The 72089-nt window shown below is 28.6% G+C and overlaps 1 protein-coding gene across 2 annotated transcripts; it reads left to right on the forward strand.

Annotated features, from left to right (window-relative positions):
• Nucleotides 1-27704: 27704 nt before the first annotated feature.
• LOC127290440 (uncharacterized) lies at nucleotides 27705-32939 on the forward strand. Of its 2 annotated transcripts, XM_051318995.1 has the most exons (10): nucleotides 27705-27886; nucleotides 30806-30889; nucleotides 30960-31097; nucleotides 31224-31295; nucleotides 31374-31466; nucleotides 31545-31640; nucleotides 31710-31790; nucleotides 31856-31927; nucleotides 32000-32155; nucleotides 32239-32939. In XM_051318995.1, the coding sequence occupies exons 1-10, from the start codon at nucleotides 27841-27843 to the stop codon at nucleotides 32358-32360; spliced, it is 960 nt and encodes a 319-aa protein (XP_051174952.1). In that variant the 5' UTR covers nucleotides 27705-27840; the 3' UTR covers nucleotides 32361-32939. The 2 variants fall into 2 exon arrangements, with proteins under 2 accessions (XP_051174952.1, XP_051174951.1); XM_051318994.1 differs by having other exon boundaries at nucleotides 31856-32155.
• The last annotated feature ends 39150 nt before the right edge of the window (nucleotides 32940-72089 follow it).

The raw sequence follows: 72089 nt of genomic DNA on the forward strand, positions 1-72089 counted from the left end.
TTATTATCGGAAAAAAATAAAAAATTGCAAAAAATCGCGCAAAAAAAATTTGGCATTTTTTTTTTAATAGAAATGCATGTAAGGCATGTGATTTCAAATTTTGAAGGAAAACTGTAAATAACTTCAAAAAGAAAACGAAAAATTTGTTTTTGGTGTCGGTCGGTGTCGGTCGTTTTAGAACTTAATATAATAAGAAGGATATGAGGGAAATTGAATATCGCCATAACTTTGTGAAAAAAAATTTTTTTTAGCTGAGATTTAAAATAGTGACGTATTTTATGTTTTATTATCGGAAAAAAATAAAAAATTGCAAAAAATCGCGCAAAAAAAATTTGGCATTTTTTTTTTAATAGAAATGCATGTAAGGCATGTGATTTCAAATTTTGAAGGAAAACTGTAAATAACTTCAAAAAGAAAACGAAAAATTTGTTTTTGGTGTCGGTCGGTGTCGGTCGTTTTAGAACTTAATATAATAAGAAGGATATGAGGGAAATTGAATATCGCCATAACTTTGTGAAAAAAAATTTTTTTTAGCTGAGATTTAAAATAGTGACGTATTTTATGTTTTATTATCGGAAAAAAATAAAAAATTGCAAAAAATCGCGCAAAAAAAATTTGGCATTTTTTTTTTAATAGAAATGCATGTAAGGCATGTGATTTCAAATTTTGAAGGAAAACTGTAAATAACTTCAAAAAGAAAACGAAAAATTTGTTTTTGGTGTCGGTCGGTGTCGGTCGTTTTAGAACTTAATATAATAAGAAGGATATGAGGGAAATTGAATATCGCCATAACTTTGTGAAAAAAAATTTTTTTTAGCTGAGATTTAAAATAGTGACGTATTTTATGTTTTATTATCGGAAAAAAATAAAAAATTGCAAAAAATCGCGCAAAAAAAATTTGGCATTTTTTTTTTAATAGAAATGCATGTAAGGCATGTGATTTCAAATTTTGAAGGAAAACTGTAAATAACTTCAAAAAGAAAACGAAAAATTTGTTTTTGGTGTCGGTCGGTGTCGGTCGTTTTAGAACTTAATATAATAAGAAGGATATGAGGGAAATTGAATATCGCCATAACTTTGTGAAAAAAAATTTTTTTTAGCTGAGATTTAAAATAGTGACGTATTTTATGTTTTATTATCGGAAAAAAATAAAAAATTGCAAAAAATCGCGCAAAAAAAATTTGGCATTTTTTTTTTAATAGAAATGCATGTAAGGCATGTGATTTCAAATTTTGAAGGAAAACTGTAAATAACTTCAAAAAGAAAACGAAAAATTTGTTTTTGGTGTCGGTCGGTGTCGGTCGTTTTAGAACTTAATATAATAAGAAGGATATGAGGGAAATTGAATATCGCCATAACTTTGTGAAAAAAAATTTTTTTTAGCTGAGATTTAAAATAGTGACGTATTTTATGTTTTATTATCGGAAAAAAATAAAAAATTGCAAAAAATCGCGCAAAAAAAATTTGGCATTTTTTTTTTAATAGAAATGCATGTAAGGCATGTGATTTCAAATTTTGAAGGAAAACTGTAAATAACTTCAAAAAGAAAACGAAAAATTTGTTTTTGGTGTCGGTCGGTGTCGGTCGTTTTAGAACTTAATATAATAAGAAGGATATGAGGGAAATTGAATATCGCCATAACTTTGTGAAAAAAAATTTTTTTTAGCTGAGATTTAAAATAGTGACGTATTTTATGTTTTATTATCGGAAAAAAATAAAAAATTGCAAAAAATCGCGCAAAAAAAATTTGGCATTTTTTTTTTAATAGAAATGCATGTAAGGCATGTGATTTCAAATTTTGAAGGAAAACTGTAAATAACTTCAAAAAGAAAACGAAAAATTTGTTTTTGGTGTCGGTCGGTGTCGGTCGTTTTAGAACTTAATATAATAAGAAGGATATGAGGGAAATTGAATATCGCCATAACTTTGTGAAAAAAAATTTTTTTTAGCTGAGATTTAAAATAGTGACGTATTTTATGTTTTATTATCGGAAAAAAATAAAAAATTGCAAAAAATCGCGCAAAAAAAATTTGGCATTTTTTTTTTAATAGAAATGCATGTAAGGCATGTGATTTCAAATTTTGAAGGAAAACTGTAAATAACTTCAAAAAGAAAACGAAAAATTTGTTTTTGGTGTCGGTCGGTGTCGGTCGTTTTAGAACTTAATATAATAAGAAGGATATGAGGGAAATTGAATATCGCCATAACTTTGTGAAAAAAAATTTTTTTTAGCTGAGATTTAAAATAGTGACGTATTTTATGTTTTATTATCGGAAAAAAATAAAAAATTGCAAAAAATCGCGCAAAAAAAATTTGGCATTTTTTTTTTAATAGAAATGCATGTAAGGCATGTGATTTCAAATTTTGAAGGAAAACTGTAAATAACTTCAAAAAGAAAACGAAAAATTTGTTTTTGGTGTCGGTCGGTGTCGGTCGTTTTAGAACTTAATATAATAAGAAGGATATGAGGGAAATTGAATATCGCCATAACTTTGTGAAAAAAAATTTTTTTTAGCTGAGATTTAAAATAGTGACGTATTTTATGTTTTATTATCGGAAAAAAATAAAAAATTGCAAAAAATCGCGCAAAAAAAATTTGGCATTTTTTTTTTAATAGAAATGCATGTAAGGCATGTGATTTCAAATTTTGAAGGAAAACTGTAAATAACTTCAAAAAGAAAACGAAAAATTTGTTTTTGGTGTCGGTCGGTGTCGGTCGTTTTAGAACTTAATATAATAAGAAGGATATGAGGGAAATTGAATATCGCCATAACTTTGTGAAAAAAAATTTTTTTTAGCTGAGATTTAAAATAGTGACGTATTTTATGTTTTATTATCGGAAAAAAATAAAAAATTGCAAAAAATCGCGCAAAAAAAATTTGGCATTTTTTTTTTAATAGAAATGCATGTAAGGCATGTGATTTCAAATTTTGAAGGAAAACTGTAAATAACTTCAAAAAGAAAACGAAAAATTTGTTTTTGGTGTCGGTCGGTGTCGGTCGTTTTAGAACTTAATATAATAAGAAGGATATGAGGGAAATTGAATATCGCCATAACTTTGTGAAAAAAAATTTTTTTTAGCTGAGATTTAAAATAGTGACGTATTTTATGTTTTATTATCGGAAAAAAATAAAAAATTGCAAAAAATCGCGCAAAAAAAATTTGGCATTTTTTTTTTAATAGAAATGCATGTAAGGCATGTGATTTCAAATTTTGAAGGAAAACTGTAAATAACTTCAAAAAGAAAACGAAAAATTTGTTTTTGGTGTCGGTCGGTGTCGGTCGTTTTAGAACTTAATATAATAAGAAGGATATGAGGGAAATTGAATATCGCCATAACTTTGTGAAAAAAAATTTTTTTTAGCTGAGATTTAAAATAGTGACGTATTTTATGTTTTATTATCGGAAAAAAATAAAAAATTGCAAAAAATCGCGCAAAAAAAATTTGGCATTTTTTTTTTAATAGAAATGCATGTAAGGCATGTGATTTCAAATTTTGAAGGAAAACTGTAAATAACTTCAAAAAGAAAACGAAAAATTTGTTTTTGGTGTCGGTCGGTGTCGGTCGTTTTAGAACTTAATATAATAAGAAGGATATGAGGGAAATTGAATATCGCCATAACTTTGTGAAAAAAAATTTTTTTTAGCTGAGATTTAAAATAGTGACGTATTTTATGTTTTATTATCGGAAAAAAATAAAAAATTGCAAAAAATCGCGCAAAAAAAATTTGGCATTTTTTTTTTAATAGAAATGCATGTAAGGCATGTGATTTCAAATTTTGAAGGAAAACTGTAAATAACTTCAAAAAGAAAACGAAAAATTTGTTTTTGGTGTCGGTCGGTGTCGGTCGTTTTAGAACTTAATATAATAAGAAGGATATGAGGGAAATTGAATATCGCCATAACTTTGTGAAAAAAAATTTTTTTTAGCTGAGATTTAAAATAGTGACGTATTTTATGTTTTATTATCGGAAAAAAATAAAAAATTGCAAAAAATCGCGCAAAAAAAATTTGGCATTTTTTTTTTAATAGAAATGCATGTAAGGCATGTGATTTCAAATTTTGAAGGAAAACTGTAAATAACTTCAAAAAGAAAACGAAAAATTTGTTTTTGGTGTCGGTCGGTGTCGGTCGTTTTAGAACTTAATATAATAAGAAGGATATGAGGGAAATTGAATATCGCCATAACTTTGTGAAAAAAAATTTTTTTTAGCTGAGATTTAAAATAGTGACGTATTTTATGTTTTATTATCGGAAAAAAATAAAAAATTGCAAAAAATCGCGCAAAAAAAATTTGGCATTTTTTTTTTAATAGAAATGCATGTAAGGCATGTGATTTCAAATTTTGAAGGAAAACTGTAAATAACTTCAAAAAGAAAACGAAAAATTTGTTTTTGGTGTCGGTCGGTGTCGGTCGTTTTAGAACTTAATATAATAAGAAGGATATGAGGGAAATTGAATATCGCCATAACTTTGTGAAAAAAAATTTTTTTTAGCTGAGATTTAAAATAGTGACGTATTTTATGTTTTATTATCGGAAAAAAATAAAAAATTGCAAAAAATCGCGCAAAAAAAATTTGGCATTTTTTTTTTAATAGAAATGCATGTAAGGCATGTGATTTCAAATTTTGAAGGAAAACTGTAAATAACTTCAAAAAGAAAACGAAAAATTTGTTTTTGGTGTCGGTCGGTGTCGGTCGTTTTAGAACTTAATATAATAAGAAGGATATGAGGGAAATTGAATATCGCCATAACTTTGTGAAAAAAAATTTTTTTTAGCTGAGATTTAAAATAGTGACGTATTTTATGTTTTATTATCGGAAAAAAATAAAAAATTGCAAAAAATCGCGCAAAAAAAATTTGGCATTTTTTTTTTAATAGAAATGCATGTAAGGCATGTGATTTCAAATTTTGAAGGAAAACTGTAAATAACTTCAAAAAGAAAACGAAAAATTTGTTTTTGGTGTCGGTCGGTGTCGGTCGTTTTAGAACTTAATATAATAAGAAGGATATGAGGGAAATTGAATATCGCCATAACTTTGTGAAAAAAAATTTTTTTTAGCTGAGATTTAAAATAGTGACGTATTTTATGTTTTATTATCGGAAAAAAATAAAAAATTGCAAAAAATCGCGCAAAAAAAATTTGGCATTTTTTTTTTAATAGAAATGCATGTAAGGCATGTGATTTCAAATTTTGAAGGAAAACTGTAAATAACTTCAAAAAGAAAACGAAAAATTTGTTTTTGGTGTCGGTCGGTGTCGGTCGTTTTAGAACTTAATATAATAAGAAGGATATGAGGGAAATTGAATATCGCCATAACTTTGTGAAAAAAAATTTTTTTTAGCTGAGATTTAAAATAGTGACGTATTTTATGTTTTATTATCGGAAAAAAATAAAAAATTGCAAAAAATCGCGCAAAAAAAATTTGGCATTTTTTTTTTAATAGAAATGCATGTAAGGCATGTGATTTCAAATTTTGAAGGAAAACTGTAAATAACTTCAAAAAGAAAACGAAAAATTTGTTTTTGGTGTCGGTCGGTGTCGGTCGTTTTAGAACTTAATATAATAAGAAGGATATGAGGGAAATTGAATATCGCCATAACTTTGTGAAAAAAAATTTTTTTTAGCTGAGATTTAAAATAGTGACGTATTTTATGTTTTATTATCGGAAAAAAATAAAAAATTGCAAAAAATCGCGCAAAAAAAATTTGGCATTTTTTTTTTAATAGAAATGCATGTAAGGCATGTGATTTCAAATTTTGAAGGAAAACTGTAAATAACTTCAAAAAGAAAACGAAAAATTTGTTTTTGGTGTCGGTCGGTGTCGGTCGTTTTAGAACTTAATATAATAAGAAGGATATGAGGGAAATTGAATATCGCCATAACTTTGTGAAAAAAAATTTTTTTTAGCTGAGATTTAAAATAGTGACGTATTTTATGTTTTATTATCGGAAAAAAATAAAAAATTGCAAAAAATCGCGCAAAAAAAATTTGGCATTTTTTTTTTAATAGAAATGCATGTAAGGCATGTGATTTCAAATTTTGAAGGAAAACTGTAAATAACTTCAAAAAGAAAACGAAAAATTTGTTTTTGGTGTCGGTCGGTGTCGGTCGTTTTAGAACTTAATATAATAAGAAGGATATGAGGGAAATTGAATATCGCCATAACTTTGTGAAAAAAAAATTTTTTTAGCTGAGATTTAAAATAGTGACGTATTTTATGTTTTATTATCGGAAAAAAATAAAAAATTGCAAAAAATCGAGCAAAAAAAATTTGGCATTTTTTTTTTAATAGAAATGCATGTAAGGCATGTGATTTCAAATTTTGAAGGAAAACTGTAAATAACTTCAAAAAGAAAACGAAAAGGGTAAAGGTATTCTCGACGTTTCGTTGTAGCTTGTGTTTTAGAAACAAAGATAATTATTTCTCTTTTCAAAATTAGTAGTTTAATAAATCCAAGGAATAATTTATTTTTTGCATCTAAAACTACACAAACTTCAACCTTTGGAGACTCTTTAGGTAAAGGTATTCTCGACGTTTCGTTGTAGCTTGTGTTTTAAAAACAAAGGTAATTATTTCTCTTTTCAATATTAGTTGTTTAATGAATCCAAGGAATAATTTATTTTTTGCATCTAAAACTACACAAACTACAACCTTTGGAGACTCTTTAGGTAAAGGTATTCTCGACGTTTCGTTGTAGCTTATGTTTTAGAAACAAAAATAATTATTTTGCTTTACAACATTAGTTGAATAATAAAACAGAGGAATAATTTATTTTTGCATCTAAAACTACACAAACTACAACCTTTGGAAACTCTTTAGGTAAAGGTATTCTCGACGTTCCGTTGTAGCTTGTGTTTTAGAAACAAAGATAATTATTTCTCTTTTCAATATTAGTTGTTTAATAAATCCAAGGAATAATTTATTTTTTGCATCTAAAACTACACAAACTACAACCTTTGGAGACTCTATAGGTAAAGGTATTCTCGACGTTTCGTTGTAGCTTGTGTTTTAGAAACAAAGATAATTATTTCTCTTTTCAATATTAGTTGAATAATAAAACAGAGGAATAATTTATTTTTGCATCTAAAACTACACAAACTACAAACTTTGGAGACTCTTTAGGTAAAGGTATTCTCGACGTTTCGCTGTAGTTTGTGTTTTAGAAACAAAAATAATTATTTTGCTTTACAAGATAAGTTGAATAATAAAACAGAGGAATAATTTATTTTTGCATCTAAAACTACACAAACTACAACCTTTGGAAACTCTTTAGGTAAAGGTATTCTCGACGATTCGCTGTAGTTTGTGTTTTAGAAACAAAAATAATTATTTTGCTTTACAACATTAGTTGAATAATAAAACAGAGGAATAATTTATTTTTGCATCTAAAACTACACAAACTACAACCTTTGGAGACTCTTTAGGTAAAGGTATTCTCGACGTTTCGCTGTAGTTTGTGTTTTAGAAACAAAAATAATTATTTTGCTTTACAACATAAGTTGAATAATAAAACAGAGGAATAATTTATTTTTGCATCTAAAACTACACAAACTACAACCTTTGGAGACTCTTTAGGTAAAGGTATTCTCGACGTTTCGTTGTAGCTTGGGTTTTAGAAACAAAGATAATTATTCCTCTTTTCAAAATTAGTAGTTTAATAAATCCAAGGAATAATTTATTTTTTGCATCTAAAACTACACAAACTTCAACCTTTGGAGACTCTTTAGGTAAAGGTATTCTCGACGTTTCGTTGTAGCTTGTGTTTTAGAAACAAAGGTAATTATTTCTCTTTTCAATATTAGTTGTTTAATGAATCCTAGGAATAATTTATTTTTTGCATCTAAAACTACACAAACTACAACCTTTGGAGACTCTTTAGGTAAAGGTATTCTCGACGTTTCGTTGTAGCTTGTGTTTTAGAAACAAAGATAATTATTTCTCTTTTCAATATTAGTTGAATAATAAAACAGAGGAATAATTTATTTTTGCATCTAAAACTACACAAACTACAACCTTTGGAGACTCTTTAGGTAAAGGTATTCTCGACGTTTCGCTATAGTTTGTGTTTTAGAAACAAAAATAATTATTTTGCTTTACAAGATAAGTTGAATAATAAAACAGAGGAATAATTTATTTTTGCATCTAAAACTACACAAACTACAACCTTTGGAAACTCTTTAGGTAAAGGAATTCTCGACGTTTCGTTGTAGCTTGTGTTTTAGAAACAAAGATAATTATTTCTCTTTTCAATATTAGTTGTTTAATAAATCCAAGGAATAATTTATTTTTTGCATCTAAAACTACACAAACTACAACCTTTGGAGACTCTTTAGGTAAAGGTATTCTCGACGTTTCGTTGTAGCTTGTGTTTTAGAAACAAAGATAATTATTTCTCTTTTCAATATTAGTTGAATAATAAAACAGAGGAATAATTTATTTTTGCATCTAAAACTACACAAACTACAACCTTTGGAGACTCTTTAGGTAAAGGTATTCTCAACGTTTCGTTGTAGCTTGTGTTTTAGAAACAAAGGTAATTATTTCTCTTTTCAATATTAGTTGTTTAATGAATCCAAGGAATAATTTATTTTTTGCATCTAAAACTACACAAACTACAACCTTTGGAGACTCTTTAGGTAAAGGTATTCTCGACGTTTCGTTGTAGCTTGTGTTTTAGAAACAAAGATAATTATTTCTCTTTTCAATATTAGTTGTTTAATAAATCCAAGGAATAATTTATTTTTTGCATCTAAAACTACACAAACTTCAACCTTTGGAGACTCTTTAGGTAAAGGTATTCTCGACGTTTCGTTGTAGCTTGTGTTTTAGAAACAAAGGTAATTATTTCTCTTTTCAATATTAGTTGTTTGATGAATCCAAGGAATAATTTATTTTTTGCATCTAAAACTACACAAACTACAACCTTTGGAGACTCTTTAGGTAAAGGTATTCTCGACGTTTCGTTGTAGCTTGTGTTTTAGAAACAAAGATAATTATTTCTCTTTTCAATATTAGTTGTTTAATAAATCCAAGGAATAATTTATTTTTTGCATCTAAAACTACACAAACTTCAACCTTTGGAGACTCTTTAGGTAAAGGTATTCTCGACGTTTCATTGTAGCTTGTGTTTTAGAAACAAAGATAATTATTTCTCTTTTCAATATTAGTTGTTTAATAAATCCAAGGAATAATTTATTTTTTGCATCTAAAACTACACAAACTACAACATTTGGAGACTCTTTAGGTAAAGGTATTCTCGACGTTTCGTTGTAGCTTGTGTTTTAGAAACAAAGATAATTATTTCTCTTTTCAATATTAGTTGAATAATAAAACAGAGGAATAATTTATTTTTGCATCTAAAACTACACAAACTACAACCTTTGGAGACTCTTTAGGTAAAGGTATTCTCGACGTTTCGCTGTAGTTTGTGTTTTAGAAACAAAAATAATTATTTTGCTTTACAACATAAGTTGAATAATAAAACAGAGGAATAATTTATTTTTGCATCTAAAACTACACAAACTACAACCTTTGGAGACTCTTTAGGTAAAGGTATTCTCGACGTTTCGTTGTAGCTTATGTTTTAGAAACAAAAATAATTATTTTGCTTTACAACATTAGTTGAATAATAAAACAGAGGAATAATTTATTTTTGCATCTAAAACTACACAAACTACAACCTTTGGAAACTCTTTAGGTAAAGGTATTCTCGACGTTCCGTTGTAGCTTGTGTTTTAGAAACAAAGATAATTATTTCTCTTTTCAATATTAGTTGTTTAATAAATCCAAGGAATAATTTATTTTTTGCATCTAAAACTACACAAACTACAACCTTTGGAGACTCTTTAGGTAAAGGTATTCTCGACGATTCGCTGTAGTTTGTGTTTTAGAAACAAAAATAATTATTTTGCTTTACAACATTAGTTGAATAATAAAACAGAGGAATAATTTATTTTTGCATCTAAAACTACACAAACTACAACCTTTGGAGACTCTTTAGGTAAAGGTATTCTCGACGTTTCGTTGTAGCTTGGGTTTTAGAAACAAAGATAATTATTCCTCTTTTCAAAATTAGTAGTTTAATAAATCCAAGGAATAATTTATTTTTTGCATCTAAAACTACACAAACTTCAACCTTTGGAGACTCTTTAGGTAAAGGTATTCTCGACGTTTCGTTGTAGCTTGTGTTTTAGAAACAAAGGTAATTATTTCTCTTTTCAATATTAGTTGTTTAATGAATCCAAGGAATAATTTATTTTTTGCATCTAAAACTACACAAACTACAACCTTTGGAGACTCTTTAGGTAAAGGTATTCTCGACGTTTCGTTGTAGCTTGTGTTTTAGAAACAAAGATAATTATTTCTCTTTTCAATATTAGTTGAATAATAAAACAGAGGAATAATTTATTTTTGCATCTAAAACTACACAAACTACAACCTTTGGAGACTCTTTAGGTAAAGGTATTCTCGACGTTTCGCTGTAGTTTGTGTTTTAGAAACAAAAATAATTATTTTGCTTTACAACATAAGTTGAATAATAAAACAGAGGAATAATTTATTTTTGCATCTAAAACTACACAAACTACAACCTTTGGAGACTCTTTAGGTAAAGGTATTCTCGACGATTCGCTGTAGTTTGTGTTTTAGAAACAAAGATAATTATTTCTCTTTTCAATATTAGATGTTTAATAAATCCAAGGAATAATTTATTTTTTGCATCTAAAACTACACAAGCTACAACCTTTGGAGACTCTTTAGGTAAAGGTATTCTCGACGTTTCGTTGTAGCTTGTGTTTTAGAAACAAAGATAATTATTTCTCTTTTCAATATTAGTTGTTTAATAAATCCAAGAAATAATTTATTTTTTGCATCTAAAACTACACAAACTACATCCTTTGGAGACTCTTTAGGTAAAGGTATTCTCGACGTTTCGCTGTAGTTTGTGTTTTAGAAACAAAAATAATTATTTTGCTTTACAACATTAGTTGAATAATAAAACAGAGGAATAATTTATTTTTACATCTAAAACTACACAAACTACAACCTTTGGAGACTCTTTAGGTAAAGGTATTCTCGACGTTTCGTTGTAGCTTGTGTTTTAGAAACAAAGATAATTATTTCTCTTTTCAAAATTAGTAGTTTAATAAATCCAAGGAATAATTTATTTTTTGCATCTAAAACTACACAAACTTCAACCTTTGGAGACTCTTTAGGTAAAGGTATTCTCGACGTTTCGTTGTAGCTTGTGTTTTAGAAACAAAGGTAATTATTTCTCTTTTCAATATTAGTTGTTTAATGAATCCAAGGAATAATTTATTTTTTGCATCTAAAACTACACAAACTACAACCTTTGGAGACTCTTTAGGTAAAGGTATTCTCGACGTTTCGTTGTAGCTTATGTTTTAGAAACAAAAATAATTATTTTGCTTTACAACATTAGTTGAATAATAAAACAGAGGAATAATTTATTTTTGCATCTAAAACTACACAAACTACAACCTTTGGAAACTCTTTAGGTAAAAGTATTCTCGACGTTCCGTTGTAGCTTGTGTTTTAGAAACAAAGATAATTATTTCTCTTTTCAATATTAGTTGTTTAATAAATCCAAGGAATAATTTATTTTTTGCATCTAAAACTACACAAACTACAACCTTTGGAGACTCTTTAGGTAAAGGTATTCTCGACGATTCGCTGTAGTTTGTGTTTTAGAAACAAAAATAATTATTTTGCTTTACAACATTAGTTGAATAATAAAACAGAGGAATAATTTATTTTTGCATCTAAAACTACACAAACTACAACCTTTGGAAACTTTTTAGGTAAAGGTATTCTCGACGTTTCGTTGTAGCTTGTGTTTTAGAAACAAAGATAATTATTTCTCTTTTCAATATTAGTTGTTTAATGAATCCAAGGAATAATTTATTTTTTGCATCTAAAACTACACAAACTACAACCTTTGGAGACTCTTTAGGTAAAGGTATTCTCGACGTTTCGTTGTAGCTTGTGTTTTAGAAACAAAGATAATTATTTCTCTTTTCAATATTAGTTGAATAATAAAACAGAGGAATAATTTATTTTTGCATCTAAAACTACACAAACTACAACCTTTGGAGACTCTTTAGGTAAAGGTATTCTCAACGTTTCGTTGTAGCTTGTGTTTTAGAAACAAAGGTAATTATTTCTCTTTTCAATATTAGTTGTTTAATGAATCCAAGGAATAATTTATTTTTTGCATCTAAAACTACACAAACTACAACCTTTGGAGACTCTTTAGGTAAAGGTATTCTCGACGTTTCGTTGTAGCTTGTGTTTTAGAAACAAAGGTAATTATTTCTCTTTTCAAAATTAGTTGTTTAATAAATCCAAGGAATAATTTATTTTTTGCATCTAAAACTACACAAACTACAACCTTTGGAGACTCTTTAGGTAAAGGTATTCTCGACGTTTCGTTGTAGCTTGTGTTTTAGAAACAAAGGTAATTATTTCTCTTTTCAATATTAGTTGTTTAATAAATCCAAGGAATAATTTATTTTTTGCATCTAAAACTACACAAACTACAACCTTTGGAGACTCTTTAGGTAAAGGTATTCTCGACGTTTCGTTTTAGCTTGTGTTTTAGAAACAAAGATAATTATTTCTCTTTACAACATTAGTTGAATAATAAAACAGAGGAATAATTTATTTTTGCATCTAAAACTACACAAACTACAACCTTTGGAGACTCTTTAGGTAAAGGTTGTAGTTTGTGTAGTTTTAGATGCAAAAATAAATTATTCCTCTGTTTTATTATTCAACTAATGTTGTAAAGAGAAATAATTATCTTTGTTTCTAAAACACAAGCTACAACGAAACGTCGAGAATACCTTTACCTAAAGAGTCTCCAAAAAATGTACTTTGTGTAGTTTTAGATGCAAAAAATAAATTATTCCTTGGATTTATTAAACAACTAATATTGAAAAGAGAAATAATTATCTTTGTTTCTAAAACACAAGCTACAACGAAACGTCGAGAATACCTTTACCTAAAGAGTCTCCAAAGGTTGAAGTTTGTGTAGTTTTAAATGCAAAAAATAAATTATTCCTCTGTTTTATTATTCAACTAATGTTGTAAAGCAAAATAATTATTTTTGTTTCTAAAACACAAACTACAGCGAAACGTCGAGAATACCTTTACCTAAAGAGTCTCCAAAGGTTGTAGTTTGTGTAGTTTTAGATGCAAAAAATAAATTATTCCTTGGATTTATTAAACAACTAATATTGAAAAGAGAAATAATTATCTTTGTTTCTAAAACACAAACTACAACGAAACGTCGAGAATACCTTTACCTAAAGAGTCTTCAAAGGTTGAAGTTTGTGTAGTTTTAGATGCAAAAAATAAATTATTCCTTGGATTTATTAAACAACTAATATTGAAAAGAGAAATAATTGTCTTTGTTTCTAAAACACAAACTACAGCGAATCGTCGAGAATACCTTTACATAAAGAGTCTCCAAAGGTTGTAGTTTGTGTAGTTTTAGATGCAAAAATAAATTATTCCTCTGTTTTATTATTCAACTAATGTTGTAAAGCAAAATAATTATTTTTGTTTCTAAAACACAAACTACAGCGAAACGTCGAGAATACCTTTACCTAAAGAGTCTCCAAAGGTTGTAGTTTGTGTAGTTTTAGATGCAAAAAATAAATTATTCCTTGGATTTATTAAACAACTAATATTGAAAAGAGAAATAATTATCTTTGTTTCTAAAACACAAGCTACAACGAAACGTCGAGAATACCTTTACCTAAAGAGTTTCCAAAGGTTGTAGTTTGTGTAGTTTTAGATGCAACAATAAATTATTCCTCTGTTTTATTATTCAACTAATGTTGTAAAGCAAAATAATTATTTTTGTTTCTAAAACACAAACTACAGCGAATCGTCGAGAATACCTTTACATAAAGAGTCTCCAAAGGTTGTAGTTTGTGTAGTTTTAGATGCAAAAATAAATTATTCCTCTGTTTTATTATTCAACTAATGTTGTAAAGCAAAATAATTATTTTTGTTTCTAAAACACAAACTACAGCGAAACGTCGAGAATACCTTTACCTAAAGAGTCTCCAAAGGTTGTAGTTTGTGTAGTTTTGGATGCAAAAAATAAATTATTCCTTGGATTTATTAAACAACTAATATTGAAAAGAGAAATAATTATCTTTGTTTCTAAAACACAAGCTACAACGAAACGTCGAGAATACCTTTACCTAAAGAGTTTCCAAAGGTTGTAGTTTGTGTAGTTTTAGATGCAACAATAAATTATTCCTCTGTTTTATTATTCAACTAATGTTGTAAAGCAAAATAATTATTTTTGTTTCTAAAACACAAACTATAGCGAAACGTCGAGAATACCTTTACCTAAAGAGTCTCCAAAGGTTGTAGTTTGTGTAGTTTTAGATGCAAAAATAAATTATTCCTCTGTTTTATTATTCAACTAATGTTGTAAAGAGAAATAATTATCTTTGTTTCTAAAACACAAGCTACAACGAAACGTCGAGAATACCTTTACCTAAAGAGTCTCCAAAGGTTGTACTTTGTGTAGTTTTAGATGCAAAAAATAAATTATTCCTTGGATTTATTAAACAACTAATATTGAAAAGAGAAATAATTATCTTTGTTTCTAAAACACAAGCTACAATGAAACGTCGAGAATACATTTACCTAAAGAGTTTCCAAAGGTTGTAGTTTGTGTAGTTTTAGATGCAAAAATAAATTATTCCTCTGTTTTATTATTCAACTAATGTTGTAAAGCAAAATAATTATTTTTGTTTCTAAAACACAAACTACAGCGAAACGTCGAGAATACCTTTACCTAAAGAGTCTCCAAAGGTTGAAGTTTGTGTAGTTTTAGATGCAAAAAATAAATTATTCCTTGGATTTATTAAACAACTAATATTGAAAAGAGAAATAATTGTCTTTGTTTCTAAAACACAAACTATAGCGAATCGTCGAGAATACCTTTACATAAAGAGTCTCCAAAGGTTGTAGTTTGTGTAGTTTTAGATGCAAAAATAAATTATTCCTCTGTTTTATTATTCAACTAATGTTGTAAAGCAAAATAATTATTTTTGGCTCTAAAACACAAACTACAGCGAAACGTCGAGAATACCATTACCTAAAGAGTCTCCAAAGGTTGTAGTTTGTGTAGTTTTAGATGCAAAAAATAAATTATTCCTTGGATTTATTAAACAACTAATATTGAAAAGAGAAATAATTATCTTTGTTTCTAAAACACAAGCTACAACGAAACGTCGAGAATACCTTTACCTAAAGAGTTTCCAAAGGTTGTAGTTTGTGTAGTTTTAGATGCAACAATAAATTATTCCTCTGTTTTATTATTCAACTAATGTTGTAAAGCAAAATAATTATTTTTGTTTCTAAAACACAAACTACAGCGAAACGTTGAGAATACCTTTACCTAAAGAGTCTCCAAAGGTTGTAGTTTGTGTAGTTTTAGATGCAAAAATAAATTATTCCTCTGTTTTATTATTCAACTAATGTTGTAAAGAGAAATAATTATCTTTGTTTCTAAAACACAAGCTACAACGAAACGTCGAGAATACCTTTACCTAAAGAGTCTCCAAAGGTTGTACTTTGTGTAGTTTTAGATGCAAAAAATAAATTATTCCTTGGATTTATTAAACAACTAATATTGAAAAGAGAAATAATTATCTTTGTTTCTAAACCACAAGCTACAATGAAACGTCGAGAATACCTTTACCTAAAGAGTCTCCAAAGGTTGAAGTTTGTGTAGTTTTAGATGCAAAAAATAAATTATTCCTTGGATTTATTAAACAACTAATATTGAAAAGAGAAATAATTATCTTTGTTTCTAAAACACAAGCTACAACGAAACGTCGAGAATACCTTTACCTAAAGAGTCTCCAAAGGTTGTAGTTTGTGTAGTTTTAGATGCAAAAAAAAATTATTCCTTGGATTCATTAAACAACTAATATTGAAAAGTGAAATAATTACCTTTGTTTCTAAAACATAAGCTACAACGAAACGTCGAGAATACCTTTACCTAAAGAGTCTCCAAAGGTTGAAGTTTGTGTAGTTTTAGATGCAAAAAATAAATTATTCCTTGGATTTATTAAACTACTAATTTTGAAAAGAGAAATAATTATCTTTGTTTCTAAAACACAAGCTACAACGAAACGTCGAGAATACCTTTACCTAAAGAGTCTCCAAAGGTTGTAGTTTGTGTAGTTTTAGATGCAAAAATAAATTATTTCTCTATTTTATTATTCAACTTATGTTGTAAAGCAAAATAATTATTTTTGTTTCTAAAACACAAACTACAGCGAAACGTCGAGAATACCTTTACCTAAAGAGTCTCCAAAGGTTGTAGTTTGTGTAGTTTTAGATGCAAAAAATAAATTATTCCTTGGATTTATTAAACAACTAATATTGAAAAGATAAATAATTATCTTTGTTTCTAAAACACAAGCTACAACGAAACGTCGAGAATACCTTTACCTAAAGAGTTTCCAAAGGTTGTAGTTTGTGTAGTTTTAGATGCAAAAATTAATTATTCCTCTGTTTTATTATTCAACTAATGTTGTAAAGCAAAATAATTATTTTTGTTTCTAAAACACAAACTACAGCGAAACGTAGAGAATACCTTTACCTAAAGAGTATCCAAAGGTTGTAGTTTGTGTAGTTTTAGATGCAAAAAATAAATTATTCCTTGGATTTATTAAACAACTAATATTGAAAAGATAAATAATTATCTTTGTTTCTAAAACACAAGCTACAACGAAACGTCGAGAATACCTTTACCTAAAGAGTCTTCAAAGGTTGAAGTTTGTGTAGTTTTAGATGCAAAAAATAAATTATTCCTTGGATTTATTAAACAACTAATATTGAAAAGATAAATAATTATCTTTGTTTCTAAAACACAAACTACAGCGAAACGTCGAGAATACCTTTACCTAAAGAGTCTCCAAAGGTTGTAGTTTGTGTAGTTTTAGATGCAAAAAATAAATTATTCCTTGGATTTATTAAACAACTAATATTGAAAAGATAAATAATTATCTTTGTTTCTAAAACACAAGCTACAACGAAACGTCGAGAATACCTTTACCTAAAGAGTTTCCAAAGGTTGTAGTTTGTGTAGTTTTAGATGCAAAAATAAATTATTCCTCTGTTTTATTATTCAACTAATGTTGTAAAGCAAAATAATTATTTTTGTTTCTAAAACACAAACTACAGCGAAACGTCGAGAATACCTTTACCTAAAGAGTCTCCAAAGGTTGTAGTTTGTGTAGTTTTAGATGCAAAAAATAAATTATTCCTTGGATTTATTAAACAACTAATATTGAAAAGATAAATAATTATCTTTGTTTCTAAAACACAAGCTACAACGAAACGTCGAGAATACCTTTACCTAAAGAGTCTTCAAAGGTTGAAGTTTGTGTAGTTTTAGATCCAAAAAATAAATTATTCCTTTGATTTATTAAACAACTAATATTGAAAAGAGAAATAATTATCTTTGTTTCTAAAACACAAGCTACAACGAAACGTCGAGAATACCTTTACCTAAAGAGTTTCCAAAGGTTGTAGTTTGTGTAGTTTTAGATGCAAAAATAAATTATTCCTTTGTTTTATTATTCAACTAATGTTGTAAAGCAAAATAATTATTTTTGTTTCTAAAACACAAACTACAGTGAATCGTCGAGAATACCTTTACCTAAAGAGTTTTCAAAGGTTGTAGTTTGTGTAGTTTTAGATGCAAAAAATAAATTATTCCTTGGATTTATTAAACAACTAATATTGAAAAGAGAAATAATTATCTTTGTTTCTAAAACACAAGCTACAACGAAACGTCGAGAATGCCTTTACCTAAAGAGTCTCCAAAGGTTGTAGTTTGTGTAGTTTTAGATGCAAAAAATAAATTATTCCAAACTACAGCGAAACGTCGAGAATACCTTTACCTAAATAGTCTCCAAAGGTTGTAGTTTGTGTAGTTTTAGATGCAAAAAATAAATTATTCCTTGGATTTATTAAACAACTAATATTGAAAAGAGAAATAATTATCTTTGTTTCTAAAACACAAACTACAGCGAATCGTCGAGAATACCTTTACATAAAGAGTCTCCAAAGGTTGTAGTTTGTTTAGTTTTAGATGCAAAAATAAATTATTCCTCTGTTTTATTATTCAACTAATGTTGTAAAGCAAAATAATTATTTTTGTTTCTAAAAAACAAACTACAGAGAAACGTCGAGAATACCTTTACCTAAAGAGTCTCCAAAGGTTGTAGTTTGTGTAGTTTTAGATGCAAAAAATAAATTATTCCTTGGATTTATTAAACAACTAATATTGAAAAGAGAAATAATTATCTTTGTTTCTAAAACACAAGCTACAACGAAACGTCGAGAATACCTTTACCTAAAGAGTTTCCAAAGGTTGTAGTTTGTGTAGTTTTAGATGCAAAAATAAATTATTCCTCTGTTTTATTATTCAACTAATGTTGTAAAGCAAAATAATTATTTTTGTTTCTAAAACACAAACTACAGCGAAACGTCGAGAATACCTTTACCTAAAGAGTCTCCAAAGGTTGTAGTTTGTGTAGTTTTAGATGCAAAAATAAATTATTCCTCTGTTTTATTATTCAACTAATGTTGTAAAGAGAAATAATTATCTTTGTTTCTAAAACACAAGCTACAACGAAACGTCGAGAATACCTTTACCTAAAGAGTCTCCAAAGGTTGAAGTTTGTGTAGTTTTAGATGCAAAAAATAAATTATTCCTTGGATTTATTAAACTACTAATTTTGAAAAGAGAAATAATTATCTTTGTTTCTAAAACACAAGCTACAACGAAACGTCGAGAATACCTTTACCTAAAGAGTTTCCAAAGGTTGTAGTTTGTGTAGTTTTAGATGCAAAAATAAATTATTCCTCTGTTTTATTATTCAACTAATGTTGTAAAGCAAAATAATTATTTTAGTTTCTAAAACACAAACTACAGCGAAACGTCGAGAATACCTTTACCTAAAGAGTCTCCAAAGGTTGTAGCTTGTGTAGTTTTAGATGCAAAAAATAAATTATTCCTTGGATTTATTAAACAACTAATATTGAAAAGAGAAATATTTATCTTTGTTTCTAAAACACAAACTACAGCGAATCGTCTAGAATACCTTTACCTAAAGAGTCTCCAAAAGATGTAGTTTGTGTAGTTTTAGATGCAAAAATAAATTATTCCTCTGTTTTATTATTCAACTAATGTTGTAAAGCAAAATAATTAATTTTGTTTCTAAAACACAAGCTACAACGAAAAGTGAGAATACCTTTACCTAAAGACTCTCCAAAAGTTGTAGTTTGTGTAGTTTTAGATGCAAAAAATAAATTATTCCTTGGATTTATTAAACAACTAATATTGAAAAGAGAAATAATTATCTTTGTTTCGAAAACACAAGCTACAACGAAACTTCGAGAATACCTTTACCTAAAGAGTCTCCAAAGGTTGTAGTTTGTGTAGTTTTAGATGCAAAAAATAAATTATTCCTTGGATTTATTAAACAACTAATATTGAAAAGAGAAATAATTATCTTTGTTTATAAAACACAAACTACAGCGAAACGTCGAGAATACCTTTATCTAAAGAGTCTCCAACAGTTGTAGTTTGTGTAGTTTTAGACGCAAAAATGAATTATTTCAAGGTTTTATTAATCAACTAGAATTAAAAAGAGAAATTATTATCATTGTTTATAAAACACAAACTACAGCGAAACGTCGAGAATACCTTTATCTAAAGAGTCTCCAAAAGATGTAGTTTGTGTAGTTTTAGATGCAAAATTAAATTATTCCTCTGTTTTATTATTCAACTAATGTTGTAAAGCAAAATAATTAATTTTGTTTCTAAAACACAAACTACAGCGAAACGTCGAGAATACCTTTACCTAAAGAGTCTCCAAAGGTTGTAGTTTGTGTAGTTTTAGATGCAAAAAATAAATTATTCCTTGGATTTATTAAACAACTAAAATTGAAAAGAGAAATAATTATCTTTGTTTCTAAAACACAAACTACAGCGAAACGTTGAGAATACCTTTACCTAAAGAGTCTCCAAAGGTTGTAGTTTGTGTAGTTTTAGATGCAAAAATAAATTATTCGTCTGTTTTATTATTCAACTAATGTTGTAAAGCAAAATAATTATTTTTGTTTCTAAAACACAAACTACAGCGAAACGTCGAGAATACCTTTACCTAAAGAGTCTCCAAAGGTTGTAGTTTGTGTAGTTTTAGATGCAAAAAATAAATTATTCCTTGGATTTATTATTCAACTAATGTTGTAAAGCAAAATAATTATTTTTGTTTCTAAAACTCAAACTACAGCGAAACGTCGAGAATACCTTTACCTAAAGAGTCTCCAAAGGTTGTAGTTTGTGGAATAATTTATTTTTGCATCTAAAACTACAGAAACTACAACCTTTGGAGACTCTTTAGGTAAAGGTATTCTCGACGTTTCGTTGTAGCTTGTGTTTTAGAAACAAAGATAATTATTTCTCTTTTCAATATTAGTTGTTTAATAAATCAAAGGAATAATTTATTTTTTGGATCTAAAACTACACAAACTTCAACCTTTGAAGACTCTTTAGGTAAAGGTATTCTCGACGTATCGTTGTAGCTTGTGTTTTAGAAACAAAGATAATTATTTCTCTTTTCAATATTAGTTGTTTAATAAATCCAAGGAATATTTTATTTTTTGCATCTAAAACTACACAAACTACAACCTTTGGAGACTCTTTAGGTAAAGGTATTCTAGACGTTTCGCTGTAGTTTGTGTTTTAGAAACAAAAATAATTATTTTGCTTTACAACATTAGTTGAATAATAAAACAGAGGAATAATTTATTTTTGCATCTAAAACTACACAAACTACAACCTTTGGAGACTCTTTAGGTAAAGGTATTCTCGACGATTCGCTGTAGTTTGTGTTTTAGAAACAAAGATAATTAATTCTCTTTTCAATATTAGTTGTTTAATAAATTCAAGGAATAATTTATTTTTTGCATCTAAAACTACACAAACTACAACCTTTGGAGACTCTTTAGGTGAAGGTATTCTCGACGTTTCGCTGTAGTTTGTGTTTTAGAAACAAAAATAATTATTTTGCTTTACAACATTAGTTGAATAATAAATCCAAGGAATAATTTATTTTTTGCATCTAAAACTACACAAACTACAACCTTTGGAGACTCTTTAGGTAAAGGTATTCTCGACGATTCGCTGTAGTTTGTGTTTTAGAAACAAAGATGATTATTTCTCTTTTCAATATTAGTTGTTTAATAAATTCAAGGAATAATTTATTTTTTGCATCTAAAACTACACAAACTACAACCTTTGGAGACTCTTTAGGTGAAGGTATTCTCGACGATTCGCTGTAGTTTGTGTTTTAGAAACAAAAATAATTATTTTTCTTTACAACATTAGTTGAATAATAAAACAGAGGAATAATTTATTTTTGCATCTAAAACTACACAAACTACAACCTTTGGAAACTCTTTAGGTAAAGGTATTCTCGACTTTTCGTTGTAGCTTGTGTTTTAGAAACAAAGATAATTATTTCTCTTTTCAATATTAGTTGTTTAATAAATCCAAGGAATAATTTATTTTTTGCATCTAAAACTACACAAACTTCAACCTTTGGAGACTCTTTAGGTAAAAGTATTCTCGACGTTTCGTTGTAGCTTGTGTTTTAGAAACAAAGATAATTATTTCTCTTTTCAATATTAGTTGTTTAATAAATTCAAGGAATAATTTGTTTTTTGCATCTAAAACTACACAAACTACAACCTTTGGAGACTCTTTAGGTAAAGGTATTCTCGACGATTCGCTGTAGTTTGTGTTTTAGAAACAAAAATAATTATTTTGCTTTACAACATTAGTTGAATAATAAAACAGAGGAATAATTTATTTTTGCATCTAAAACTACACAAACTACAACCTTTGGAAACTCTTTAGGTAAAGGTATTCTCGACGTTTCGTTGTAGCTTGTGTTTTAGAAACAAATATAATTATTTCTCTTTTCAATATTAGTTGTTTAATAAATCCAAGGAATAATTTATTTTTGCATCTAAAACTACACAAACTACAACCTTTGGAGACTCTTTAGGTAAAGGTATTCTCGACGTTTCGTTGTAGCTTGTGTTTTAGAAACAAAGATAATTATTTCTCTTTTCAATATTAGTTGTTTAATAAATCCAAGGAATAATTTATTTTTTGCATCTAAAACTACACAAACTACAACCTTTGGAGACTCTTTAGGTAAAGGTATTCTCGACGTTTCGTTGTAGCTTGTGTTTTAGAAACAAAGATAATTATTTTTCTTTTCAATTTTATTTGATTAATAAAACAGAGGAATAATAATTTTTACATCTAAAACTACATAAACTACAACTGTTGGAGACTCTTTAGGTAAAGGTATTCTCGACGTTTTGTTGTAGCTTGTGTTTTAGAAACAAAGATAATTATTTCTCTTTTCAATATTAGTTGTTTAATAAATCCAAGGAATAATTTATTTTTTGCATCTAAAACTACACAAACTACAACCTTTGGAGACTCTTTAGGTAAAGGTATTCTCGTCGTTTCGTTGTAGCTTGTGTTTTAGAAGCAAAGAATTCTGGATCAGAAAAATGTAGGTTATCCCATCCTAGAAAGAGATTACAATTGCAACTATAACTACACAAACTACAACTTCTTGATCTATTTTATTTATTTTTATTATTTATTTATTTTTAAAAAATTTTATTTACAATGTTTCCCGTGTGGAAAAACGTCCAGAATGGTCAATTTTATGACAATTTTTTTTCACGTATTATTTGGAATGCGATATTCATTATCTTGATCTAAAACAATATAAATGTATGTAAAATATATTTCCCACGCAGCACATTATAGTTCCTAAATTTTTTCTCATTTTTCAATTAAAAAATTTGAAATACCCGTCTGAAAAAATTTGAACAAGAAAATGTACAAGTTCTTGTACGTGTTCATGTAAAAGTACTTGTACATGAAACATGCACAAAAAATATGTACAAGAACATGTACATTTTCATGTACAAGTTTTTTCAGCCGGTTATTTCAATGCAAGGTTCATGAAATGTTTTAAGAGAACAGGAAAATATCCACCTATTAAGAAATAGTAATTTTAATCAAATTTAATGTTTAATACTTCTGCAATATTACATATGAAAATTCTGCAATACTCAAAAAATACATCAAACAAAATTTTTTTGTGAAATATAAGTTAATAATTTGTTTTTTGTTTTAAATTAAACGAAAAAACCATTTGACTGAGACACACTGAAAAAAAAATTTATTTGATTCAAATACTTCAAATTATTTGAAAAATATTTAATTGATTCAAATACTTTTTATTTGGATAAAAAAATATGTATTTGATTCAAATAAGTTGAATTATTTGAATCGCATTTATTTGAACCAAATAAATCGTATTTAGTTGAATTAAATGATTAATTGAATTGAATAAATGAATTTATTTAATACAAATAATGAGTTACTTGAAACTATTCATTCATTTATTTCATTCAAATATTTCGTTTATTTGATACAAATAAAAGTATTTGATACAATAAATTTATTAATTCGAATTAATTTAATTATTTAATATAAATAATGCGCTATTTAATGTTATACACTATTTTATTAAAGGAAAATAAAATATTTTGATCAATTAAATATTTAAGTGTAATGAGTATAATGGGTTATTTAATACTATTCATTTATTTATATATATTATTTAATATTCTAAGTCCAAAAGTGAAATATTTTTTCATCAACAAAAAATTAATGTTTACAATGATTCAGAACAAGGAAAAACGCGTTTTTAATAAAAATATATTTACACTTTTTTTGAAAATTCACCTGGGATGATTCATGATAATAATCATAAAGCATATAATTAATTATTTTATAAATTGCATCTAATTGGAAATTATATTATATATTATATGAAATCAAGAAGTTAACATTCGTTTTCACGTTGCGTGCGTAGCGTAGTTGGTAAAGCGTTAGACTCATAATCCGTATGTCGTAGGTTCGATTCCCCCCATGCGTTAGATTTATTTATTTCTCAGGTTTTCGTTTAATCATTAATTCTATGTGTGAATTAGTTGAAAAATGAAAATATATGATCATAGTATGCAGAAATTACATATTTTTAATTTATTTATTTGAGTAAGAATTTAATTTAGAAATGGAAGAATTAGTAAATAAATATGTTATTTATTCAATTCAAATTTTGATTTATTTGAATCAAAACATTCTTACATTTTATGCAAATAAATGATGTATTTGGATTAAATAAAATAATAATTGTCGCAATTAAAGAGGTTTTAGTTTTAATTAAAACAATTACTTATGACAAATAGTCGTTCAAGAAAATTTTTAGTTGTTTTAAGAAAAATATTTTATTGATGCAAATAAATATTTATTTGAATCAAAAAACATGTAGTATTGAATGAAATAATTTTCATAATTAATTTTCATAAGTGATTCAAATAATTATTTATTAGCTTTGAATATTCCATTTATTTGATTTGAATACTTTGTATTTGATTCAAATAACTATTTATTAGATATGATAAAATAAAATACTTAGATTTAGTAAATGTGTGTCTGGTTTAAATACATATTTATTGAATAATAGACAAGTAAATGATGTATTTGGATTAAATACTTTTTATTTGATCAAAATAAATTTTTTTTTCAGTGCAGATGAAAAAATATAAGAATATCTGTTGTTACGAACGAGAAAATTAATTTATTAATTTTTATAATTTTGAACAATTATTTAAAATTTTCTATTCGCCGGAGGAACCAAGTTGCCATTAAAAAGTCAAAATGAACATTCAACTTAATAATGTTTATTTTTAATGTGGGTTCGATTAATTATATCGCCGATAGAAGACGAAACTGCCAATTTAATCTTTAGATCGTAAATAATGTTTCTTAGCTTTGAGATGAAAATCCACACTATTTTTGACAGCACAAATAAAAAGGTCTATTTGATTGAATAGAACAATTGGAATTTTAGTTTACAAAAATTTATTAAAAATCAAAGTAAAAATTGCAAAAATTACACATTATATGCTTTCTTTTGTAAAGAATAATGTTTTTGGAACGATACAGTTTTTTATTACTTACGGATAGATTTCTCTTACACACTACCGTCGAGAGAGCTTGTTGAGAAGGGAGAATTCTCGCGATCTCGTCACACAATCAACGGGCAAAACGAAAGAAAGGTGTTATGCGTATTTCCGCGTCTCGAAACGCGGTACCGGTACCCTATCAGACACAAGCGGCGCAGGTACAATCCGTACGGACTGGCCGGTTTTAAGAACAAAAAATTATTTAATAAATTATAAATAATTTATTAAATAATTTCTCACTGTACTGATCAACCGATTGGGACTCAGCCGGTTCAAGGTTCGATTTAATTTTACGTCCGCCCAAAGAAAATAGAATTTAAATTGGAGCCAGCTCGCAGACGGGCCTTATTCTTAAAATTAAAAATTGGCTCAACGAAAATCTATCGTGATTCAGCAATTTTAATTTTAGAATTTTAAGCACTGCTGTTAATTTACCTGGCTCAACGAAAATCTATCGTGATTCAGCAGGTATATTATTGAGCTTTCTCCACAGTTTAAACTCTAAGTTCACTTTTTAAAGAAATAATGCAAAAATCAGTAACACGTACTAAGTGATTGACTGAAGACGAATAGGCAATGAGGCCCTATGAGCTTCTGCTTATAAAGAGCATCGCGAGATGCACTTAGTGGGATTAGTGAATCAGGGGTAGAAGGATTCTGGGGGTTTCAGGGGTATCGATAAGAAAACTTAGATCATCGTCCATCGATATTCTCAGAACCCATGATTCTTGTTATTCTTTTCTTTGTTGACACTATTGGAACTGCACATCTCCATATGTGTAAGTGTATATGTGTGTTTTTAATAAAGTATAACTCGCAACCTTTGTTGAATTCCAGAGCGGTCATAGTTCTGCACAGATTATCGTTTTCATATTAAAAATGAAACTATTTTCCTTTTTATATATATGCATATACATTTTACGCATACACACGTACATTTACCTTAGTACACATGCATATATGCACGACATACATGTCTCAAAAATTTTCTTCTCTTTTTTTTTTTTTATATGCATTTTGTTTTTTTTTTTTTTTTTTTTTTACAAAATTGACCCTCTTAAAATAAAATCTTAATTGTTGCGAGTTTATATGTGCTTGGAAAATGTGACATGTTCCAATTTAAGCTATCAACAATTATTGTATCTTTATTTCCTTTTTTTTTTTTTAATTTGAAGGTATTATAAGGAAAAGAATAGGGGAAGGAAGGCAGTGTTTGCATCGCGCGATACTCCTCAAGCGCCTCACACATATACGTTACGCAGGCTATGGGGAGTCCGTGTCTGTGTGTACCGCATCCACGCTGCGAGACTCATTGCACCTGAACGCGTGAGAAAGAGAGAGAAAGATAGATAGAATTAACGTATGCGATTCTTCTCCCTTCTTATAAAATAATACATTTTCGTAAATATAATAATTGCAATATAATAATCACATTATTGTTGGTTACTATAATATGCGTAGAAATGTGCAACCAAACAATGTATACACATATCTATGCATATCACTTTGGCATACTATGAACACACGTACACACGATAAAAATAATGCACACGCATACGTGCATATACAATGCATATTCTTTGAAATAATATTTGATAATGATGATTCTAATAAGTAGAAAAATAGTATTGGTAATATATCCAATTGTTTATAATAATAATTATGATTAATTATTAATATTAATTTTAGTAAATGTAATTAACAATGATAATAATACGATTTATCATTATTAATAAAAAAAATCATGAATTAACAATAATTTGCATATTGTTAATTAATTAATTACTGCAAATTATTAATAAAAATGAGTAAAGTATAATTGTTTTATTTATAATAATATTTTAGTATCTTTATATAAGGTAAATACACTATATTATATTTTTCATGCATATATTTATAATATTCAAGCTTGAATATTGGTATTAGATAATTAATATAGTTTATAATATAGCATAATATAATATAGTATAAATCATAATATAGAATAATATAACATAAGATAGAATAAAATAATATATTATAATATAACAGTTTAACAAAGTTATATTATAATATCATAGTCATAGATACATTTTTAGAAGCAACGAGAATATAATACTGTGTGTGTGGAGTATCACTCAACGCGCGCGATTATCGGGGATTCAAATTACATGCCTATATACATTGTGGCATCGACTTGGAGATTTTATTCTTAAATAATTTTCAATTATTCTTGAAATTATTTATTATCATTTTATTTATCTTTTATTTATAATTTCGTTACGATAGTTCGTAACAATCCACCGCGGATTTTTCCGTTTTCGTCCCCGAAAACTCATGGTCTCGACCACAGCATTCCTTATACTTTGTATATCGACATATAATCTAAATATTGTGTCTACTTGGTGACTCTTCTAAGCACTGCTACAGTATAGGACCCAGTATCAATGTCTTTGTGCTGATACAAATCAGTTCATTTCGTGAAGTGATCAAGTTCAGTTGTGTGTAGTGAAGCAAAATTTAAAAATATCTCCTCCCCTTTCTTTCTCATTTTTAGCATTTTGTTATTTTAAAACCCCTTTTTAAAAACAAAAAAAAAACTATTATTGTAAAAACTATTCTTATTTAAGAATTTGAAAAAGTGTAGTGGAGGACAATGGACAATAACATTGATAACAGCACGGTGACTTTAGACATATATGGTAAGTACAATGTTTTAACGGGTGTTTTACAACAATTTGTAATTTTTTTTTTTTTTTTTTTTTTTTTTTTTTTCTTTTTTTTTTTTTTAACCTAATTTATTTATTTTAATAATTATTTAATAATTTTAATTAATATTTTGTTTATAATAAAATTTTATTTATTTATTATTATTATTTTTTTTATAGATTTCAAATAAAATTAATAATTTTTGTTATTAATTTATAATAATAATTATTATTGATCATTAAATATTAATTAAACAATTTAAAAATATTTCAAGATGAAAATCGTTCATAATTTTGAATTTGCTTTCTAAATGCTATCAAATGTATATTCCATGCTCTTGGAGGGGTATGTATATAGTCGATGCGGCGCCGCATCTTACACTTGATGACAGCATATATAGATATACATGTATACACAGTTCCAGCGCGATGATCATAATATGAACCCAGACACCTTATATTACAAAAAAAAAAATATTTTAAAATTAAAACTAAAATATATTATTATTACTATTATTATATTTGTTTAATTTTCTTTTTTTTTTTTTTTTTTTTTTTTTATTAATTAAATTAATAACATACATTTCATTATAATTTTAAATATAATTAATATTTTTTTTTTTTTTTTTATTAACAATCGATTATAATTAATATATATATATATATATTTTTTTAAACTTTCTTTAAAATTTTAATTGTTTATAATTTATTAGCAATATAAAATTACTTAATCAAAATATTTTGTAAATGTAAAATTAAAATTGATTAGAATAATTAATTATTTTCAACTTTATTATTGATGTTTTATAAAAAAAAATTCTTTGTTCATAAAAATAAATTGACATTTAAAATTGCATTTTTTTTTTTTGTCTTGGTTCATATATTTAAAGCGCTATTAGGCATGGGTACCATCTATTTAGAGGGGTGCGTGTATAGACAGCTCGGCGCCACGGCTCATGCCTTGTACACAGCATATATATATATAGAGTATACATGCTTAGGGTTTGAACATAGTGACCACAATATAGGATTTAAATGCACAGTGTATATAATGAGTTTTATGAATGAATTTCTCCTATATTTTTATCTAATAAACAACATCTATTAGTTAACTAAATTAATTATTAATTAATTATTTATTTAATAGAAATTTCGTTAAAAATTTTAAGTTTACTAAGTTTTGTTTATTTAATAAATTTATTTAATGTTATAAATTTTTAGCAAAAAAAAAAAAATTTTTTTTTTTTTTTTATACATATAAAAAAAATTGTTTATTTAACAATTTTCAAAAATTTAATAATTAAATTTGGTACATATAATAAAATTTTGATAATTATTTAAATTTTAATAATACTTATATTATTATTATAAAAAAAATTTTTTTATTTATCTAACAATTTCTTTAATAATTATTATATTATTATTTATTTATTTATTTTTTTGTTTTAATTAGTTAATTTTATAAAAATTTACAAAGAATTATAAATTATTTAATAAGTGTTTATTTTAATAAAAATTATGGGAATTTTTGTTAACTTTTTTTTTAAAAAAAATTGTTTATTTAACAAATTTTTAATATTTAATACAAACCTCCAATACTAATTTAAAATTTAGTAAGAATAATTAAAGTATTTAATAAATATTTGGTTCAATAATAATTTTATAAATTTTAGAAAAATTATTTATTTAACAAATTTTTAATAATTACAAAATTTATTTTTATTTATTTATTTCTTTGTTTTAATTAGTTAATTTTATAAAAATTTACCAAGAATTATAAATTATTTAATAAATGTTTATTTAAATAAAAATTATGGGAATTTTTGTTAACTTTTTTTTTTTAAAAAAAATTGTTTATTTAACAAATTTTTAATATTTAGTTATATAATAAAAATTTACCAAAATTTATCTGATTTTAACGTATTTTTGTTTAGTTATCGAATTTTTACGAAATTCAATAATAATTTTTATTACTTTGAAAAAAAAATTGTTAAAATTAAATTTAAAGTTGGTTCAATGTAGGATCTATGTCGGTCGGCCTATCTAATAACAAATGCTCAATCTGTCGCTTGACTACATCCCCTCTATGTAGGCTAAGTAATATAGGACCTCTATAGAAGATATATATATGCGCTATGTAGGCCATAGTATGTAGAATCTATATAGGACTTAAATGTATTATTGACGTAGGTCAAATGTTCTAGAATGTATATGGGGTTTTTATGTGATTTCTATATAGGCCTAACAATATAGAATCTATATAGAAATTTTGAGGAAATCCGATATAGATGAATATAATATAATCTATGTAAGACTTGAAATCATTTCGAATTAGAAAGAATAATAATTGCATTATTATTGCAAAATTTTAATTATTTTATGTCCCCCTTTTTTTTTTTTTATTTATTTAACAATTTTTATAATTATCAGGTAAAATTTTTTTTTATAATTTACCTAAAATTGCGCTTTATTAATAAATTTAATAAATTTTGTTATAATTTTTATTATTTAACAAAAATTGTTTATTGAACAATAAAAATAGAAATTTATCAATTTTTTTATTAAATTTGAGATAATTATTATAAATTACAATTATTTAATAAAACTTTTACTAAACTTTAGTAATAATTTTTATTTAAATTTTAATATAATTGCACTATTATCATCAAAAAATTTTTTTTTTTTTTTTTTTTATATATATAAATAAATTTGTATTTTATAATATTTAATTATTTATAAAATATTTTTTTTTTTTTTAATATTTGAGCAATAATTTTCATTTATTTATTTCTTGTTTATATATTTAACGGGTTGTAACATTTAAAGAAAATTCAATAATAATCCATGTACATACACTTAGATACACATACATGAATGAAGGTTTCAGTTGGTTGTAACTTAAGGGTTTATTAGATATTACAGCAAAGGCGAAAGGAGGATTTGTCTACACCAGATGTCCTGAGACTGGTGACAAATACCGCTTCACCATTGAAGAGGGTAAAAATGTGAATTATATGAAGAAAACATTAACATTGGGAATCAATATTTAACTTGTTTTTAATTATAGATGGGTGGCACTGGTACAGGGCTTATGATTACGAAAATGGGTCCGATGCCGATGATGAACTCGACGAAGTCGAAGCGGCGGTCAGATGCAGTGCTGCATTCCATAGTCGTGGTCTTGAGCACATCTTGCCCATGACGTGTAAGTGTAATTTATTTATGTATATTAAATGGAAATTTACATATTTACATACATTTACATATATATATATATATATATATATATATATATATATATATATATATTTTTTTTTTTTTTTTTTTTCAGTGGAGGAGGCTGTAGGTATTAGTTTGCCTGAAGTGTGTAGTCTCCCAAATATTGAAAACTTGACCATGATAGGTAGGTTATTGTTTCTGATTAATATGTATGTTATATAAGATTAGAATGTGTATCCTTGATATTATGTTTGTTTTTCAGTCGAAAATGAAGAACGTGGTGTGTCGGAATTAATTCCGACATCGCCTGACGTAAGTGACGTAGCGTCATTAGATATTGAAGGGGTTGCGGAAGGTAATTATTGTTTAGACATGAAATGTATACATAAATATGTTTCTATATGCGTGTACTAATAATACATTTGCTTCACAGATGAGATACAAGAGGCAGAAGGGATGCTGGATATAAATTCCACATTTCCCGGGTTTGATGACCTGCCGTCACAAAATTCAATGGAATTTTCAGATGGTAAGTTGTCATTAATATATATAATATATGCAAATACTTGCATTTTTATCTATTAAATTTTTTGTACAGGTCAGGGTCAACAAGCAGCAGGAATGTGCGAAGAGAATGTCACGTCTCCAGACATTAGTGACATAGAGTCACAAAATTCTAGTAAGTTATCTTTAATATATTTTACACTTATCCATATTTGCATATTAATTACAATTATTTTGTAGGTGAAGGTCAAGTAGCAGGTGCTTGTGCCCTTGATGTGGTCTCTTCAGAAGTTGGATTGACGGAGGATGAGGGTGAGCTAAGCATTTCTCATTGTTTATCTATTATTATTTATTTGATGTTTTTAACATTTTGTTTACTTATAGATTGGGTGCCATCGGGACGCCACTATGTGCAACCTGCACATGCCTATACCGAGACGGTATTGGGCATACGTTTAAAATTAAAAATAAAAGGGGAGGATGGGGCTACGGTGGAACACCGATGGATCTACCAGGGGGAGTCAGATGGACCTCCTCCGTGTTAGTAAAATTGTTAATGTTGTTTTTATACATATGCATGTTTATAGTTTATCAAATCTATATTTTTCTTCTTTTTTTTTTAGACTGGTGTGGTGGGCCTAGTAATCCCGAAGATGAACTCTTATGCGTAACGCTTAAGTTGCGCGTCACTGAGTACGGAGTTACTAGAACCGAATTTCGGGTGGTGTACGGAGTGGATGATTAAACCTTTTTTATAACCCCTTTTTTTTTTAGTATGTTACGTCATATATATGTATCTTTCCCCTTTTTTTTTTTTAAAAAAAAAATTTTTTTTTTTTTTTTTTTTTTTATTTTTAGGGGTTATATTTTTTTAAAATATAGTATAATTATCCCAAGCTAATCTAAAAAAAAATCTCCACGAGGAAACTAAATCCTCACAAAAAGTACATTTTGGCAGCGATTCACTTATAATATACATACATACACATATATACATATACATACATATATGAAAATGTTTAATTTAGCTTGTAGAAAAATTTTTATTTGAAAAATATATTCTTTTATACTTAAACTGATTTTTTTTTTTAATTATTATTATTTAATTTTTAAAAAGATTTAAATTTTCCATCTTCATCTCCATTTTAAATAAAACTTCACTTCTTTATACTGAGATTAAAATTTAACTTAGGGAACGACTGTAGCAGCAATTAGAGTGAGTATATAAAAAATCGTTCTTATATATATATAAAATTTTTTTTTTTTCTTTTACTTGTTTTAACCATAGTTATTTTTGTAGAATTTCATCGCATGTAGTCAACATCGTTGCACTGATCACAATTTTTTTTTTTTTTTTTTTTTTACCACTCACATCGTTAGAACTGAGAGGCCATTTTCTTTATTAAACTACACTTGACACATGGAGATTCTTTTACTGATGGAGAGAACTGGAGCTCGTATATTTTATTTTGAATGGGGAAAACTGGAATTTGTTGTAGAGTTCAGCATCGTATTTGGATAATTTTTGGGACTATTTGTAGAAAAACAAACAAAAACTCGCTGCATTGTTGATGAATGTTGACAAGATGAAAATTATATGCACTGGTTCGTATAGTTAATATTCACTTAATTCATTATTGTTTTGCTTTTTCTTATTATTTTATTTTTGTAGGATTTCTTTTTGAAAAATTGGCTTCGGTTTCCTGTTTGATGATGGTTTGTATAGTTTTATAATATTGTTTTTGATTTTAATTAAAAGTTTCGTGAGAGTAATTATAAATTTTCTTTTAGCTACTGAAGATAATTTTTCAATGGTATGACTCTTTTGTTGAACGGGAATGAAATCTGGGTCGTTTGCTGGATCTGATGCAGGACACATTTAATTTTGGAAGGAGCAGCAGGATTCAGCATCGACTATTATTCAGACAGAGACGTCAAAAGCAACTCTGTCCTGGAGCATCACATGAGGCGGAGGTGGCGGTGGAAAATTGTTGTTTCTTCTACGTCTGCTAGATATCTTTCGATAGCATAGGTAGATATTGCGAGACAGGATCAGCATCATTAGCAATAATATAACCTTGAATCCAATGGCGATGTAGTTTTTCACATCTAAAATGCCTCCTACTAGTGGGATTTCCATCCTTTCTTTGCCGTGGTGAAATATTCCAGATTGATTTTATTGAATGGGATCTAGACCTCCTATTTTTTTACAGAAGAAATAAATGTTAAAATTGAATTTTAAATGAAAACAGTGTTTGTATTTGAATTTCTTCAATACATACTGACATTAGGATTAGCACTATTCACACTCGTTTGGTCGTACATGCGTATCTGACATTCCGAGTTCCTTTTCGTAATAGGTAATAGTTCGAAAATGCCCTCCAACGACTAACGCTTTCCTGAAGTGAGTTTCGAACAAGCTTTCTATAGTAGATTGTCGCCAGTCATTTTCATTGTAACGTTCTATGAAATTATGGTCTATATATTCGAAATCATCTTTTAAATACCAAGGATAGGGTATGTTTATAATTTGATATTTTGACTCTTCTGCTTCTTTAAACAATGGTGGTAAATCAAAACATGAACACAAACAACTTGTAAATCTCCTATTTATAGGTATTTCATGAAAATCAGTTATTCCTATTTTGTTTAGTTTATTTTTCCTAGCTTTGTGGATAGGTGTCTTGAATGGGAGAGACAATGGGAAAGAGACGTGTAAGCATTGACCATCTGGTAGAAATTGTAAAGGCCTAAAACAGCAATTCATGTTGTTTATTAGATAATATATCCAGGAAGAAAAACCCATATCTAGACCTATTTGAAGAGTGAGTGTATTACTGCTTAGAATAACATACACTACATAATTATACAAAAGGCTTTTTGGATCTATGATTTTAATAGATCTTAGTATAGCATAGAGATTGGGATATAGACAAATAAAACCAGATTTTAATCGAAATATTGTCCTTTGTCCAGAAAATACTTTTACTGTCAATGATTCGAGAATTTCATTGTCGGATTCATCATAAATGATCATTGTTTGACCAGCAACTCTAACATCATGAATATTTTGAGCAGTTTTTAGACAATCTAGCAATATGGCATTATATGCCAAATTAGCTAGTGTTCTTGGGATTTTCCATGATTTTTCGAAATCCTTTAATAATCTTTTGATAATTAATGGTGTATTTTTTTCGACTAATTTCCGAAATAGGGACATCTTCTACATTGGGACGCAAGACTTCTAAAAATGCACTCATTTTGAGTTATATATATATATATATATATATATTTTTTTTTTTTTTAAATATACCTAATAATTAAACGGGATGTTGAAGATAATATTCTACAGTTAGGCTTGAAACTAATCCTAATGTTATAGCAGTTTTAGTTCCAATTATTGCAGAATTAAATTGAAAAGATGATTCCGTATTAGGGTCTATAACTAGAAAGAAAATTTCATCGCCGTTAACTTCTAATTCTACACTTCCAACTACTAAAAGAAATTCGTTTCCTATTTTCTCTATAGAATGACTAATATTTTCATATTCCACGTTTAGAAGATTTACAGAAATAAAATTGTGTTTTGTTTTTAGAGATAGTAATACGTCTATTCCGTCTGCAATTAAATCTGGGGACATCAGCGTTATATATTCTTCTCCATTTAACACTATTTCATCCTCAAAATTGGCAGGTGGCATTTTCAACGCTTAAGTACATATTGATTTTTTTATTTTTTAGTACTCCTTACACAGTTTGCTTCAATCTCTTCACAACCTGATAAAAGAGAAAGATTTTAATTAACAATATGCCATCATTAATTTATCTTTATGTTTTGAAAATCTTTCGTTATTTTCATCTTCTAGGATTACATTATTATTTTGAGTAAATCCTACTACGGTATAAGGACCTTCGGCTCTCTTATCGAATTTATTCGCTCGGATTTCTTTATACGCAAACACCTTGTCGCCAATTTTCGCTTTTAGAGGGCGGGCAGTCCTATCATGATATTCTTTAGACTTTAGTTTCGCTTGGACGAGATTTTTGGCAGCTATTCCCTGAATTTCGCTCATTCTAATTATAAGTTCTTTTAAATAGGAACCATAAGTCTCAAGCTCTGGTCCTTGGGGAAACGAACTTGGGATTCTAGCTAGTTTCCCAAAAACCAACTCGTAAGGAGTGAAATTAGTTGCCTCATGAACTGATGTATTATAATTAAACATCGCAAAAGGTAAAAGACGATCCCAATCGTCAAAATCCTCAGCATAATGTTTAATAAAATCTGTCAGCTCAATATGGCTTCTTTCTAGCGCTCCATTGGTTTGAGGTCTGTAGCCAGAAGTGGTAATTTGTTTAACTCCAAAAATTCTTTCCAATTTTCTCATGAGTGAACTTATAAAACTTCCTCCTCGATCAGTAAGAACACATCTGGGCGCTCCAAACTGAGAGAATAAATGAGTAGCTACTGCATGAGCAATTGTGGTTGTTTTTATATCGGAAATAGGGACTGCTATGCAATATTTACTGAAATTATCTTGCATAGTGAGAATATAACGATTCCCATTTGGGGTAGTAGGCAATTTTCCTACGGTATCTAGGGATACTTTGTCAAAAGGGCCTGCAGGAGTATCGGTTATTATCATTGGTTCACGAGTACGAGCTCTAACTAATTTATTTTGAAGGCAACTCTGACATCCTCGTATAAATTCTGTTATTTCATCTCGCATTCGAGGCCAAAGGTAGCGTTCCCTAATTCGTCTATATGTCTTTGTTATCCCCTTGTGACCTGCTAACAAACTTTCGTGATATTCCGAAATAATCTTTGGTCTCAATTCTGGGGGCGGGACTTCAATTTTTCCGTGGCACAATATCATAGTGATATCGCCACCGCGGAATATTTTTGTTAGTATTTCTGTCATCTTACCTTGGGGAAGGGAACCTAACAAATCACCTGTATTTGCCATACGACATGTAGATCGAGTATCTCGGCTCAAAACTAATTTAAGATTTTTCAAACCTACAATTACATTTCGCCAGTCAATTTCGTCATAATGTCTTTGTTTAACAATTATTGAATAGGTACAATATCGTCCACTAGGGGTAATAAGTATCTGACCTATTTTTGGTCGTTTTTCCTGCAGTTCTTGAAGATCGATTCTCTCGGTTGCCACTAAAAGTTTTGAAATAGCATCAACTGGTTCACAATCTTCTGACATGAAATGTGCATAATTGTCTCTTTCATATGTTAATGGTTCTGACCATTTTTGAATTACGTTATTGTTAGTCAACACGTCTTTCGTCATTTTAAAGTCATTGTCTTCAGAAGTATCAGAAAAAGATGGGGAATCACAATACGGAATACCTACACCTTTGGAAGATTTTTCTATGAGTGTACACTTTGTTCCCGACATATTATCATTAGTTTTTTCCTGTAGTCGGCGTGGCACAACACTAGATTTTTTTCCCATTTTTGAACCATTTGTTTTCATGTAGACAAATGGAGTAGATTGAGCATCAGGAATGACGGAAAATCCAGGTGTTTGAAATATTGATCCTTGCCATTGGGAATAATCCTTAGCGGGGGAATGCATGACATCTGGATCGTCCCTGAAACGTACTGTACTCTGTCTTCCTTCAATTTGTTTAGCAGGTAATGTAGGCGAAGGTCGCGGCGAATTTTCTATTTCAACATTTGAAACTTGGCGCTTGTTGTAATTGTCCAAAAATTTTCTTATCCTTTCTGTGAATGCATCATCTTCGACATCACTATTTTGGCATGGATCCAGGGCTTCTAGAGTATCAAGGAGTTCTTCGTCATTTTCACCTTCCGATACATGCGTTAATTCTGGACGAGTAAATTCTTTATCCATTCCTTCGTGGTCCCATGCTAATGTTAGGTTAGTTTGATCGAATCCTCTATTTTGCATTGACTTGTCAAATTGCTGAAATGATTTTTCTAACCCACTTTTTACTTTCCACACTTTGACGTCTGATTCTTCTTCTGTGCTTCCAATCGGTTGGGGAGCAATATTAATAATCACATTTTCAAGATCACAAATTTCTTCCTCTTTTTCTTCTTCGATTTCAAAATCGTCCATGATTTGTTCTTTATTGACACCTTCTTTTGCTAATTGATCGGCCATTTCATTACCAGTTAGGCCTTGATGGCTCGGTATATGTTCCCAGACAACGTTTAAGGGTTCTAAAGCCTTTGTTAATTTTTCAAAGGCAATGCGATTTTTAACAGGTTTATTTTCCTTAGTTTTCCATTGGTTTAGTTTCCATTTTGGGATCCAATCCGTAACACTTTGAATTAAGAATTTTGAGTCGGTGTTAATCCTCAGATTTCGGATTCCTGCTTCTTGAGCTTTTAAGGCGGCTACAGTTGCTGCTTCTATTTCAGCTGCATTGTTTGTTTGTCGGCCCTTAGATCGCTGAGAAACATTTAAGGGGTTATCATGACCAAACCAAATACCTATTCCAGCTCTTGGTTCTCCACTTCCGTTGAAACTACAGGCGCCATCTACATAAACGTCTGTATAAGTGTTTTTCGCTGGGGAGAACAGAGGAATAGTGGTTTGAATTTGATCCTCGGAACCTACTATTTTTGGACTCGCCTGTTTCTGTTTTGGGGTTATTTCTACACTAGGGAAACCGCTATGACTTTTTCTGAAAACTGGGGGATCAGAATCTTCATTTAATTCCTCATCTGTTGTTATTTCGCTAGAAGATGATGGTTTTTCACTAGAAACAGGGGTTTCTGGATTTGGAATTTCCCTTCCTCTAGTTAGCCTTTTTGCAATACAACTCTCGTTCGGATCGACGAGATTTTTAGTACCTCGAGGTAAGGTAAATGTTTGATCCTTTCGTTCATCTCTCTTGGTACTACCTTTAGGTCGACCCGGCGGATTTTTACCTGTGGAGAGGGGTTGCTTAGGAATCGTTGATTTTATGAGAGTTTTAGGGAGGGGTCTTCGCATTCTTACAACTTGTGATGGATCACTTAAGGTTCTTTTATAATTAGGATTCAAAATATTTGTTTTTGGCTTTTCCTTATACCTTGCAGAAGTAGAGGGCTTTTCACTATTTGAAGAATCCTTTTTCGCGCACTTTTCCTTATTATCCTTCTTGCTAGATTCGCTTCGCGTTATGGGTAAGGCTCGATATTGCACGGATTGTTTCTTATCTATTAACACGTTCATTGGAATCTGATCAGGATTAGGAGTTTCACTTTTTGCACTAAGGTTCGAGGATGTAGATTTATCTGTATCTGCGTCCGTCGTCACGTCGCTTTGATTGTCTTTTTCTTTTATGGGACTGTTTGATAATGCTTCTACAATTCTGTTAATTTTACCTGGCTTGTACTCGAATTTATACACGTAATCTTGAAGACGTAGCCTCCACCTGTGTAATCTCGCACCTGGATTTTCAATATAACTCATCCAGTGTATCGGTTCGAAATCGCAAGCTAGAATAAATTCTCGACCATATAGATAAGGTCGAAAATTTTCTACGGCATATAGGATCGCAAGGCATTCTTTTTCCGCTTTCGGATATTTTTGTTCATTTTTATTTATAACCTTTGAAAAATAAGCCACGGGTAAATCGATTCCGTCGCATTCTTGAGTTAAAATAGCACCTATTGCACGCTCCGATGCGTCGGTAGTTAATTTAAAAGTTTTCGTAAAATCAGGATATTGTAGAATAGGTTCTTTACAAAGATGGTTCCTGAGTTGACGAAAAGCTTTTTCCTGATCATCAGTCCATTTCCAAACAGTTTCTTTCTTTAAGAGGTCTGTTAATGGATTTGATATTTTTGCATAATCTTGTATAAATCGCCTATAATAACCGGTTAATCCAAGGAATCCTCGAAGTTCCTTGATAGTGGTAGGATGGGGAAAATTCCTTATCGCATTTATTTTATTAGGATTAGGTTTTACCCCTTCTGGACCGATTATATGACCGAGATATGCTACTTCCGTTTTTAGAAATTCGCATTTGTCAGGTTGTAATTTTAAGTTTGCTTCACGGAGGCGATTAAAAAGCCGTCTAGCTCTTCTATCATGTTCTTCTAAAGTGTCGGAATGAATAATGATATCATCTAAATATACGAGAGCTTCCGTATCAAGCATACTGTTTAAAACGTTATTTAATAATCGTTGGAATGTAGGAGGGGCATTCTTTATTCCCATGGGCATACGCTTATATTCGTAATGAGCGTTGCCGGTAGAAAAAGCTGTTTTAATCCTATCGTCAGGGTGTGTTTCTACTTGATGGAAACCCATGGCTAGATCAAAAACTGTAAAATACCGCGCAGTGCCCAATTTTTCGAGCAGGCTGTTTATATGGGGTAACGGGAAAGAGTCACCTATAACTTGCTCGTTTAGTTTCCTATAGTCTACAACAACTCTCCATTTCTTTTGACCCGAAGCATCGAGTTTTTTGGGAACGATAAGAACTGGGGAATTATATGGTGAAGTCGAAGGACCAATGATTCCACAGCTCAATTGTTTTAGGAGCTGCAGATCCATTTGTTCTCGAGCTTCATGAGGACACCTGTATTGTTTTCTAGTGATGACTTTGTCATCTCTTGTTGGAATTCTATGCTGAATTAAATGGGTACATGACAAAGGTTCCCCATTCAAGTAGAAAATGTCAGCATAGTCTTCTGCCCAACCGTAAACAACTTTTCTTTCTTCAGGGCTCAGATGCGAAACGTAAAGGGCATTTTTAACCTTTATAACTCTATCAGAATAACCATTAACATTCTGATCCTGCAGTTCCTCTAGTTCAGAATCTGTTAATTCTTCACCAGGAAATTTGCAGAAATCAAAAGGTATTAATTCTTGTGGAGTTAGTTCAAGATCAATATCCTCTTCAGTGGTATTGATAGCCACTGCATGACATACACCATTGGTATTGGTAACCACTGCTTCACCAAGGTAAAGTCCTTCAGGTGTAGGTACTAGAGGTAAATAACCTTCTTTTAGGCCCTTGTTAGAAACGTCGATCGCGATTGGTTGTCTAGTCCTCGCTTTAATTCTGAGAATTCGAGCAAATGGTTTAATTTCAGGTTTCAAATTTTGTTTCGATTCTTGTGATTCTAAATCTACGAAGGGTATAGGAGTTATAGGATCCGAGATTGTAACTAACGCATTATGTCGAAACGATATTTGAGCTTGCTCTTGACGAAGAAAAGGTCTTCCTAAAATACCTGACGTGGATATCGGAAAATTATTTTTAACCACGTGGAATTCGACTGGATTTTTCTGAATTGTAAGTTCGATAGTTCCCAGAGTCTTAACGGAATGATTCGTTATTCCTGTAATTTCAGCGCTGTTTTTGACTGCAATTATTAGTTCCGGGTCTAGAGCATTTAGTTTAATCAAATTAGTATCTGATCCAGGATCAACTAAAAATTTGATTTTGGGATGTCTAAACTCGGGAGCAGTCAATTCGACTACTGGGGAGTCTTCGTTCCTAATTCCGACTCTAAGGATTTTACTGAATTCTCCGCGAAGTGTACCGTTTTCGAACGCTGGAGGATCGGACTCGCCACCGCGTCTGAGCGGCGAGTCTGTTGGGAGTTTAAATTAGTTTGAGGTCCTGGTGATAATGACCTTGGGGGTGTGTTGCCACCTCTATATGGTGACATCACCTGCGGTGTTTGAACAGGTGCTTGAAATTGCATCTGCTGCGGGTATTTCGCAGCCTGTGGATATTGATATGGAACAGACTGAGATTTTTGAGGCCACATTGATTTGTAAAACTGGGCCAATTGTTCAGGTGTGAGTTGAATCAGATTTGATTTGTTTGTTTCAGCATTTACTTTTTCTGACCGAGAATCCTGAATTAGTTCGCGGGTTCTTTTTTCGTTTCCAATCTCTAACTGTCGCGAATATGTACTTGGCGAACGTGGTCGGTCTATATTTCCTGTACGAGAAATGTGATAGGATGATGACCTAGATCTTTCTGAATACCGTTGTCTTTCTTCTGCGCGTAACGCGTGTTCAAAAGCTTCGGATAGGTTTCTCGGGTTTCGTGTGTCAACGAAAATTGACATTTCCTCAGGAAGACCCCTTATGAAGGCTTCAAGGGCACAGTCAATTATTGGCTTGATCATAATTTCACTAACAGATATATCATTATCTTCATCATCATCGTTAACGCGTCGATAACGTGCACCATACTTTTCTCCAAGGGCATGTTTCGCACCGCTAATTAACCCTTGTAATCTATCATTATAGTCACTGACTGTTTCCGTTTGTTTCATTCGCAAATTAATGATACTTTCAAAGTACCATTGGTATTTTTTCGTAGAGGCAAAACGTTTTTTTAAGTGAGTAATAAGGTCGTCGAGTCTATCAAAGGTTTTATCTCTAACACTTTCTCGAGCAGGTCCTTTTAATTTACCAAGAACTGCTTTTATAAAAGCCGATTCACTGTTTTCGCTTATGAATACAGCACCGTTTAGCACATCTTGTAAAAATTCATTTAACGAGGGATTTTTACCGTCAAAATGTGGAATATGATAAGTGCTTTGTTGTAATGTCATACACTCTAAAACGGACGCCATAGCTGCACTAGTATTAGGGTTAATAGTGGGAGCTGTAATATTCGCGGTAATAGTCGTACCGCTATGATGGGCAGGAGGGTCTTCGTCAGCCATTTTGATTATGGTATTGTCTCTATTAAATATTATTTTATGGTATAAAGATTTTCTTAATTGATTCGCCAGGTTGTCGCAAAAATTAATTAGGTCTCAATGCACTAAATCCTGATGACCCTAAAATTCCGTTCTCATAAGGTCCTTGTAAAGGACTTTGAGATGATACTACGTAAAATGTCAGAGCCACATTCGAAAAGAACAAGTTTACTTCGCCTAAAATAAGATGATAAGCGTTACCAATCGGATAATAGTATGGGGGAAACCTTCTTTGATAACCGATTAAGGCATCTTCTGAAATAAAATTGTAATATATGTCGGATGAGATTTTTAATTTAACATTTCCTGATCTTAAACCGGAAGACAAAATTAGTACTTCTTCGGGTGGTACTAAAGAAATGGCTTCAGCCATCACGCATTCATTATTTAAACATGTAATGTGCTTATTATTATTATATTTTTTTTTTTTTATTCGTAAATTATTATCATATGCAAAAAAAAATTGGCAGTATCGTCTGTATTTCGCCACCGCGGATAATTTTTGTTTCGCTTTTATTGTTATCTTTTGTTACAATTTAAGATCCGATAATAATTGCTCTATTTCTTTTATATTATCCTTCAAACGCATGTCTCTATCAGTTTCATCACGAATTCTGTCAGTAAGGTTATCTACTATCTCATAAGCTATTTCCAACTGAGTTCTTAAGTAGAACGCATACTGTGCTATCCTAAGGTAATCGTCAAGAAAAGATTGAATCCTATTGTCTATTATTGTCAATTGTTCTTCAGAATTATTGAATGTTAAATTTTTCCAGAAAGGATTCATTCTATTATTTAAATGCCCTTTTTAATACTTAGAGATTTAAATTCGTAAATTAGATCTTTTATTACATTCTCTTGTTCTGTTAAATTTTCTCTTATTTCAATAGCCGAATCTACCAATGCTGTGTTCGAATCACTAAGAGCATGTAACCATGAAGATAAAAATTTAATTCGTCTTTCAATTTTTTCTAAATGACAATAGACGGATTTGCAATAAATAGCTAACTGTTGATTGTGATGTTCTAAGTTCTCTAATCGCTCGTTTATTTCTGACCATTGATCGCTAGATAGTCCGGAAGCTACCCTAGTTAGTCTAGGAAACATTTGCCCTTTCGTATATTATTTTTAGGGCAATAATCCTAAAACTTGACCTGTTATATTTCCTATGACACCGGTAACTATAGGATGGTTGAAGGGTGTATCTTTTGATATTACCAGAAAAGTCACAGTTGTTCCGAAAGCAACTACATTCATTTGACCGATTATTCTATAATGAGTATTATTAACTATGTGATCTTCTGGTTGTGTAAAATAAAGAAATTCTACTTGCAAATCTTCTTCCGAAATATAATTGTATGGTGTTCCTGGAAAAATCGATAATCTAACTCTATTTCCGGTTAAATGTGGCGATTGAAATATAATTCCGGTAGGACGACCAAATAAAACACGTATATCATCAAGTAAAGGCGCCATTAAGAATTCATTAATTTATTATATCGATATCATTATTTTCAAATTCAATTTGTCTGATTTCCTCTTGCTGAGATAAAATTCTTTGTTCTATAGCTTCTTCAATTGTTAGATCTATAATCGAAATGTCGATGTTTTCATTGTTGTTATTAACGAGTACCGGCTCTAGTATATTTCTAACAGTTGGTTTAACTTTTGCTACTGGTCTATTTACAATTTGTGAGTTTACTAAATTTTGGTAAAGAGATGGTTTTGTAACGAGCTTTAGTTTTCTCGATCCGCGTTTACCTCTTTTCGAATTCCTTGAAGAGGATGGTTGTTGATTTTTACCGTTTTTCGGCATTGAGGAAAAGTGGAAAACTTTATACAATTAAAGTTTTACAAAATAAATTCTAAAATAAGTAATATCTTACTTTAAGAAATTTATTTTGTTTTTATTTCTTTTAACATAGCAAGATGCTTAAAGCTGCAGCATAATCACTTGCGCTTTAAGCAGCAAAGTAATTATTTTTGCGCGTTTAAGCGATAATTATTTTAAAACAATTTACATTATTTTAATATAATTTTAGCACTCTTGCACATTAAAAGGGCACCAGGAAAGAAGAACAAAACCAATCTCTCAAAGGTATAAACCTCGAGCGGCAAGGTCGCAGGTAAATCAACTAAGATTTCCGCGTCTTCTTTTTGAGGTTTTTTTAGGATTTGGAATATTGGAGAAAGAAAACTAATTCTTGAAAATTAAGACTCCATCTTCAATATCTACTTTTTGCAGAAATTTTAAATAAAGAACCAATTTTACAGAAATGTTTGTTTTCTTTTTAATATGTGGTTTTTATTTTTAAACGTCAAAATATTCAATGCTGCAGAATACTTACTCGAGCTAAAGCATCAAAGTAAATATTTTTGCGCTTATGAACGATGATTATTTTAGAGCAATTATATTGCTCTAATATAATTTGACACTTTTGACAACTTTAAAAATTTCAGGAAAGAAGTACACAATCAAGCTCTCAAAGGAATAAACCTCGAGCGGCAAGATTACAGGTAAAAATCAATTAAGATTCTGTGACTTCTTTATAGGATTTGGAAAGAGAAGAAATTCAACAAATTTTCTTATTTATAATCTGCTCAGCTTTTTCAAGAACAAAATCAAATAATTTCGAAAATTCTTCAAAACTTTTTATTTCACGAATTTGAAGGTCATCGCGTTCAATTTTTGTTATACCGAATTCTTCTGAGAGAGTTTTCTCGTCGCGAAAATTTTTTTGTTTTTTACCACCACGTCTACCTTTTGAAGAATTCATTTTAATACATTTTTTTTTTGAAAGCTACTGATTTTCCGGAATAGGTAGACTAAGTTCACTCATAAACGATTTGCCTACAATACCGATAGCTTTTGAATTTAGTCCTGTGTCAACAATACAGAATTTAATTTCTTTCCATAGTATTGGAATTTTTACCGATCCTAATATACTTAATATTTCATTTTCCGTAAACTTTGTATAATTAATCTGAACGAATGATGCTAAATTTTTCCTTTCTATTAAATTGAAATTAACAGTAGGATCGTAAACAAAATCTCCAGAATTTTCCCTTAAACAATCTGAATTTATTGTTACTATGGTCGTATGGTTTAGATGACTAAAAGTTAGATTTGACCATTCTTCTATCATAAAGATTTATTTATTTTTATCAAAGTTCATTTTTAAGAAATAGTAGAATAGAAATAGTTGAAACAAGCGTGCAAACAATAAGCACTGCTAGTTTCTAAAATAGTAAAGAGGTCAGGCGTGCAAACAATAAGCACTGCCCTGAAATATTAGAATAGAAATAGTTGAAACAAGCGTGCAAACAATAAGCACTGCTAGTTTCTAAAATAGTATAGAAGTCAGGCGTGCAAACAATAAGCACTGCCCTGAAATATTAGAGTAGAGATAGTTGAAACAAGCGTGCAAACAATAAGCACTGCTAGTTTCTAAAATAGTAAAGAGGTCAGGCGTGCAAACAATAAGCACTGCCCTGAAATATTAGAGTAGAAATAGTTGAAACAAGCGTGCAAACAATAAGCACTGCTAGTTTCTAAAATAGTATAGAAGTCAGGCGTGCAAACAATAAGCACTGCCCTGAAATATTAGAGTAGAGATAGTTGAAACAAGCGTGCAAACAATAAGCACTGCTAGTTTCTAAAATAGTATAGAAGTCAGGCGTGCAAACAATAAGCACTGCCCTGAAATATTAGAATAGAAATAGTTGAAACAAGCGTGCAAACAATAAGCACTGCTAGTTTCTAAAATAGTATAGAAGTCAGGCGTGCAAACAATAAGCACTGCCCTGAAATATTAGAATAGAAATAGTTGAAACAAGCGTGCAAACAATAAGCACTGCTAGTTTCTAAAATAGTATAGAAGTCAGGCGTGCAAACAATAAGCATTGCCTTGAAAATAGTTTAAATAAGGTAGAAAGAGTAGGCAGAGTTTTTAAAGAGAAAGCATTTATCTTTAATTAGAAATTTAAAAAAAATAAAAATAAAAAAAATTTTTTTTTTTTTTTTTTTTTTAAATTTAATCCAAATTATTGAAAATAAAAATTCCACTGATTTTATTTTTAATTGAATCCCACCGCTGCCACCATCAACTTGTTACGAACGAGAAAATTAATTTATTAATTTTTATAATTTTGAACAATTATTTAAAATTTTCTATTCGCCGGAGGAACCAAGTTGCCATTAAAAAGTCAAAATGAACATTCAACTTAATAATGTTTATTTTTAATGTGGGTTCGATTAATTATATCGCCGATAGAAGACGAAACTGCCAATTTAATCTTTAGATCGTAAATAATGTTTCTTAGCTTTGAGATGAAAATCCACACTATTTTTGACAGCACAAATAAAAAGGTCTATTTGATTGAATAGAACAATTGGAATTTTAGTTTACAAAAATTTATTAAAAATCAAAGTAAAAATTGCAAAAATTACACATTATATGCTTTCTTTTGTAAAGAATAATGTTTTTGGAACGATACAGTTTTTTATTACTTACGGATAGATTTCTCTTACACACTACCGTCGAGAGAGCTTGTTGAGAAGGGAGAATTCTCGCGATCTCGTCACACAATCAACGGGCAAAACGAAAGAAAGGTGTTATGCGTATTTCCGCGTCTCGAAACGCGGTACCGGTACCCTATCAGACACAAGCGGCGCAGGTACAATCCGTACGGACTGGCCGGTTTTAAGAACAAAAAATTATTTAATAAATTATAAATAATTTATTAAATAATTTCTCACTGTACTGATCAACCGATTGGGACTCAGCCGGTTCAAGGTTCGATTTAATTTTACGTCCGCCCAAAGAAAATAGAATTTAAATTGGAGCCAGCTCGCAGACGGGCCTTATTCTTAAAATTAAAAATTGGCTCAACGAAAATCTATCGTGATTCAGCAATTTTAATTTTAGAATTTTAAGCACTGCTGTTAATTTACCTGGCTCAACGAAAATCTATCGTGATTCAGCAGGTATATTATTGAGCTTTCTCCACAGTTTAAACTCTAAGTTCACTTTTTAAAGAAATAATGCAAAAATCAGTAACACGTACTAAGTGATTGACTGAAGACGAATAGGCAATGAGGCCCTATGAGCTTCTGCTTATAAAGAGCATCGCGAGATGCACTTAGTGGGATTAGTGAATCAGGGGTAGAAGGATTCTGGGGGTTTCAGGGGTATCGATAAGAAAACTTAGATCATCGTCCATCGATATTCTCAGAACCCATGATTCTTGTTATTCTTTTCTTTGTTGACACTATTGGAACTGCACATCTCCATATGTGTAAGTGTATATGTGTGTTTTTAATAAAGTATAACTCGCAACCTTTGTTGAATTCCAGAGCGGTCATAGTTCTGCACAGATTATCGTTTTCATATTAAAAATGAAACTATTTTCCTTTTTATATATATGCATATACATTTTACGCATACACACGTACATTTACCTTAGTACACATGCATATATGCACGACATACATGTCTCAAAAATTTTCTTCTCTTTTTTTTTTTTTATATGCATTTTGTTTTTTTTTTTTTTTTTTTTTTACAAAATTGACCCTCTTAAAATAAAATCTTAATTGTTGCGAGTTTATATGTGCTTGGAAAATGTGACATGTTCCAATTTAAGCTATCAACAATTATTGTATCTTTATTTCCTTTTTTTTTTTTAATTTGAAGGTATTATAAGGAAAAGAATAGGGGAAGGAAGGCAGTGTTTGCATCGCGCGATACTCCTCAAGCGCCTCACACATATACGTTACGCAGGCTATGGGGAGTCCGTGTCTGTGTGTACCGCATCCACGCTGCGAGACTCATTGCACCTGAACGCGTGAGAAAGAGAGAGAAAGATAGATAGAATTAACGTATGCGATTCTTCTCCCTTCTTATAAAATAATACATTTTCGTAAATATAATAATTGCAATATAATAATCACATTATTGTTGGTTACTATAATATGCGTAGAAATGTGCAACCAAACAATGTATACACATATCTATGCATATCACTTTGGCATACTATGAACACACGTACACACGATAAAAATAATGCACACGCATACGTGCATATACAATGCATATTCTTTGAAATAATATTTGATAATGATGATTCTAATAAGTAGAAAAATAGTATTGGTAATATATCCAATTGTTTATAATAATAATTATGATTAATTATTAATATTAATTTTAGTAAATGTAATTAACAATGATAATAATACGATTTATCATTATTAATAAAAAAAATCATGAATTAACAATAATTTGCATATTGTTAATTAATTAATTACTGCAAATTATTAATAAAAATGAGTAAAGTATAATTGTTTTATTTATAATAATATTTTAGTATCTTTATATAAGGTAAATACACTATATTATATTTTTCATGCATATATTTATAATATTCAAGCTTGAATATTGGTATTAGATAATTAATATAGTTTATAATATAGCATAATATAATATAGTATAAATCATAATATAGAATAATATAACATAAGATAGAATAAAATAATATATTATAATATAACAGTTTAACAAAGTTATATTATAATATCATAGTCATAGATACATTTTTAGAAGCAACGAGAATATAATACTGTGTGTGTGGAGTATCACTCAACGCGCGCGATTATCGGGGATTCAAATTACATGCCTATATACATTGTGGCATCGACTTGGAGATTTTATTCTTAAATAATTTTCAATTATTCTTGAAATTATTTATTATCATTTTATTTATCTTTTATTTATAATTTCGTTACGATAGTTCGTAACATCTGTCACTCTAATTAAATAATTTCAGTGTGTTATGTTAAAATTGACTTTATGAAAATTTACCTGGTTTTCCAATTGATAATTCTTTTAGCTTTTTTAAAACTGCTTCCTCAAAACTCGATTTTTTATATGAATGGTGACTCTTCAAGTGCTCCCACTTATACTTTAAATTTTGAATTTTAACCGAAATGCTTTGATTTGTATAAATTAATTGAAGAATTTCAATATTTGATGGAGGACGTAAATTTTTTACACAAAATTTTGATAGTTCAAATTTTAAAAACTCAGTTGATTTTAATATTCCCAGACAGCATTCAAATTTTGATTTTTCTACCCAAGCGTTCATTGACAGCAATTCGTAATCGTCTATATCAGCTTAAAATGTAAATGTTAATAATACTATTATTATTAAGAGCATTTGAACCTTCGTGACGTCACAAATCATGGCGCATGACACGCAAACTTCTCAGGTATGTGAAAAGGACAATTTTGAATATTTTTTAAAAAAACCTTTTGGAAAATGTTCAGAATAACATAGACTCTGTCTGTTATGTGCGGAAAATTCAAAATTTTGCGTTTAAAACGTTTTTTAAACAATGTTAAGGTCACAAATTATGGCGCATGACACGCAAACTTCTCAGGTATGTGAAAAGCACAATTTTGAATATTTTTTAAAAAAACCTTTTGGAAAATATTCAGAATAACACAGACTCTGTCTGTTATGTGCGAAAAATTCAAAATTTTGCGTTTAAAACGTTTTTTAAACAATGCCTACATATAAGCAATTCGTGTATTTTTCCTTACTTGTGACAACCAACTTAAACATTGTTTAAAAAACGTTTTATACGCAAAATTTTGAATTTTTCGCATATAACAGACATAGTCTATGTTTCTCTGAACATTTTTCAAAAGGTTTTTTAAAAAAATATTCAAAATTGTGTTTTTCACATACCTGAGAAGTTTGCGTGTCATGCGCCATGATTTGTGACCTTAACATTGTTTAAAAAACGTTTTAAACGCAAAATTTTGAATTTTCTGCACATAACAGACAGAGTCTATGTTATTCTGAACATTTTCCAAAAGGTTTTTTTAAAAAATATTCAAAATTGTGCTTTTCACATACCTGAGAAGTTTGCGTGTCATGCGCCATGATTTGTGACGTCACGAAGGTTCAAATGCTCTTAATAATTTTTTTACAAACTGTGATCTTAAAAACTTGTTTTATTAAAATTTTTTTAAATTGGCTAGACTATCAATCCTTGATCAGAAACCTATTTTAAATCTAGTTAATACCGTAGTTTCGGTTTCGGTCAGTAAATTCTCGGCAAAACTTCAATATGAAAAAAATATTATAATATTATAGTATAAAAGATCCCCTTTCATTGATAATAACTTTTTTTAAAGAAATTAATATTAAAAAACTGAGTTTATTTACATTTTTTTAATCAACGAAAACTGGTGAGGCCCTGACTAAAGTTCTACTTTTATATAAATATAAATTTTGAGAAAAAAATTTGAGTAATTCTAATGTACTTAAATTCAGTAGCAATCAACAACTGTTTAAAAATTTTCCATACTCACATTTAAAATTTTCACATGGACATTTTTCTGCTTCTAAATCCTGATAGGATACTTCTTCACTTACTTCGTCAATATAGTACTCTACATAAAAAATTATTAAAATTTAAATAATCTTTATTATTGTAAAGTATTGTTTTATTATAGTTAAGTATTGCAATGCACAGTAAAATATAATTACTAGGGTAAATTTAAATTATTTTATCCCAGTCAATAAATTTACTTGTCTATTATCTAGTATTATCTAGTAATTGTATTTGAACCAAATAAATATTTACTAGACCTAAGTTAAATGAAAATTAAATCATAATCAAGTATAAAAATCATTTAGGGGAAGGTGGGGGAATTGAAGCCCCTTAAGGACAATGATAAAAAAAACGAACTTATTTTTATAATAAAGTATTGTTTTGGTCATTTTTTACTCCTTTTGTTATTTATCTTTAATTATAATTAATTAGAAATTAAGAACAAAAAAGTAAGTTTGCAAAAAAAAATGCATTTTCTCCCATTACCCCACCTTTGGGGTATTGGGAGCTCTCACTTGAAATTCCAATAAAATGATATAATTTTTATTTTCTTTAGATATTTTACTTATTTTGTCAATAGTTCTCGCAGATGAACATTTTACAAAATATTTAAGATATAAAAAATACATACAGCTTCTTTAGTATTAGAATATCCAATAATAACACATTTTAGACTATAAATCACAAATATTGATTTTTATCAATGAACTATGCAACAATATCAAATTTTATAAATGAATCTTGTTTAATTTTCAAAAAAATAAGAAAAGCCATATCGAGGTAACAAAACTCTGCTGGTTGGCACAATTTTCACATTACCCTAAAGAATTTTTACAGGCCACAATTTGAAAAAAAGAAGAAAAACATAAACAAATTTAATTATTACCTCTATCTTTATTCATGATCTAAATCTACACATATTTATCTCTAATAAAACCACAAAACATAATTAAATAATAAATTTTTAACCATTTACTTTGATCTCCGGAAATATTTTCCATTTAAGAAGAAAAACTCGAAAACTTGATTTTTCCTTGAAGTTTCTACAAATCTGTCCGAAATGTGACCGTTTGCCTTCGTATGACATACAGGAAGATTGTTCAAGTTTTCCGAGTTATTTCCAAGAAATTAAAAGTCTCTGTGTAATTGAAATTTAAAAGCTCCCATTATCCACGCGCTTTCATTACCCCACCTTCCCCTAATTCTAAAATGTTTGTTTTTTAATGTAAGTAAATATTTATTTGCATCAGTAAAATATTTTTTTTTAAATAACTCTACATTATTCATATTTAATAATTTAGTGTATTAGAATAAATTTATTCTTTTAAATAATTTTAATTTGTATTAAAATAAAAAATATTTGGGTTAAATAAATAAATGAATTGTTTTAAATTGGTGTTAAATAAATGTATTTATTTATTAATGATTTACTTCAACCAAATACGACTTATTTAGTTTAAATAAGTGTAATAAAGAATATTTGAAGTAAGTAAATATATTTTTCAAATAATTTGAATTACTTGAATCAAATAATTTTCTCCAGTGTGGGTTAAATTTTGTTTAAAAGTTAATAAAATAAATAATAGAAAAGTAAAAACTATTAAAAGCACTTTCAGCATAGATTTAATCATAAAAGACAAATATTTTCTATAAAGTGACTCGGCTCAGGTGTCTCTCAAATACTAAATGTCTCAAAATCAAAATATTATTGAAATTTATAAAAAGTAATTAAAACATTTTTTGCATTTTAGAATATATATATTTGAGATATATAATTCTCAGGTATAGGTCAACTTGTAATATCACTGTTAAATTAGAATTGAATTTGTTTAAAGAATTAGGTCTAAGGTACCAAGGGCCAACGAATATTTATTAAATATTAATTATAAAAACACAGGCCTTGGATCAATTTAAAGACACAAAAAAGTCGATTTATATTCCAAAAAAAGGCGTTTTTTTTTTTAACAAAAATATTTTACAGATTTTTAAATAAAAAATTTTTTTTTTAAATAATAATACTTTTCGAAGGGTTAAAGTTGAAATTTTTAGAAATAATTAAATTTCAAAAGATATTGTTAATTTTCAAACAATAATTAAATTTTACAGAACTAAAAATAATTTATCAAATAATTTTTAGAAATCATTTTTTAAATTTAATTGAATTTTCAAAGATTTAAAATTGAGATTTTTGAAATTAATTGAATTTTAAGTGATTTTTAAAATTAAAATTTTTGATGATTTCACTAAAAAATTTATTAGAAATTGCGGACAAAATACAATAATTTGAAAATTATTTTAATTGAAAAATGGTTTCAGATAGTTGAATTTTCAAAGAATATTATAAAAATAGTTAAAAATAATTGAATTTCCTTAGAGTTATAATTAAAATTATTAAATTTCAAAAAATTTTCGGTGGCAAATTTTAGACGCTTTTAAATTAAAATTATTGAAAATTCAATTAATTTTGAATTCAAATTTTTGAGAATAATTAAATTTTCTTTGATTTTGATTTCAAATTTCGGAAAATAATTAAATTTCAATTAAAATTTTGGATAATAATTTATTTTTAGTTGATTTTTGATAATTAATTTTAAAATGGAATGTTAGAAAATAATTGAATTTTATTTGAATTTAAAATTTTGAAAATAATTGCATTTTCTTGGATTTTGAATTGAAATTTTGGATAATAATTTAATTTTAATTGATTGATAATTTTGATAATAATTAATTTTCACTCGAAATTTTGGAAAATAATTGAATTTTAAAAGATTTTGAATTGAAATTTGGAAAATAATTGAATTTTCTTGGATTTTGAATTGAAATTTTGGAAAATAATTAAATTTTAATTACAAATTTGGATAATAATTCAATTGTAGATGATTTTTGATAATTAATTTTGAAATGAAATTTTAGAAAATAATTGAATTTTATTTGAATTTAAAGTTTTGAAAATAATTCAATTTGCTTTGATTTTGAATTGAAATTTTAGATAATAATTGAAGTTTAATTGATTTTAAATCGAAATTTTGGGTAATAATTAAATTTTAGTTTATTTTGAATTTAAATTATTGGAAATAATTAAATTTTATTGTGATATTTTTTTTAAATTATATATTATTGTTAAATTTCATAAAAATTTTAAAATTATTTTTAAATAATTGAATTTCTGATGAATTTCATTAAAATTATCAAAAATAATTAATTTAGTGAAGAATCATTTTAGTTCAAAATTTGATAAATAATTGAATTGAAGAAGATCTACATTTTATACTAAAAAAATGCATTTTATTAAAATTTTGTTTTAATATAAAAAAAATTGAAAAAGTTGCATTTTATTAAAATATGTCGATAAAAGTCGTATTTTTGAAAAGAGTCGGAAAAAGTCGTATAATCCGAGGCCTGTAAACACATAATTTTCATTATTATCATTTAATATGGAATAATATTCTAATAAATTTAAATTATTATTGATGATATTAATCTTTAATTTCTTTATAACAAACAATTAAATACTCAATTTGGCGCGCTTACGGTCGTTTAATTTTGCTAGTTAACTATATTTAAAATTAAATTTTGACCATAGTAATAAATTAATAAATGAAATATATATAAATATATATCAAATACCCAAAGCGTCAAAACACATTCCATATGCATCACTGCCCGTTGATATAAATGGATCATTAGTGCTTTTCCATTCTGAAATTTAAAAAAAGGTATATGTTTTTTTATATTTTTTATAAATATAAATAAATAATTAATTTCTTTTATATTTAATTTTTAAGATTATAAAATGTTTTAAAAAACGTTGTGTTAATTATATTAATATAAAAATGTTGTTACCATCCTCTGCGTCAGAAAAATCATCGTCAAATCTATATTTTTTACATTTTTTACTGCTACTAGCTGCTAGTTGCTCTTGATTCATTTTTTCTATACTGAAATCATGTTTCAAACAAATGTTATTAAAATTAATTTTGAGTTCAAACTTTAATTAAAAAATTATTTTAGCTATTATTAATTTTTTGATACTACAAAATATTAAAATAAAAATTTCATTTTAATTATTGCATATTACTACTTAATTGAACTAAAAATTATAAAATAAACAAATAAGTACGAACGTTTAATCTAAGGTGTAAGCGAAATTTTACAATATTGCAAATAATAAGATATTTTTTATACTGACCTGCAAATAACCGTATATTAATTCCTTGCACTTTATATTTATTTAATTAACTAATACAAAAAATTAAAAACAAATAGGTTATCGGAGAATAAAAATGTCTCAAAGTGTGAAAAAAACAAATGCATAATAACCTAGAATAAATAAATTTTAATTTTCTGGACCAAGTGTTGGAAAATAAAAAACACATTTCCATAATTATAATAATCAGTTATTGCAAATAACTTTCAAACCTCTTAAAAATAATAATTTAATTATTAATTTATTTAAAAATGCCTTTTTAAAAAGAATATTAATTTTATTGAGTTATTTTGTGAATTTATTTTATCAATTTGAAAAAAAGATTTTAAGCCATTTTTCCACAATATATTTATTGTTAATTTATATAAATTATATTATTATTATTATTATTATTATATATTATTACCTTAATTTATATCATTATTAACAAATTACGTATAATAATAATAATTATATACATTATATACTCAATATACAGTGGAAAATTAATATAAAATTTTATTTTTTAATTTTTCTGATAAAATAGAATTATTATTTTTAATTAATTTTACATAACAATTTTCAACAGTACTATAATGTTTTTTATTATTTTAATATTAGATTTTTGTATAAATATTTTTAATAACATTTAATAAACAATTTGAATAGTTTTTAATTTATTTCATTATTTTTTAACTTTACTAAATGTTTAAATTTTATTCAAGTTGAATATTTATAATATTTCATTTGATTTCTTCAAATATTTTGTATATTTTAAATTAATGAATAAAAAAATAAATTATTCAATTCATAACACGTTTGAATTAAAAAAATCTTGATGATTAATTTAATTATTTAATTAATTTCTGCTATTTTTTTTATATAATATACGAAATAGCCACTGTTGGTAAGTAAGCATTTTTTGTTATTTTTAATGAAGAGAAAATTTTCTGTCTGCAAATTACGTTTCATGATTTCTGGTATTAGAATCACGTCACACTTTCAACACTCTTTATTTTATTTAATATTGACAAAATTACTTCATAAACAATTTCTTTAACCTTAATTGGTAAGCATTATCCTATTTCATTGCTTTTTAGTGCCCTGGAAAAGATTAATTTACTTTAAGTACACGTTTAAAAATTTTTACGAATTGGTGTGAGGATAAAAAAAAGAGAGTAGTTAGTATGAGATGGTTATCAAATTATACGAGAAAGGAGTTTCATTGATTTATTAACGAGAAATACGCAAATTCAATATTTTTTTGAATAATCGAAAATTTTCATAAAAATTTGTCCACCGTTTTGGATGCGTAAGTTTGAATTTAGACATTCTGACCTCGGATTCGTAATCACCGTTACCGAAAACCCTAGGATACTTATTTGCACGAACAAACACTATTTTTTTAATAGAATCTAATATTTGTATAAAAATTTGTCCGCAATATTGTAATTACTAATATTGTAATTATAATTACTGGTTCGTAATCAGCGACCCCAAAAACCCTAGCATAACCAAAACACGGAAACGCTGTATTTTTTTAAAGAAGTTAATATTTTATTAAAAATTGTCCGCCAAATTGGATCCGCGAATTTAAATTTTGAAATTATGACTTCGTATTCGTATTCTGCGACCCCAATAACCCTAGGATACTTACTTACACAAAAATCCAATATTTTTTTTGCAGAATTGATTATTTTAATAAAAATTTGTCCGCCATTATGGATCCGCGAAATTTAATTGCAAATTATAATTACGAATTCGTAATCAGCGACCCCAAAAACCCTAGCATAACCTATAACACGGAAACGCTGTATTTTTTTGAAGAAGTTAATATTTTTTTAAAAATTGTCCGCCAAATTGGATCCGCGAATTTAAATTTTGAAATTATGACTTCGTATTCGTATTCTGCGACCCCAATAACCCTAGGATACCCTATAACACGAAAACCTATTATTTATTTTAACGAATTTAATATTTTTATAAAAATTTGGCCGCCATATTGGATCCGCGAAATTTAATTGCAAATTATAATTACTGGTTCGTAATCAGCGACAACAAAAACCCTTGCATAACCTATAACACGGAAACGCTGTATTTTTTTGAAGAAGTTAATATTTTTTTAAAAATTGTTCGCCAAATTGGATCCGAGAATTTAAATTTTGAAATTATGACTTCGTATTCGTAATCAGCGACCCCAATAACGCTAGGATACTTACTTACACAAAAATCCAATATTTTTTTTGCAGAATTGATTATTTTAATAAAAATTTGTCCGCCATATTGGATCCGCGAAATTTAATTGCAAATTATAATTACGAATTCGTAATCAGCGACCCCAAAAACCCTAGCATAACCTATAACACGGAAACGCTGTATTTTTTTGAAGAAGTTAATATTTTTTTAAAAATTGTCCGCCAAATTGGAACCGCGAATTTAAATTTTGAAATTATGACTTCGTATTCGTATTCGGCGACCCCAATAACCCTAGGATACCCTATAACACGAAAACCTATTATTTATTTTAACGAATTTAATATTTTTATAAAAATTTGGCCGCCATATTGGATCCGCGAAATTTAATTGCAAATTATAATTACTGGTTCGTAATCAGCGACCCCAAAAACCCTAGCATAACCTATAACACGGAAGCACTGTATTTTTTTGAAGAATTTAATATTTTTTCAAATTTTGTCCGCCATATTGGATCCGCGAATTTAAATTTTGGAATTGTGACTTCGTATTCGTATTCTGCGACCCCTATAAAAACCTAGGATATTTAATAACACGAAAATCCAATATTTTTTCGAAAAATCCAATGTGTTTTTAAAAATTCGTCCGCCATATTGTATTTGTGAATTTTGACAGCAAATTTTTAATTAGCAACTCAATAAGTTGTCATATACTAAGTTTTATTTTTTTTATATTTTGCAATGTTTTTAAATTATTTTTTTATTGACAAAAATTTAATATTTAGAATTCTAAATTTTTTATAACCATCTTTGGTTTCTATGCTGTATTTTTTATTTTTTTATGTCTTAAAGATGATTCGATAAATTGTTATTAAATGGTAATTAATTTGTTAATGTATACGGTAGTGTTTTAGTTTGGATGTGTATACTCGGCTGTATTCGCAGAAGGGTTATATATACTGGTAGGTGAATATTTCAATTGTTTGCGTTGTCATGCAAAATGTTTTGTATTCTTATACATTATTTTGACAGCAGTGTCGTTAATTAATGAATAAAAATAATAATAAAATAAAATTTTATCAAAAGCATATTAAATTTTGATGAGGAGAAAAAAAATCATTGATTTTGGATTTTGAAAGTTCAATTTTATTAACGCAGAAGCGAGAAGGTAAATTAAAATTTTTATTTAAAGTAATTTCAATATTTTTTTAATTTGTTAATTATATAAATATTTTCTAAATAAATTTTATTAATTTTGTTTATGTTATAAATTTAAAATTTTTATAATTATTGAATAAATATTTTTAATTTCTTTTTTATATTTTATACCTACATATTTTTTAATAAATGAAATATAATGTAGAACTTTATTTAAAAATATACTATAATAATAATTATAAATATAATAATAAATTTAAAAATTATATATTAAAAGTTTTATAATTATATTATTTATTATTATAATAATATTATTAATATTATTATTAATATTAATAAATAATAATAATAAATAATATTATTAATATTAATAAATAATAATAATAAATAATATAATTATAAAAATTTTAATATATAATTTAAAAATTTATTTTTATATTTATAATTATTATTATAATATATTTTTAAATTTGTTATAACTTATATTTGTTGTTGTTACTATATTTGTTGGAATTAAATTCCCCTAATTTTAAATTAATTTAAAATTTTTAAATTTAATTAATTAAATTAATATTAATTAAATTAATTATTGTAAATTTAATTTTTTAAATTTAATTTACTATTAATTAAATTAAATAATTTAATTTAATTTAATTTAAAAATTTTAATTTATGGAACTTATATTTGTCGGAAATAGCTTCAAACCCAACAATCTCTTGATTGTCTTTGAATTTTAAGGTTATTTTTGAATGAAGACCTTGAGTCCTGGAGACCTTGGATCTTGAATTTTAAGGTTTATTCACTTTAATCTATTTTTAAACATATTTTCTTGATTTTTGAGGTTATGCTCGTTTTAACGTATATGTTTTTGACATGGCCAGTACAATCCTGGTTATAATTTCTGAAGCAGCGCTGGTGGCGGCAGCGAAACTTTTTTAAGGGGGTATTTAAGGTTATTTTTTTATAAATAATTTTTTTTTTAATTCTATTAGTATTATAAACAATATGCATTTTTACATAGGTTTTAAGATACGAAATTCTAATATGTTGGGTTCGAGGCTATGTCCGACAGAAATAATCTCAAATATCCCTAACAACGAAACGAACATAATCTCAAATTCCCCTAACCAAGAAACGAACATAATCTCAAAAATTACATAACCTAACCTAACTACCTTCCTAAGTATAGAATCACCCATATTAGAGACACCGGCGAAATCATTTTTATTATATATATATATGTTTTTTTCTTCAACTAGAAAAAATATTCATTTGATTCAAATAAATCAATTTCTTTGGCAATTTTTTTTTCATACAAAGAAAATTTGTTTTAAACAAATTATTTTTGATTCTAAAAAAATTATCTTCGATTTAAGAAAATTTTTTATCTAATTCAAATAAATGTTTTTTTTGACCCTATATTTACGCGGTTGACCCAGAGTGGGTCAAATGTTTTTTTCTTTGTATATTGCAAAAAAAACTTGGAATCATCCAATTTTTTCAGAAATTGTTATATGTTACCAAATAATATATTTTATTAATGTTTTGTTGATTTTTTATTTGTTTAAACAATTTATTATTAATAATTTATAACTTTTTCAAATATACATAGACAGTAGCTGAATTTTATAAATTTGTTACCTTTTCTACAAAGTTACGAATTTAAAGGTTATAAATAAAATAAAATATATAATTAAATTTACAACAACTATTATTATAAATTGTTTAAAGAAATAATTGTTGCTATTTATTAAAATTTTTCATAATATTCTTAAATAGTTTCAATTTTTTCCTAATTTTGCAACTTAACAAGCATAATATAATAGCATAAAAGTTTTATAAGAATTTATTATTTAAATGATTGTTTAAACAAATAATATTTGTTATTTATTAACTTTTATTATCTGTTATTATATTCTGGTTTCTGAATTGTAAAATTAGAAACAAACGGCAACTTTCTAGAAAAAATTAGTAAATAACAATACATTGTTTAAATAATTTTTGGATTAACCCTTTGTGTCATGCTGGGTCTCTCAGAGACCCACTTACATTTTTCTAGTTTAAAGATTTACAAATTGAGCGGATTGATTTAAAACTTGTTACTCGGGGGTTGTCGGGGTCGCTGATTGTGAATGCGGCATCAGTTTTTGAAAATTCAAAATGGCGGATCCAATATAGCCACATCAAACTACGTTAGCTGATATAGGGACAGCAAACAAATTTGCTGTGGGGTTAAAAAAAAATTGCTGTGTCAGTAAATTTTTAAAAATTAAGACTGATATTGTTTATCATAGCAAACTTTTTCGTTGTCATAGCAAACAATTTAGCTGTGGTTACTAATTTTGATAAAACCGATATCAAACATCAGTTTGCATCTATAAGCAATTATTTAGTTTTATATTTTCTCGTTCACCATATTGGATCCGTCATTTTGAATTTTCAGAAACTAACATTGGATTCGTAATCAGTGACCTCGAAAATACCTGAATAACAAGTTTTAGACGAATTTGCCCATTTTTAGTAAGTTATTAAATTAAATTAATCTATTTATTTTATTGAACGATACCACGATACGATTAATTGTTTCCAAACGTGCCAAATCGTGACACGACCCAACACTTTCTTAAAATTCAACAACATTTCGTGTCCGAGACAGTCCCTGGAAAATTCAAAATGTCGAATGAAAAATTGATCAGATTCGTTTAAAACTCGTTTCTTGGTGGTTTTCGGGGTCGCTGATTACGAATTTGAAATCTGCTTTTGAAATTAAAATTTGTCTGTAACTCGTTAGTCAGGGTTTTCTAATCCGTTGCTTACAACTGTACAGCCGGGTTTCAAAAATTTTAAATGTATCCAATCTAACCAAATGCATCCTGACCAAACAAATATATTAAAAATTGTTTCGTATAAGGAGAAAATATTTTCTTTCTCGATTTCAGATTCGTAATCAGCGACCCCAAAAACTCCCCAAGAAACGAGGTTCAAACGAATCGGATCAATTTTTAATTTTTTTCATCTATCATTTTGAATTTTCAGAAACCGATATCAGATTCGTAATGAGCGATCCCGAAAACCTCCGAGTAACGAGTTTCAAACGAATCCGATCAATTTTTCATTTGCCATATTGGATCCGCCATTTTAAATTTTCAAAAACGGATTTCAGATTAAATTAAAATTATTTAATATTTCCAAAACATATTAAACAACGGAATTATCATCTATTCAAAATCTTAGCGGCTTGCCCTGTGCTTCTTGACTGCGCTTGCGTTTTACTTTCTCCGAACAGACAGAAAATTCCGCGGGACTGATAAATGTGCGCGCCACTTTAATTCTTTAACGGAACTGGACTGATTCCTCTACTGTCGACCTTTTGTCGTAATGTTGTATTTGTGGCTTCACAGTGAGACACACTTTTAACACAACGTGAAATAAAATATTTTTCATTATATTTTTTCACAATATGGAATATTTTTAGAATTTATTAATGAGATAATTTATACTCGATCCTCATCTATTTAAAAATAACAATAGTAGTACTGCATTATGTGCTTTTCGTTCAGTATTCAATAAAGGTATACAACACTGATTCAAGAATTCATATTTTAATTTTTTCCGTTTACTGTGGTTCGAATATCCTCATAACTTAAAGATATCATTAAGATATCCTAAAATTGTCCCTAGGATAACCCTAAGAGATCTTACGAATATCCCTAGAACATCTTAGGGATATTATAAGGATATTAAGAGGATCATCAATGGGTATTCTCTGGGCATGCAGATGTGTCTTCAGGACATATTTCGCCACACTCTAAGATATTCTTAAAATATCCTGCCGATATCCTTAGGACATCTATAGAATATTCCGGAATATTCAGTGCTGTAAGCGTAGATCATTTTCTACGCTCTGAAACTACTTCCTGGAATAAAAAATTATTTCATTTTAATTGAGTTTGTAGCAATTTGTAGTTTGTGTGGTTTTGGTTGCAAAAAATAATTTAATTCAAAGTTTATATAATTTACTTATTTTGAATTGAAAAAATAATTTTATTTGTTTCTAAAACACAAGGTACAACAGGAAGGTAAGCATACATTTTTCAAAAGAATATTCAGAAGTTTGTATCGTTTTAGTTGCAAAAATAATAAGAAATTAGTTTCGAGGTTCAAATAATTTACTTATTTTATATCAAAAAAACTATCTTCTTTGTTTCTTATACCTATTTTACAATAGAAAGATGAGAAAAACATTTTCGAATGAAACTCTAAAATTTTGTATTTGGTGTAGTTTTATAATTTCAAATATAATTTCCTTTGAGATTTAATAAATACAGTTCCTTTTTTGCATTGTTAGTGATAAAAATTTTTTTTTTGGAAAATTGTTTGAATATTTTATTTTTTAAACTATAAAGAAATGTGACGAATCTAACAATGTTATCACACTATTGATAAATTTTTGTTATTAATTTATAGAAAATTTACTTCCATTGATGTATTATAGTATACTAAATACATTTGATCGAATCCCTCACAACAAAAGTACATCCTTTGGATATTTTCAGGATATCCTTAAATCGTCCCCAGGATATTCAAACTGCCTCTATAAAGAATATTTTTCGGATATTCCTGCGAAAATCTATGGAAATCCTGAGGATATCCAAATGCCTCTATGAATGATATTTTTCGGGTATCTCCACGATATCTTACGGATATCCTACAGATATCCTCAGAAAATCCTATGAATATTCTTAGTAATTTATACATTTTAATTAGATTAATGCTTCGTAGAAACCATCCTTTTGGCAACTACATACATATACACAAACTTCTAATATTGTTATTAAAACATTTTGTGTTAATTATTGGATTCATATAATTTAATTTTACAGAAAATGCCTTTTTTTACCACGACGGCTACAAATATAGAAGAGATGTGCGGTGCAAAAAAACAGAAATTTACAGGTTATAATTATAATTAATAAAACTAAGTTTTTGAATGTTTACTGATAATGCAATTGCTAATTTTGTATATTTTTAATCAAACAATAAGTTTATTTTCTAAATGTGTTAATGAAATTGAGAGAGGCAGTATTTTTGTTAATTTTTTTATAGATATTTTGAAAAAAACGTCTTTTTTAATATTTTGTAAAAATTTTAATTAATTCTTAAATATTAATTAACGGTTCTAAATGTTCTTGGGCTCTTCATAAAAAAAGTTTTCTATAGAATGAAAATCTCTTCTGACATTAACGTTTTTTCCTTTCAAAAACGTAAGTTATCAAAGTCGTACCAAAAAATTTAAAATAATTTTTTTATTTGATAAATTTTTAAAATATAATCTTATGATTCTTATTACTATATATTTAAAGTCGGGCAAACTTTTCGTGTCAAAAGGTGGTAAACCGTTATTATTGCAAGGTTGCCATACAAATTTTATTTTGTTTTTTCATTAACTATGATGAAAATATAATTTTAATAGGTTTTAAATTATAAAAAAATAAGACAATAATTTCAAGGATTAAAACTTTGAATTAAAATTTTTTTAAGTTTAGTTGTATTATTAGATATTTGATATTTTTCTAGTATTTTTCATAAAATTCCTTGCCTTTTTCATGATTTCTGTTAACCGTGTAAATAGTACATTTGTATAGTAAGCCCAACTACTGGCACGAGAATGTTGACCTACTTTAAGTCGACCAAAAATTCGTACCTGGGATAAAAATTCTTTCTTCTTACAATGTTGTCATCTTTCAGAAAAAAAATAGAATTTTTTTTTATGTTTTCAATTTTTTTATTTCATTTTTTTTTATTTTTCATATAAATTTTATGATGTTTTTCATTTATTAAGAAATGGGTGGTCTCATAATTCTGACTGATTTTGTATTTTTTTAAGAAATATTATGTTGTTATGTTTATATTTATTGCTTTTATAATAAAATGAATTGATATTTTTAATATTAAATATAATACAAAATTATAATTATTTAAAATAATATAAAAAGATGTAGTCATCGCACATCGCCTGCAATACATTGCAATGGTCAACTTCAAAAGCGCGCAGGAAGGTTGACTGTAACAAAAAGCCATTCATGCTGGAAGGATAAAAATATTGAATATAATGAGCTGGCGAGTGCAGAGATGGTAAAACGTTGTGCAAATATAACAATATCCTGCCGAAAAATTTTTGATGACGTTGTGGAAGAGTGAGTGATCTGTAGCATCAAAATACGAATACGTACACGGAGAAAAAAACGAAGCGAATATAGTAGAGACAGGAAATATTCTACAAATATCGTAGATGAGCGCACGCGCGAAAGTACTATAGTTACTGTCTACTATTTTCGCTTGATTTTTTCTTTGTATATAATATACCTATAAAATGAGACAGAAATAAAACAAAACCTTTAATGTTTTAACAGTTCCGACATTTTAATAAAAAAATAAAATATAAAAGTAGTTAAACCAAAATAAAAATTTATGTCATACGCTGATCAATCCTAAAGCTATGATTCCAAGTTTAAATTAAGCTTTAAGCCATGATAAGAAGTATAAATCAAACCTTGATTCATGATCAAGTTTTAAGCCCTAATCAAGCCTTGAGACATGATTCAGAGTTTAAATCAAGACTTGAACCATGATTCAGAGTCTGCATCAAGTTTTGAGTCATGTTAGGGACTTAAACCATGATCCATAATCTGATTCTACATTTGAGCTATGATCAATCCTGAAGCAATGGTTCCGAATCTAAACTAAGCCCTGCATCGTGATCCAAAGTTTAAATATTTACTCGAAACATGATCAATCCTAAAGCCATGTTTCTGAGAAGGAATCAAGTTTTGAGCAGTGGTCCAAAGTGATTCTACACTCGACCCATGATCAATCCTGAAATTATAATTCTGATTCTGAATAAAGTCTTGAACCATGATCCAAAGTGCGCCACTAGTTTCGATCCATGATCATTCCTGAAGCAATGGTTCCGACTCGAAATTAAGCTCTGGACTGTGATCCAAAGTCTGAATCTGTTCACAAGCCATTATCCATCCTAAGGCCATGTTTCTGAGTCGGAATTTAGTTTTGAGCAGTGGTCCAAAGTGATTCTACACTCGACCCATGATCAATCCTGAAATTATAATGCTGATTCTGAATAAAGTCTTGAACCATGATCCAAAGTGCGACACTAGTTTCCATCCATGATCATTCCTGAAGCAATGGTTCCGACTCGAAATTAAGCTCTGGACTGTGATCCAAAGTCTGAATCTGTTCACAAGCCATGATAAATCCTGATGCCATGTTTCTGAGTCGGAATCAAGTTTTGTGCAATGGTCCAAATTGATTCCAGACTCGAGTCATGACTCGAGACATGAACCAAAGTCTGAAGTTATATTCGAGCCATGATCAATTCTGTAGCAATGGTTCTTAGTCTGAATCAAGTATTGAGCAAAGATCCAAAATCTGAATTAAGATTGAAGCAATGGTTCCGACTTTATATTAAGCTCTGGACCGTGATCCAAAGGCCTAATCTCTAAACGAGCCATTATCCATCCTAAGGCCATGTTTCTGAGTCGGAATTTAGTTTTGAGCAGTGGTCCAAAGTGATTCTACACTCGACCCATGATCAATCCTGAAATTATAATGCTGATTCTGAATAAAGTCTTGAACCATGATCCAAAGTGCGACACTAGTTTCCATCCATGATCATTCCTGAAGCAATGGTTCCGACTCGAAATTAAGCTCTGGACTGTGATCCAAAGTCTGAATCTGTTCACAAGCCATGATAAATCCTGATGCTATGTTTCTGAGTCGGAATCAAGTTTTGGAGCAATGGTCCAAAGTGATTCTAGTCTCGATCCATGATCATTCCTGAAGCAATGGTTCCGACTCGAAATTAAGCTCTGGACTGTGATCCAAAGTCTGAATCTGTTCACAAGCCATGATCCATCCTGATGCCATGTTTCTGAGTCGGAATCAAGTTTTGTGCAATGGTCCAAATTGATTCCAGACTCGAGTCATGACTCGAGACATGAACCAAAGTCTGAAGTTATATTCGAGCCATGATCAATTCTGTAGCAATGGTTCTTAGTCTGAATCAAGTATTGAGCAAAGATCCAAAATCTGAATTAAGATTGAAGCAATGGTTCCGAATTTAAATTAAGCTCTGGACCGTGATCCAAAGGCCTAATCTGTAAACGAGCCATTATCCATCCTAAGGCCATGTTTCTGAGTCGGAATTTAGTTTTGAGCAGTGGTCCAAAGTGATTCTACACTCGACCCATGATCAATCCTGAAATTATAATTCTGATTCTGAATAAAGTCTTGAACCATGATCCAAAGTGCGACACTAGTTTCGATCCATGATCATTCCTGAAGCAATGGTTCCGACTCTAAATTAAGCTCTGGACTGTGATCCAAAGTCTGAATCTGTTCACAAGCCATGATCCATCCTGATGCTATGTTTCTGAGTCGGAATCAAGTTTTGGAGCAATGGTCCAAAGTGATTCTAGTCTCGACCCATGATCAATCCTGAAGCAATGGTTCCGACTCTAAATTAAGCTCTGGACTGTGATCCAAAGTCTGAATCTGTTCACAAGCCATGATCCATCCTGATGCCATGTTTCTGAGTCGGAATCAAGTTTTGTGCAATGGTCCAAATTGATTCCAGACTCGACCCATGACTCGAGACATGAACCAAAGTCTGAAGTTATATTCGAGCCATGATCAATTCTGTAGCAATGGTTCTTAGTCTGAATCAAGTATTGAGCAAAGATCCAAAATCTGAATTAAGATTCGAGCAACGATTAATTCTTAAGCAATTGTTCAGAGTCTAAATTAAAAAATGGGCGATGATCCAAAATCTGAATCGAGATTCGAGCCATTATCAATCTCAAAACAATGATTCATACTCTGAATTAAGCCATAGGTTGTGATTCAAACTCTGAATCTTTACTTGAGCGATGATCAATCATGAAGCCATGATTCTGAATCTGAATCAAGCCTTGAACCACATTAAAGCTTCAAGCCTTAGTAAAGTCTTGAGCATCCAATTTGTTATCTACGATCCGAGAGTAACCAATTTAAAGCATATCTGATGTATTTCAAAAATTTGACTGTTATAATGTTTCCGACATTTTGAATTTTTAAAAACTTACATTGGATTTGAAATCAGCGTAATGGTATTGCTGCAAGGTTAACGTTCAGTATTTCGCCAGTACCACGCCGGTTGTAAATTTTTGCTTATGAAATGTCGAAACGTTAAAACTATAATTATATTTTTAAAGCCTGTTTATGTGAAATAATATCTACATTAAAAATATTTTTTAAATATTTTGTTGTTCCATCAACCTAATAAAATTATTTAAAACCGATTTACACAGATTTAAAAAAAAAGAAATGACTGTAACGTTAGAATGGATTAGTGTAAAACGAATGTTATTGCGTCAAAGAAAGAAATCAGGCTTTTCCCAACCTAGTTCATTGAAAGAAATGGGACTCAAAATAATCACATTATTATGTTTTACGGATATATTTCAAGGGATGGTCGAAAGTAAAGAAGGCACTGCACTCATTTTTTCCACACCAAAATTTTTAAAATTTTTAAATGACAATGCGTCAGAAATATATATGGATGGAACATTTGATGTAAATATTAATTGTATTATTATTATGCACTATTGAAAATTAAGTTCTTTGAACTGAATGATATAGGGTCAGCTGCGAATCTTACATCTTATTGTTGAATAGTAATCACCAATATTTTCTGTGTGCAAGATCTGACTTATAATTTGTAATCAGCGACTCCAAAAATCTCCGAGTGGCAAGGATTAAACAACTTTGATAAATTTTTTAAACAAGTTTCATGAAAATCTGTCATATTAGATCCGTCACCAACTCTGATTCTATATGTTCGTGGTCCACCTCTTGGAGGGCATTTCGTAATTCCGTGTTCATGCCGACTAAGTTTGTTCCATTGTCGGAATGGATTTCGGTCGGGTTACCACGACGTCCCATCATGCGTCTAAGGCACATGATGGCAGAGCTGGTGTTCAATGATGCAGCCAATTCGATGTGAACAGCCCTGGTGGTTAGGCAAGTGAACAAGACTCCCCATTGTTTCTCATTCGTTTCCCATTCGTGGGAATGATGGCTTTGCTCGCAAATTTCTACACCATTGAGATTTCGCTGACATGGACGTGACGGTTGGCCTCAGTTTCACGATCCAATATTCCTGCCTGATTTCGTTAATCACTATTTCGGGCGTTGCATGCCCCCACCTTTTCGTGGCGGTCTTGTATCATCATTTTTGAGAAACGATTCTTTCCATTTAGTATTATGGGGGTTTTAAGTGTAGGTGGTACGTCTTCGGCAGCATTGATCCTTCCATCTATTATTAAGATGCCTTCACCGTCAAGCATCGGAGTCAATTGGTAAATTCTACTTTCCTTAGGGACTGGTTTTCCCTCCTTTATCGCCTTTATCTCTCTTGCAAAATCTTCATGTTGAACTCGTTTAATCCATATTCTCTTACCTTTCTCCATAAGGTCCACTGTGATCTGGGTTTATTCCCTTTCATCGATCAATCGAGAGTAGGAACAGAGCGGTGCTGCGTATGAGGCAGAGGAACTTTGATATCCGATTTATATTCGGTAGTTCGGTTGTCCCTGTCACGGTAGTTGCGACAAAGCCCTTTTTGAACTCATTTTTCGGTAGTCTTTCCATTTCCAAGGTTGGTTGGTCTGGCCATTGCCTTCATCCGAGCATAGGTATTCTGGACCTTATATATTGACGCGTGGCTAATGGTAGAGTTATCAGTAGTTGTGCGCGTTCTTGAGGCGCCGTAGATAGTATGGTCAAGGCCGATGGACATACGAGTTCTCCATGCATAGTTGGGATTAACACTTAGACGAGACCCAGATTTACTACGAGGAATATGATCTGTGTCGATACTTGCGTGGTGGTTTGAGTCGCGGCTGTTGGATGACCCAGCTGACCCTACAATGTAAAACTACAATATTATATAAGAATAATATAATAAAAGAGAACGTTCACAAATGATGTCACACACTTTTTTAAGATTTTGATCCCTACCCCTCTATCATACTATTTTAATATATATTTTTTATATAAATATACAGTGTGCTATGTTTGTCAAAGACCCACCCCTCCCTCTTCAGAGCGTGATATCATTTGTAAACACTCCTTAATATAATATTTCAAAATACGTACAATTTCGTATCAGGTGTGTCCGAATGTCAAAAAAATTTGTCAATTGTATACTATCATAACACGTGTCATGAACAAGGTAAACATGAATTAAAAATCCATTTTTCTAGAGTAATGTTTTATACATCAGTATCAGGGACCTTCATAGAATCAAAACAAAATTCAAAAACTTTTGTTTTAATTCAGATCAAGATATCAGAATCAGAAGTCAAGTTTGTTCAGTTTTAATTCGAAAATGAGAATCAAAAGTTAACTACATTAAGTTTTGATTCTGGTACATAAATCAAAATTCTAGTTTATTAAAATTTTTATTCTGAAATCAGAATTAAAAGTCAAGTTTGTTAGGTTTTGATTGCAAAATCAGAATCGAAAAATAACTTAGTTTCGATTCGGTTTAGTGCACGAAACGAATGTAGAATGTACTTTAGATATCGTCGTTTAAACGAAACGAAAGTTTTTCAGATTACTTTTGTTTCGATTTACCAAACTGAATCAAAAGTCTATTCGACTTTCCTTTCGTTACAAATATTGAAACAAAATCAAAATTTGACTTTCTTGAAGTCCCTGATTAATAGGCATAGAATTTCAATTTCTCTTCATAATATTTTAAATTTTATAATAAATCTTATAATTGCTAGGGAGTTGGTACTATCTTCATTTTAATGAATCGAAAAACAGGTGACCTGTATAATAAGATTTTCGAATTCATATTAAACCTTTGCCCAAATTTAAAACAAAATGTCAAGCACGTTATGGCCGATTTTGAATCAACTCTTAGAAAAATCGTGAAGAAATTCTTCGTTAATGCTGAGCAACACGGTTGCTGGTTTCATTATGGCAAGGTATCACTAATTATTATAAAATAATAATCATTTTTTTTCAAGAATCTTTCGAATAAATTATCATTAAACTCAAAACTTATGAGTTTCTTAAGGCATTCAATAGATATTATTAATAACCGAATCAATCAGGGATAAGTATAAAATCAAATGATCGTATATAGCTTTTTTACTAAATACAATATCAAAAGTTTGTTTTAAGAAGAAAAAAACATTTGATTAAAAAATTAAGTGGGAGGTGGAATATGGGAAGTAGAATAAAAGGGACAAGGTGGGAAGTGAATATTGAAAATTTGGAAGTGGAAAGTGAAATGTGGGAGGTGAAAACTGGAAATAAAGAAATTGAAAGTAGGAAGTGGATATTGGAAATTTTTAAGTGGAAAATGGAAAGTGTAAAGTATTTTTAAGAAATGAAAATTGAAAGTAGGAAGTGGAAAATGGGAAGTAGAAAGTGAAAAGTGTTATTACGAAATGGGAAATTGGACATGGAACTTGAAAGTGAAAAGTGAAAGTTAAGAAGTGGGAAGTGGATATTGGAAATGTGAAATAAACAGTGAGATGTGGAAGTTAAGAAATGGAAAGTAGGAAGTGGAAAATGGAATGTGGGAAGTAGAAAGTGTTATTAAGAAATGGAAAATATTATTGAAGTTGAAAAAGGAAAGTGAGTAGTGGAAATTAAGAAACGAAAAGTGGGAAGTGGATATTAGAATTGTGGAAGGGAAAAGTGAGAAGAGAAAATTAAGAAATGGAAAGTGGGAAGTAGTTATTGTAATTGTAGAAGTAAAAAATTGGAATTTGCTAAATGGGAACTGAAAAGTGTTATTGAGAAATGGGACATGGAAATTAAAAAATAAGACGTGAGCAGTAAAAATTAAGAAGTAGGTAGTGGCTATTGGAAATTTGGAAATGAAAAATGTAAAATTGGAAGTGGAATGTGAAGTGTTATTAAGAAATGTGACATGGAAATGGAAAGTAGGCAGTGAAAATTAAAAAGTGAGAAGTGGATATTGGAAATTTAGATGCAAAAAATGTAAAATGGGAAGTGAAATGTGAAAGTTAATATATGGAAAGTAGGAAGAGAATATTGGAAATTTGGAAGTGGAAAATGTGAAGTAGAAAGTGTTACAGTAGAACCCTGGTTATCCGAGCTAATGTGGACCGGACCCACCTCGGATAAAGCGACAACTCAGATAACACGGACTTTTATTTTAGCATATGTAATTTAACATTGTCTGTTTAAAAAAGTCATTACTGCACACGAAAAAGGGATTTTTATATTCATATTTTATAATAAATTAACCAATTTACTAAAATACAAGTAATTTTTCAAAAAGGTTTTAAATATTTATTAAATATAATTACTCAAAAATTTACATATTTATATGTAATACTTTTTCAATATACTTTGTTGATTCTAAAATATTATTTTCTTTAAACAAACTTTCTTTACAATAATGAAAACAAGATTTAGAATCTTTTTAAACAATTAATAAAGAAAGAACATTTTTATCGATATATATCGATGTTTGACTACAATATCACAATAAAAAATATAATACTTTTCCATAATTTCAATAGAAGATGATAATTTATGATTTAAAGAAGCTTGTGATATTGGTTTTGCCGAAAACACCCTAAGATAATGAGGTTTGACTTTTTCTGACGCCACCTAAGATAATCGAGATCTCGGATAAAGCGAGCTCGGATAACCGGGGTTCTACTGTATTAACAAATAGAAAATGGGATTTGGAAGTTGAAAAAGGAAAGTGAGAAGTGGAAATTAAG

This window comes from Leptopilina boulardi, unplaced genomic scaffold, assembly GCF_019393585.1.
Source record: "Leptopilina boulardi isolate dan_hultmark-lab unplaced genomic scaffold, ZJU_Lbou_2.1 LbouV2_67, whole genome shotgun sequence".
Classification (NCBI taxonomy): domain Eukaryota; kingdom Metazoa; phylum Arthropoda; class Insecta; order Hymenoptera; family Figitidae; genus Leptopilina; species Leptopilina boulardi.

What these genes read in the sequence shown, in the direction of transcription:
- LOC127290440 (XM_051318994.1), top strand. Translation starts at nt 27,841, where the DNA reads ATGGACAATAACATTGATAACAGCACGGTGACTTTAGACATATATG. An exon ending in TGAAAACTTGACCATGATAG is followed by an intron (nt 31,296 to 31,373) that starts GTAGGTTATTGT and finishes TTTGTTTTTCAG; the next exon opens with TCGAAAATGAAGAACGTGGT. An exon ending in TATTGAAGGGGTTGCGGAAG is followed by an intron (nt 31,467 to 31,544) that starts GTAATTATTGTT and finishes TTTGCTTCACAG; the next exon opens with ATGAGATACAAGAGGCAGAA.